The sequence below is a fragment of the Oncorhynchus mykiss genome, chromosome 32 (assembly GCF_013265735.2).
Source record: "Oncorhynchus mykiss isolate Arlee chromosome 32, USDA_OmykA_1.1, whole genome shotgun sequence".
Lineage (NCBI taxonomy): Eukaryota > Metazoa > Chordata > Actinopteri > Salmoniformes > Salmonidae > Oncorhynchus > Oncorhynchus mykiss.
The window spans coordinates 30,173,666-30,245,754 of record NC_050572.1 but is presented as its reverse complement, the minus strand read 5'-3'; the positions used below and the strand labels follow the sequence as shown (position 1 = coordinate 30,245,754).

General features: G+C 42.0%; 2 protein-coding genes across 5 annotated transcripts; both read right to left on the bottom strand.

Annotated features, from left to right (window-relative positions):
- Positions 1 to 21,112: 21,112 nt before the first annotated feature.
- On the bottom strand, positions 21,113 to 54,280 carry LOC110488252 (cytosolic non-specific dipeptidase). 4 transcript variants are annotated; one of them, XM_036971349.1, is made up of 12 exons: positions 54,262 to 54,280; positions 53,614 to 53,705; positions 52,070 to 52,213; positions 46,732 to 46,894; positions 42,043 to 42,131; positions 41,069 to 41,269; positions 35,852 to 35,936; positions 35,388 to 35,548; positions 34,915 to 35,079; positions 24,097 to 24,238; positions 23,832 to 23,979; positions 21,113 to 22,274 (listed from the first exon to the last, which is right to left on the bottom strand). In XM_036971349.1, exons 2-12 carry the CDS (start codon positions 53,671 to 53,673, stop codon positions 22,208 to 22,210), a joined length of 1,425 nt encoding a protein of 474 aa, XP_036827244.1. In that variant the 5' UTR covers positions 53,674 to 53,705; positions 54,262 to 54,280; the 3' UTR covers positions 21,113 to 22,207. The 4 variants fall into 4 exon arrangements, with proteins under 4 accessions (XP_036827244.1, XP_021416076.2, XP_021416077.2 ...); XM_021560401.2 differs by lacking the exon at positions 54,262 to 54,280 and adding an exon at positions 53,967 to 54,126; XM_021560402.2 differs by lacking the exon at positions 54,262 to 54,280 and adding an exon at positions 53,890 to 54,120.
- Positions 54,281 to 61,840: 7,560 nt separating this feature from the next.
- LOC110488251 (zona pellucida sperm-binding protein 4) lies at positions 61,841 to 67,131 on the bottom strand. The gene is made up of 12 exons (XM_021560400.2): positions 66,738 to 67,131; positions 66,548 to 66,666; positions 66,234 to 66,450; positions 64,400 to 64,522; positions 64,152 to 64,324; positions 63,962 to 64,059; positions 63,495 to 63,643; positions 63,195 to 63,372; positions 62,485 to 62,620; positions 62,263 to 62,342; positions 62,037 to 62,093; positions 61,841 to 61,946 (listed from the first exon to the last, which is right to left on the bottom strand). The coding sequence occupies exons 1-12, from the start codon at positions 67,081 to 67,083 to the stop codon at positions 61,910 to 61,912; spliced, it is 1,713 nt and encodes a 570-aa protein (XP_021416075.1). The 5' UTR covers positions 67,084 to 67,131; the 3' UTR covers positions 61,841 to 61,909.
- Positions 67,132 to 72,089: the final 4,958 nt, after the last annotated feature.

Genomic DNA, 72,089 nt, shown 5'->3' with positions numbered 1-72,089 from the left:
TCCATTATTCAGGGGATTCTTCACACTATATGATCAATGTGGCTGTAACGATCTAGCGTATATGATTGTTCAACTGCCTCTTCTACTGGCTGAGGCCCGTGCTTTTTGTGGCAAAGGTACTACTGCCTACAGGTAGTGCTCAAGAAAAAGGTACTGCTAGGTAACACTTTTAACACTTGTAACGAGCGTTTCATACTTTTTACACAGATGACACTACATTAACATGAGTTAATGCTGACATGAGTAACTCAACTCAAAAGTACACTGAGTGTACAAAACATTAGAAACACCTGCTCTTTCCATGACATAGACTGACCAGGTGAAAGCTATGATCCTTTATCGATGTCGCTTGTTAAATCCACTTTAATCCATGTAGATGAAGGGGAGGAGACAGGTTAAAGAAGGATTTTTAAGCCTTGAGACAATTGAGACATGGATTGTGTATGTGTGCCATTCAGATGGTGAATGGTCAAGACAAAAGATGTCTTTGAACGGGGTATGGTAGTAGGTGCCAAGTGCACCAGTTTGAGTTTGTCAAGAACTGCAACACTGCTGGGTTTTTCACACTCAACAGTTTCCCGTGTGTATCAAGAATGGTCCACAACCCAAAGGACATCCAGCCAATTTGACACAACTGTGGGAAGCATTGGAGTCAACATGGGCCAGCATCTCTATGGAAAGCCTTCAACACCTTGTAGAGTCCATGCCCCGATGAATTGAGGCTGTTCTGAGGGCTTAAGGGGGGAGTGAAACTCAATATTTGGAAGGTGTTCCTAATGTTTTGTAGATAGATAGATAGATAGATAGATAGATAGATAGATAGATAGATAGATAGATAGATAGATAGATAGATAGATAGATATAGAGATATAGATATAGATATAGATATATAGATATAGATATAGATATATATAACTACTCGAACATCCTGACATCCTGTTATACAAATCACAAGTATTACTAAACAACCCAGATTTAGAGAGAGGACATTAGTCATGGAGTGGTGGTGCTACAGATGGAGAGAGGAAACTTGAACTTCAAAGTCTACAAGAGTGAGTTGGCAAACTACAGCCAATAAACCAAAATGTTATTTTTGCTACGTTTAAAGTAAGGGTAATTTTGAAGCGTGTATTAGTCTCGCCACTGTGAACCAAAAGTTACTTGAAGATAAATCAATGAAAATATCAACTTCCTTCTTGCTTTGCTTTAGTTCCACATTATTTGAAATGCATTAACTCAGTTAAAGGATACAGATTAAAATGTTATGAAACACACAAAGATATTTAGACTTTAATTTAACCCTGCGGCCCAATCCCAAACGTCAAAGATTAGCTAGGAACACTAGAATAGAACTTTGTTGTCCATGTGCTATATGGACAATGTAATAACGCTTGATGGAAAAAAAACTTTGAGAGGAACCAGGCTCAGAGGGAAGACCCATCCTCTTCTGGCTGTACCAGGTTAAAGTTCAGAGTAACTTAGGATGTGAAATCCAGGTAACAGGAGGCAGGCAGTTGAACTATTAGTTCTGACAGAGTGAGTTCAATCACACTCAGAAGAGTCACTGGTGGTGTGTTAAGAGCGAAGTCATCCAGACATCTCGAAGAGTGGCACACTCCATTACTTTAAATGCATTATGCATATTGTAATGGAATGAGCAGAAAACACGGCATTGTCACAGTGCCCCATCTTTCAGAACACATACTGTAGTGTTACAGAGAGAGGTTTGAAGCAATGTGCCATAACGTGTGGGGCCAATGTGCTTAATGTAGAAAGCTTCATAACCTATTACAATGGTTCCCAAAGTGGGGTCCATGGAGGTACTGCAGGGGGTCTGCAGCCAGATCACACAATTTATTTAAATTTGTTATTTATAAAATAACATTTAAAAAATAATAATAATAATAATATTGCTAGCAACAGTTTAAACATATTTTTGACCAGGGATCTGTGGGAAAAGTTTAGAGGGTGCAACACAAAACAATGTAATATGCATCCATAGTTTATGTTCCCTTAGATGCACATGGATTTGGGAGCCTCATGGGGATATTAGTATCCACAGTACTCCATCAATTATACTTTTTATCCAACTCAATTGTCCTTATATTCACTAAAGAGTTGTTTTGAAAAGAAATGCAATGTCATTTCAGCTTTAAAACTGCAAAATTCTCTCTCTGCCCCTTGGCAAAATGTGTAGAATTGCTAAAGCAAAAAAATGTGCTTTAAAACTGCAAAAATGTTCTCTCTGATGCCAGGAGGGAAGACAATGTTCTTTCCCAGGGGCCGAGACTTTATTAGAAGTAAAACTGTTTCTATGCTATTTTTAATCGCACTCTAAATGAGATGTGTTCTAATATTATGAGAGGGGCCCTGATAAATTTTGTATCACGAAAGGGGCGCCGACATAAAAGAGTTTGGGAATCCCTGACTTATTCCTTAGAGCTTGTCACGGGTGTCGTTGGAAGTAGACCAAAGTGCAGCGTGGTGAGCATACATTTTATTTGATTTGAAAACAACAAACGAAAGAAACAACCGTGAAGCTTACAGGGCTAAGTGCCACAAACAAAGTTAACTACCCACACTGAAAGGAGGGAAAAAGGGCTACCTAAGTATGAGTCCCAATCAGAGACAACGATAGACAGCTGTCCCTGATTGAGAACCATACCCGGCCAAAACATAGAAATAAAGAAACCTAGAAAACAAAAAATAGAATGCCCACCCCACATCACACCCTGACCTAACCAAATAGAGAAATAAAAAGGCTCTAAAGTCAGGGCGTGACAGAGCTGGCATAGCTATGACATTACCATTGGGACTAAATAACCCTATGAGCTAAAGTCAAACAAGTACAGAAACACATATTATTGACTTGATCTTTACTGATTAGAATTTGATTTAGACCATCATTACAGATGGTGTACCACACATTCAGGGGTTAAAGTTTGGCAAGAGTTTTCTTTCTGTCATTCCATGACTAACAAAAAATCTTTAAAATAAATGTACCTTAACATCCCATTTCACATCACACACTCGTGACGAGCGTGACGCCCTACCACAAATGTTCAATTACAATCAGTGAGCTTAGCTGATTCGCTGAGACAACAGTAGTTAGCATGTGCCAAGTACAGTATGTGTCCCATGTGAGAGACGCTTTTGTGGCTAATGAAGATGATTGGCGGCTACCTGTACTGTAAGTGCAGCAGGGGGGAAACGAAAGGTGTTCCAATTCTGAAGGAAAGTCTTCTAGGGTGCCCATGCAGGATTTCAGGAAAGGGAAAAACAGTAGGTTTGGAAAAATGTCCCCTGCTCAGTTTAGAGTTAGATGAAAGTTTGGTAACAGAGTTAGACGATATGAGAGTGAAAATCCTCTCTCTCCAAACTAAATCTGCATTCTATTCCAAGCTTGCAACATTTGGCTCTTCAGGAATCGTACAGCGAGATACAGTCTTTAACAGACAATGTTTAATTGTAACAGAAACTGTTTTATCATTGTGTAAGTTAACCTACTTTACATGTCGTCCTAGGGGGGACACAGACAAGAGCACCAGGGGCTGTGACTTATTGGGATGTCAAACAGTTGAATGTAATGGATGCAAGCAGGAAAACCCATATGGTGAGTTATCATTGGAGCAGTTACGAGGGCATAAATTATTACGAGATACACTTTTCTCCCAAGAACTGCGATGAATATCAAAGCTACATCAAATTGTTCACACGATATAAGAGAAATGTTCAATGTACTGCTCCAGGGCATAATGCTGAATTAGGCCAAGGGAAAAGTTCAGTGATTGTGAGATAATTTGAATTCTAACAAATCTTCTAGCTCAATCGTATTTCCTCCAATTGGATAATAAGAAGCTGAATAAGACAAATTGAAGGACCTATTTGTATTGCAGCCGGGAGGGGTCTTTTGTATAGGACCTATCTTAGATATTGCATGCCACAAAGCTTATCATAATAATTACTTATTCATGCGATCTTCAATCAAATGAGTGTATGGTAAGGCATTCAAATGAGTATTTTGTTTTTATCATATAATGTTTCTCAAACATTAACAGACTTACCCAAGTGTCTAACAACTCTTCACAAAATGTAACATATGATACAATATCACAAGCTGACAAAACATTTGCCCTGTCCTGAAATAACACTATGTTTGGTGCATGCAGGGGCACTTTTTCATTATCAATAGCATGTGTCTCATCTCTCTTTTTAAAAGACGAGCAAGTGTCGTCTGTTTCGGTCCTAATGAGCAAAAATGAAACGATCCCTTCCAAAGCCAAAAGTTAAAGCGTTATTAAAAACAGATGAGTAGGTTTACTAGTCAGAATGTAACCTCGTTTGTATGGATAAATTAATTATGTAAAAAAGGGTCTCATCTCCTTGCTGGATAAAAGTAAATATTTAATATCTCCTTTAAAATATTCTGCAAAATTTAGCATTTTTAAGTATTTCCCAAGCCAAGGAAATTTGCTATTTTTAACAATTTGGTTTATGTGCTTGATTGACTTTGGATGCTGTTGGCTTTCAAGAATTCTGTGTTCGACAAAAACCTTGCTTGTTGTACTGTAGCCCAGAAATAAAACGGCAATAAGAGCTATTAATAATGCAGTCTGTTTCATGTTCATCCTTAAGCAGGATTCCAATGATACCGCTAATGCACATAATGATTAAGTGTAATTCCAATACCGAATGTGTTGTTCAAAATCTAACAGCCAATCATTTCATCTATTATATTTTGCCATTTAATTGCATGCTACCGACATCCTTTGACACACCATGAGGCCATAATTTACAATTAAATGGGCGCCGAGGATCATGGGAATGACATTATAATCGTCTAACGGGGAGATTATAATGTAAAAATAGTTTCTGCTGTACTTTTAACTAGATTTCATTTGAGGATTATAAAATGGTACAGTGGAAGGTCCAAACGATATAGGCTGAGTTAAGTGGCGACTGCTCTGGGAGAAGAAGCTAGTGAGATGTGGCCCTTTGCTGTCAGGACTACGCTTCTCACACAGACACACACACACATTACAGACAATGCAGAATTGACGGTTTAATCTGAACAGGGCAAAGAAGGAGGGAGATATCAAATGCAGGCTTGAGTTGAAATGTACATCCTTTAGGCTTTAAAGATGCAGGGATATCACAATACATTTGAGATTAAGAGAGAAAAAAAAAAAAGACTATAAATTCATACGTTTAGAGAAAGTTTAAGAGTTGCATGAGGTCGTTAAGGCGCCCACTACATCCAACAACTCCCATGTTGGAGAGAGAGAGAGAGAGAGTAGAAGAAGCCAAATGCAAATGAGAACTTCAATGACTCTACGAGGATGTTTACGTGTGGTGTGTCCATATTAAACCAATGTTTCACAGAATTTTAAGACCTGATACATAATTTAACGAGTGCAGAGAAACACAGCGAGTGGGGAGGATCATTTGGGCTGCTGAGTACTCATGATGGAAGAGAAAAGAAATGTTCTCATTAAGTGGCTTTGGTCCAGTGTGAGTGGCCGTGCACCGTTGGAAGAGCCGTGCAAAAATCCCCATGCAGCCTTGTGTTTTCCCCCATTAAAGATGAAGGATAGGTTTAATATTTGCCTGCTGGCAGTTTGCTGCAGGTCGTCCCGCCAACTGTTTCTGCTACTTCTGCAGGTCATGTTGTTTTGAGCAACTTTATGGGCCTTTGATCAGACTCATATTTTGGAGAGATTTAATGAAAGGGAGAGTCATTCAATTCAGTGACACAAAATTCACTGGTCGACTTAGCCGTGGCAACCACAGCTAACACTGTTACTGTATTAACTGTCCTGGCATAGCTGTAGTGTGCTGGGCTTCGATCTGTGCTGGTTTGATTCAAGCTACCTGGGGCGGCAGGTAGACTAGTGGTTAGAGTGTTGGGCCAATGTTGCTAGATCGAATCCCAGAGCTGACAAGGTAAAAATCTGTTGTTCTGCCCCTGAACAAGGCAGTTAACCCACTGTTCACTGAATTTGTTCTTACAACTGAATTGTCTAGTTAAATAAAGGTAAAATAAAAAAATACATTTACTGCATTGATGTCAGAAGTGGAATATACACTACCGGTCAAAAGTTTTAGGACATCTACTCATTCAAGGGTTTTTCTTTATTTTTGGAACCATGAAGTAACCAAAAATGTGTATTTTTATAAATATCTTTTATATATTTGATATTCTTCAAATAACCACCCTTTGCCTTGATGACAGCTTTCCACACGCTTGGCATTCTCTCAACCAGCTTCATGAGGTTGCATTTCAGTTCAAATCAAATCAAATTTTATTTGTCACATACACATGGTTAGCAGATGTTAATGCGAGTGTAGCGAAATGCTTGTGCTTCTAGTTCCGACAATGCAGTAATAACAAGTAATCTAACTAACAATTCCAAAACTACTGTCTTGTACACAGTGTAAGGGGATAAAGAATATGTACATAAGGATATATGAATAAGTGATGGTACAGAGCAGCATAGGCAAGATACAGTAGATGGTATCGGGTACAGTATGTACAAATGAGATGAGTATGTAAACAAAGTGGCATAGTATAGTATAAAGTGGCTAGTGATACATGTATTACATAAGGATACCGTCGATGATATAGAGTACAGTATATACGTATGCATATGAGATGAATAATGTAGGGTAAGTAACATTTATATAAGGTAGCATTGTTTAAAGTGGCTAGTGATATATTTACATCATTTCCCATCAATTCCCATTATTAAAGTGGCTGGAGTTGAGTCAGTGTCAGTGTGTTGGCAGCAGCCACTCAGTGTTAGTGGTGGCTGTTTAACAGTCTGATGGCCTTGAGATAGAAGCTGTTTTTCAGTCTCTCGGTCCCAGCTTTGATGCACCTGTACTGACCTCGCCTTCTGGATGATAGCGGGGTGAACAGGCAGTGGCTCGGGTGGTTGATGTCCTTGATGATCTTTATGGCCTTCCTGTGACATCGGGTGGTGTAGGTGTCCTGGAGGGCAGGTAGTTTGCCCCCGGTGATGCGTTGTGCAGTTAACAGGTGTGCCTTGTGAAAAGTTAATTTGTGGAATTTCTTTCCTTCTTAATGCATTTGAGCCAATCAGTTGTGTTGTGACAAGGTAGGGGGTATACAGAAGATAGCCCTATTTGATAAAATACCAAGTCCATATTACAGCAAGAACAGCTCAAATAAGCAAAGAGAAACGACAGTACATCATTACTTTCAGACATGAAGGTCAGTTAATAGAGAGAATTTTAAAGAAGTTTCTTCAAGTGCAGTCGCAAAAACCATCAAGCCTATGATGAAACTGGCTCTCATGAGGACCGCCACAGGAATGGAAGACCCAGAGTTACCTCTGCTGCAGAGGATAAGTTCATTAGAGTTACCAGCCTCATGAATTTCAGCCCAAATAAATGCTTCAGAGTTCAAGTAACAGAAATATCAACATCAACTGTTCAGGGGAAACTGTGTGAATCAGGCCTTCATGGTTGAATTGCTGCAAAGAAACCACTACTAAATGACCCCAATAAAAAGAAGAGACCTTCTTGGGCCAAGAAACACGAGCAATGGACATTAGACTCAAGGGGGGTTAGAGCGTTGGGCCAGTAACCGAAAGATTGCTAGATCGTATCCCCGAGCTGACAAGGTAAAAATCTGTCATTCTGCCCCTTAACAAGGCAGCTAGCCCACTGTTCCTAGGCCGTCATTGTAAATAAGAATTTGTTCTTAACTGACTTGCCTAGTTAAACATTTTTAAAAAATAGACCTGTGGAAATTTGTCATTTGGTCTGGAGTCCAAATTTGCGATTTTTGGTTTTACCACTGTGTCTTTGTGAGACGTGGTGTGGGTAAACGGATGATCTCTGCGTGTATTTCCCACCGTAAAACATGGAGGAGGAGGAGTGATGTGGGGGTGCTTTTTTGGGGACACTGTCTGTGATGCATTCTGCAGCAATGCACCATTCCATCTGGTTTGGGCTTAGTGAGACTATCATTTCTTTTTCAACAGAACAATAACTCAAAACACACCTCCAGGCTGTGTAAGGGCTATTTGACCAAGAAGGAGAGTGATGGTTTGGGATGAGTCGGACTACAGAGTGAAGGAAAAGCAGCCACCAGGTGCTCAGCATAAGTGCTCAGACTGTTGGAAAAGCATTCCAGGTGAAGCTGGTTGAGAGAATGCCAAGAGTGTGCAAAGCTGTCATCAATGCAAAGGGGGAAGAATCTCAAATGTAAATATATTTTGATTTGTTTAACACTTTTTTGGTTACTACATGATTCCATGTGTGTTATTTCATAGTTTTGATGTCTTCACTATTATTCTACAATGTAGAAAATAGTACAAATAAAATTATTGAATGAGTAGGTGTCCTAAAACTTTTGACCGGTTGTGTATTTAGCCTATTTCCTGCATTATTGTTAGAATTGGAATACCAGAGATGTTTCTATAGTATGTTCATGTCAGACGTGGGACAGTAAAAACTTTGCAACATTGGTGATAGAAATGGTATACTAACGTGGGATCAGAAGCATGCCTAAGAGGTTACTTGTGATAGGCTACATCAGATGAGGAAGTGAAAATGTAAAAGAGTGAAGGGATATGAACAGGTATATTTGATTGAAAGACTTGTCACCTTTTTGAATCGCCACACCACATGGGGAATGATTGCACCACTCTTGATTTTCTGCCACAGAAAACAAGAAGCTCAGACGGTGAGAAAAAAAAAAAAAATCAAACATGAATTGGGTATATTTGAGTGGATATTAAATGTTATAACCAGGGGGAAAATCTCATGTTTGTAGGAAATACATCAGTTTCATTTGAGCCAAAGTTTGTCATGACAAGTATTTGTCTACATTGACCTAATTTTACACTAGCACAACATCACTGTTTTCGTATTTCAGTTTCTAAACTGTGAGAAATCTGTCATATTCTCTTGATAACCCACACCATTTACATTTTTGGCTGTTGTCAAATCCAACCACCATAGATTGTGTTGTGATTAGGGAACAGCTTTATCCCACAGATGGAGTACACTGATAAAGTCAGTACTAGTATAATCTGAAGCACATCAGCACCATACAATGGCCACCCATAGTCCTCCTTACTTTGATCTCCATTTTCTGTAGTTCATTAGTTGCCAGCTTTTCCAACTCAAGCCTGACCCAAATAAAGACTCCGACCTTTTGTCTTCTTCGCAGTTAGTCAGTCACTGGATGCTGCCTTTTATGAGAAGGGGGAGCATATGCCCAGTTATTGCACAAGTGATATGGTTCTTCCAAGCTTCTGTTTTATTGAAACTGGTGGCATTGCTTTGTCTTTTCTAACTTGTGAACATTGTGATTGACTTGTAGAATTTAATTGTGTCTCTTCACCTACTGACATTGTATCTCAACTTAAGTTGTTGTTCAGCTCGTCCTCAATTCGATTCCTAATTATTTGAGTTGGGAGATCTGTCAGCTGCTTTTCAAATCTGATTTACCATGAATTAAATCTGCACTGCAATAAGAAAGTGAGCACCCTGACACTGATTTGGTAAATAGCTGAAGGATGGGGCTGGAGAAATGTGATGACTCTCAAATGCATAGACAGAGCTGTTGATGCAAGGATAGACCATCCCATGAGATCAAAATGATAGTTTTTAACCATGTTTTGAGACTATATAGTGTATGTTACAAGTATATTGTTTACAATCAAAGGAGTAAAACAAGCCTATATTTTCACTTCTGATGGGGTAAGATGATTGAACTAGGCTCACTATTGCATTCATTTATAAGTTCTATTCTCCAAGAATCAATGGCTGTATCAACCTGTCAAACTACATTATACAGTACTAATGAAGCAAAAGTAAATATCACACATATTATGCAGAGTTGAGTGATGTAGGAGGAAGGGACTTACAATAACCTCTCAGTTTAAAACTGAAGATAGTGACAATGAACACCCCTTACTCGTAGCGGACGTCTTCAGTGTTCTCCTCCTCTTCCTCGCATCCTCCACCTCTTCTCCGCCTCGCTCTCTAACTCTGCAAAGGCAGAATGCAAAAGGTCAGGATGGTGAGCATTAAATCAGGTTTCCCACACCACTCCCCTCCGTAATTAAGACACTAATCACTCTGGTTTGGTTGTAGAGGTTTACGCCTAATTATTGTCATTAATAAATCAGATAGCCGGCGGCCTGTCAGGATGAGAGGGAGTGCGTCCGAGCATGCCATCCATCACCTGGGGCAAAGAGACTCATTATCAGGCCACTGTCAGCTATCTGCTACTGGGTTAGCATGGCTAAGGATAAACCACAGGCCTAAGAGTGTCATGACTGCCAACTAGTCTAGCCTAGCTCCTTGCTATTTGGGTAGTATGGCTAAAGATCAACCACAGGCCTGAGGGTGTCATTGCTGCTAACTAGCCTGTAGCCCAGCTACTTGTTATTGGTGGTAGCATGGCTAAGGATGAACCACAGGGCTGAGGGTGTCATTGCTGCTAACTAGCCTGTAGCCCAGCTACTTGTTATTGGGGGTAGCATGGCTAAGGATGAACCACAGGGATGAGAGGGTCATTGCTGCTTACTAGCAGCAAATCCTCAGACTGTACTAGCTTGGCATGACTAGACTCAGCTCGTCATTAGACTACAGAACCTAATAGGGCTAGGCGGAAACTGACAATGTTAGCAAAGCCAGACTAGTCAAGCATTAGAGGGCTATATGGCAAAGCATGATTGGGGCCTGCATAATACCAGTTTAGTTAAGGTGCTACACGAAAAGCAAAAAGGTTTTAACAACTACGCAGACAATGCTAGGAGACATGCTGGAAGACAAACTCTTTCTGAGGAGAGCTGCGGGCATAGTGGACTGCTAATACTTTTATGTACTGCGAGTACTTACTGCAAGTATGGAATGTGACAAATCAGATCCTGAAGCTCTAACCGAGAATGAATGGCAACTGTTGCCAGGACAACCACCTCTCCCTCAGTGTGAGCAAGACAAAGGAGCTGATCGTGGACTACAGGAAAAGGAGGGCCGAACAGGCCCCCATTAACATTTACAGGGCTGTCGAGAGTTTCAAGTTCCTTGGTGTCCACATCACCAACAAACTATCATGGTGCAAACACACCAAGACAGTCGTGAAGAGGGCACGACAACAACTTTTCCCCCTCAGGAGACTGAAAAGATTTTGAGGATCTGAGGACCCATGCTAAAAGTCCTATAGCTGCACCATCAAGAGCATCCTGAATGGCTGCATCACCGCCTGGTATGGCAACTGCTCGACATCCGACCGTAAGGCTCTACAGAGAGTAGTCCGTACAGCCCAGTATATCACCGGGGCCAAGCTTCCTGCCACCTAGGATCTATATAATACACTGTGTCAGAGGAAGGCTCCAGTCATCCAAGTCATAGACTGTTTTCTCTGCTTCCGCATGGCAGGCAGTACCGGAGCACCAAGTCTAGGACCAAAAGGCTCCTTAACAGCTTCTACCCCTAAGCCATAAGACTGCTGAACAATGAATCAAATGACCACCCAGACTATTTTTATCTACATTGAACCCCCCCCTCCCACCCCCCCTTTTTTTTATTACTGCTGCTACTCGCTGTTTATTATCTATACATTACCCCTACCTACATGTACAAATGACCTCTGTACCCCCCGCACATTGACTCGGTATTGGCACCCCCTGGATATAGCCTCGTTGTTATTTTATTGTGTTACTTTTAATTGTATTTTTTTTACTTTATTTAGTAAATATTTTCTTAACTCTATTTCGTCAACTGCATTGTTGGTTAAGGGCTTGTAAGTAAGCATTTCCCGGTAAGATCTACACCTGTCGTATTCGGCACGTGACAAATCAAATTTGATTTGAAGGGTCTAGAAAACCGGGTGTGTGTTTCACAGTTGAGTGGTGGGATCTGGAATACTGATCTATCTTCATTGTCAGATACTCCGACACACACATGCACACACACACACAGCGGGTCTAGCCCCCAGCATACGTCCCATGCTGGGACGCCTGCTTTCATTACACACGCCAAAGGGAGAGAGAGGAAAAGAAAGAGAGTAGAGAGAGACATTACAGCTCAGCCATCACATCTCATCAAATTAAGGGACTCCAATCCACTTAAATGAGTTCCGTGAAACTGAGATTGACCATTAATGCAGTGTCATGTTAAATTAATACTGTCATCTAAATTGGTGGTATGAATCTTTTAGGTTTGAAATTAGACCAAGAATGACTTATTCATTGCCTCGATTCCCCTCGGATGTAATCTCCATTAAATAGAAGTCCCTGCGTGCCATCTCGCCTACACAGATTGATACTAAGAGTGTTTAGAAGCAGCCAGTTCAAGATATCTGGTGGTTACACACTGAAAGCCAAAACAGTAGATTATGTGAAATAAAAGATCTTTGTGACCCCTAAAAGAAAAAAAAGAAAGAAATGGGGCATCCAAAAAAACAACCAAATAGGTACACCCCCCACCTTTATTTAACCAGGTAGGCTAGTTGAGAACAAGTTCTCATTTACAACTGCGACCTGGCCAAGATAAAGCATAGCAGTGTGAACAGACAACAACACAGAGTTACACATGGAGTAAAAAATAAACAAGTCAATAACACAGTAGGAAAAAAAAGTCTATTTTTATTGTGTGCAAAAGGCATGAGGAGGTAGGCGAATAATTACAATTTAGCAGATTAACACTGGAGTGATAAATGATCAGATGGTAATGTGCAGGTAGAGATACTGGTGTGCAAAAGAGCAGAAAAGTAAATAAATAAAAACAGTATGGGGATGAGGTAGGGCTATTTACCGATGGACTATGTACAGCTGCAGCGATCGGTTAGCTGCTCAGATAGCAGATGTTTAAAGTTGGTGAGGGAGATAAAAGTCTCCAACTTCAGCGATTTTTGAAATTTGTTCCAGTCACAGGCAGCAGAGAACTGGAACCAGAGCTAGTTAGCTATGCCCTGGACCAGAGTTAGTTTAGGCCAGAGATACTCCCTATGCCCTGGACCAGAGCTAGTAACAAAAGTATAGCTCTGGTCCAGGGCATTAGAGCACTGCATGTGCACATACCAACTGTGACATAAAAATACAGTCTGAGACACAAGCGCATGCGCTTTGAGTTTGGCAGACCAGGTGGCCTTAGCACACAATCTGCAGCTGGATGCGTCTCATTGTTTGTGGTTGTTTAGGGGTGCCCGTTTGTGGTTGTTTAGGGGTGCCCGTTTGTGGTTGTTTAGGGGTGCCCGTTTGTGATACCAGTTTGTGGCTGTTTTTGGTTGGTTGTGTTTTTTTGGGGTACCTGTTTCAGGGTTCTTTGTGTGTCTTTGGGGTACCTGTTTGGGGTTGTTTGTGGGTGTTTGGGGTACCTGTTTGGGCTTGTTTGTGGGTGTTTGGGGTACCTGTTTGGGGTTGTTTGTGGGTGTTTGGGGTACCTGTTTGGGGTTGTTTGTGGGTGTTTGGGGTACCTGTTTGGGGTTGTTTGTGGGTGTTTGGGGTACCTGTTTGGGGTTGTTTGTGGGTGTTTGGGGTACCTGTTTGGGGTTGTTTGTGGGTGCTTGGGGTACCTGTTTGGGGTTGTTTGTGGGTGCTTGGGGTACCTGTTTGGGGTTGTTTGTGGGTGTTTGGGGTACCTGTTTGGGGTTGTTTGTGGGTGCTTGGGGTACCTGTTTGGGGTTGTTTGTGGGTGTTTGGGGTACCTGTTTGGGGTTGTTTGTGGGTGCTTTGGGTACCTGTTTGGGGGTGTTTGTGGGTGCTTTGGGTACCTGTTTGGGGTTGTTTGTGGGTGCTTTGGGTACCTGTTTGGGGTTGTTTGTGGGTGCTTTGGGTACCTGTTTGGGGTTGTTTGTGGGTGTTTGGGTACCTGTTTGGGGTTGTTTGTGGGTGTTTGGGGTACCTGTTTGGGGTTGTTTGTGGGTGTTTGGGGTACCTGTTTGGGGTTGTTTGTGGGTGTTTGGGGTACCTGTTTGGGGTTGTTTGTGGGTGCTTTGGGTACCTGTTTGGGGTTGTTTGTGGGTGCTTTGGGTACCTGTTTGGGGTTGTTTGTGGGTGTTTGGGGTACCTGTTTGGGGTTGTTTGTGGGTGTTTGGGGTTGTTTGTGATCGATTGTTTGGGGATACTAGTAGGACCCATACATTGCAAACGTTAGTTAGCCTAAAACTAAGCATTGTGGTTTAATGTGGAAAGTAATCAAATCACGTTATGACATACAGTATGTGTACATAAAATATAGTCAACCCTCAAGCCAAAAATGCATGTAAATAATTCACCAGATAAATTTCAGTTAGCATTTATTTTTATTTTTTAATTTAAAAGCATTTTGGCAACAGTCTGCTAGCCAATGCTCCCTCTCAAATGAGGCTTAAGAGGTAACCTTTCCTATATCAGAGGAAGAATAATGGTGTATGAACACTTAACCTGTCCAAGTGTCTTGAATAGCATCTCTAATTGGCGCAGAGCTATTTTGTTTTAGATCCAACTGAATATATATTTAATGGAAAGCACACACACACACACACACACACACACACACACACACACACACACACACACACACACAAATTAACTGTACTCAGCTTTCTGCATTGATTATTTAGAATTATTAGACTCTCTTTTGGGGATTTGGTATGCTTTTAGTGAGCTTTAACCCATTTACATGACTTATTGACTATAATTACAGCGAATTCTTAACGTAATGGACACATCAATTACACGTTGAACGTCTTGAGTAGACATTACATAGGGAATCCTAAATCCCTGACCATTAGTTTGGAAGCATTAATCTAGTTAATTTATTTTCTTTAACCTTCATAACAAAACACTTTTACTTAAAAAATATATACAAATATCTAAATTCTTATCAACTAAGGATATTTTAAACATATCAAGTAAGAATTACATTTTGTAACAAACCTGGTGTTGACAAAACAGACTAAACAGATTACCACATTTTTCACATCTATGGGTCAGGCTGCCTTTGTTAACGGGTAACCATTGTCATTAAAGGAGGGTGATGATGGTACTGTGGGGTTTCTAAACATATTTTAGGAGTTCTCACATGAATTGTAAACATTTTCATGGGTATTGGGGGGCAACTAACTGTAAATATTGGCTACAGATTAGTTCAATGTTAAAATAAAATGTAGGCAACTTACATCACAGGACTATGAATAAAATAGAAACCTTCACTAACAGCTGGCTGATTTAAGGGAAGCAATCTGACAACTTTGGGCAATCCTGCATGACTGATTTGAAATTGTTAGAAATTCCACAAATTAAATAGCATTGATCTAGATCAGTGGTTCCCTTTTTCGGTTCCTGTACCACCAAGTACATTTTGCTTTACCCAGAGTACCCTTGAAGTACCCCCCCAAGTGCATTTTACCAGTATGCCTATAGTCTCATGAGTTTTGAAGTACTCCCTGTGGATAGGCCAAGAACCCCCAGGGTTCCTAGTACCCCTGGTTGGGAAACACTGACCTAGACAAGATTGCCTAGACTGGTAGGCCAATTGTTTTGAACACCAATTGGTGTAGCAATACCAATTCAAAACTCGTACCAGCGGCCTACTCAAAACATATTCCTGGAGTTTATAGTTAAGCTACTGATTGGGCCACAACACAACCCCTGGTAAACTCAAGGAAAATACATGGTTGTGTGTCACCCTCTGGTGCCCATAATGCAACAAGGTTATCATTCCACAGGGTGAGTAGCTGGGCTGTTTTTGCTACATCTTCCAAATGCATATCCACGATACTACCATAATTAGCCTACATGGGTCATTTGCAACCAGCGTTGGCCAGTGTACTAACACAAAGTCATCTCTCATTAAACCATCAATTGCAACCAATACAATCTCGCCCTCTGGTGGTTATCGGTTTAAAGTAAACCTTTTTTTCAGCAGACAAACAGTAGATTTAAAGAGTTACTTCCTTTAAAAAGCAACTAATCCCTTTTATTTAATGGCCTGTGGCAACGATGTAAGTCAGAAACAGTTATTCTAGAGTCAAAATTGACTACAAGGTGTAAATAGGATCATTTTGGTCATGAAGTCAGTCTCGTCTAAAAGGGAGTTTGGAACATCTGTGCGCCACATTGGGTAAATTAAGGCTGGGTTATGATTTGATGATGTCCATTTGCCCGGTAACATAGGGTGAAGAACTGCGGTGATTGCGCTCTATCTAATAGCATAGACAGTGAGACTGACTGTTTAGTGCAGTAGACAAATACTGCACCAAACATATTAGTTAGATGTAAAATTGTGCAAGTAAAACATACTAGGCCAAAACGTTCAAATGAATTACAAATTCTTAGATTCATTCTGGGGATTTTGAGGATGTGAATTATGCTACAGTGTCCCATGGGGGACAAACATAATTAACCAAATGTGCCTCTTGACTTTTTCCACAGTTGTATTACAGCCTGACTATTGACACTGGTCTACACACAATACACCATAATATCAAAGTGGAATTGTGTTTTTAGACATTTTTACCGTGTTTAACATGGTTTTTGAATTACTACCTCACCTCTGTACCCCACACATACAATTATATGTAAACTCCCTCAGTTGAGCAGTGAATTTCAAACACAGATTCATCCACAAAGACCAGGAAGGTTTTCCAATGCCTCAAAGAACAACACCTATTGGTAGATGAGTAAATATAGAAAAAAAGCAGACATTGAATATCCCTTTGAGAATGGTGAAGTTATTAACTACACTTTGGATGGTGTACAGTATCAATACACCCAATCAATAAAGAGATACAGGCGTCCTTCCTCTCACCATGAGGCCAATGGTGAGTTTAAAACAGTCACAGAGTGTAATGGCTGTGATAGGAGAAAACTAAGGTTGAATCAACAACATTGCAGTTACTGCACAATACTAACCTAACTGACAGAGTGACAAAAAGCCTGTACAGAATATTCAAAAATATACATCCTGTTTGCCATTATGCACTAAAGTAAAACTGCAAGAAATGTGGCAAATAAATTAACTTTATGTCCTGAAAACAAAGCGCTATGTTTGAGGAAAATCCAACAACACATCACTGAGTACCACTCTTCATATTTTCAAGCATGGTGGTGGCTGCATCATTTTATGGGTATGCTTGTCATCAGCAAGGACTAGGGAGTTTAGGACAAAAATAATCAAAATAGAGCTAAGCACAGGCTAAATCCTGGAGGAAAACCTGGTTCAGTCTGCATTCCAACACACTGGGGGACAAATTCACTTTTCAGCAGGACAAATGCTTACGAAGACAACATTGAATTGTCCTGAGTGGCCTAGTTAGTTTTGACTTAAAATTAGCTTCAAAATATTTGTCAGGACTTGAAAATGGCTGTCTAGCAATGATCAACAACTAACTTGACAGTGCTTGAAGAATTTTAAAATAATAAATGTGCCAATATTGTACAATACAGGTTCGCAAAGCCCTTAGAGACTTACCCAGAAAGACTCACAGCTGTAATTGCTGCCAAATGTGATTCTAATGTATTGACTCTTATGTAAATTTCATATTTCTGTATTATATTTTCAACAAATATGCAAAAATGTCTAAAACATGTTTTCATTTTGTGATTAAGGGGTATTCTATGCCGTCATTGTAAATAAGAATTTGTTTTTAACTGACTTGCCTAGTTAAATAAAAGTTAAATAAAAAAAATAACAAAAAATTAAAGAAAGTGTGTAGATGAGCAAGAAAATAATATATTTAATCAATTTTGAAATCATGCTGTAACAACAAGATGTGAAATACGTCAAGGGGGTATGAATGCTTTCTGAAGGCGCTGCATTTTATTAATGGAAAACTCATGTTTGTGTAGCCAAATCTAATTACAGCTGGCCTAGAAAGCATGGGGGGATATCCCTGCACTCATCATATTTGAAATGTGTAACTAAATTTGACTGAAGTATAGGCCTATTACTCATATTCTTATGCTGCATACATCTACTAGTATTTTACATTCATCAGTTTTGGATGTTCCTGGTAGGTTGTTATTTCATTGGGGGCGGGAATAAACCTAGATAAAGAAAATTCCAGCGGTCTAGTATCAACATGAGATCAGCTAAATCACTGGTTAAGTCTAATGGGTTTTACATTGCAATCAACTAATTTAGCACAACATTCATGTTCTCTCCCGTTAGTAGCGTTTTAAGAAAACCAGTGCTAACCGCATGCTCCCGGGCACGTTCAGCTTCTCCGTTGCAAGCGAACACATCTGAATAGTAATGTCTATGGCAATGCCACAAACGCAGGACGCCTTGGGGAAGTGAGGACCTTGGTTATCTTAGTTATACAAATATCATGACAGGTACTTAATTTTTCCTCCTTCTAAAACACTAGTTGGTAGAAATTGCCCCAAACCACTGGTCCAAGATCAGATTTTTCTCTACCTCCTAGTGGTCAAGGATGGGATTTGGGACTGGTCAATCTGATCCTAGATTTTCAATGGCAACTTCTATTTTAAGCAAAAAAAAACTCACTGGCAGAGATATGAGTCATGCTCATTAGGGCACACGCTAGCAAAATGTTTGGTAAATAACTGTTGTTATTGGACAAATGCAGACTGTACCTCAGCATTTCAGTTGTTTTTCCATTGGGAAGATCTGTTTTATGTTGATATTGTCAAGTGCTAGCCCATCCCCAGATCTAACCTTACAGCAGGGTCGTTGTCATTAGGCACCAAACTCCTCTCGCAGTATGGTTTCTGCACCTCTGGGGTGTGGAGGATCCTACAGGGCAAAAACTGGTTGAGTCACAACACACAAAAAAAACGTGTGTTATGTTGCGTCAACTTGGATAACTGATTGGATTAACCTAAGTTTTTTTTTTTCTTCACCCAACTTTTTAACTTAATTCCAATGATTTCACGTTATTCGACAACTCTCAACCAAATGCAAATCAAAACAAAAGACCTTAAAATGACATCTATGCCCAGTGGGATGCATCTGACCACCTGTCTACAACAGGACAACCCCACTGGTTACATGTCATTCCACTGGTCAGACACACACAGTGGTGTAAAGTACTTAAGTAAAAAATACTTGAAAAAGTATTACTTAAGTCGTTTTTGGGGGTATCTGTACTTTACTGTTATTATTTTTGCAAACTTTACTTTACTACATTCTTAATTTTTGGGCTGCAATCCCATTAACGGGATGGTATGATACCAGCCAGTGAAAGTGAAGGGCGCCAAATTCAAAACATAAATCTCATAATTACAATTCCTCAAACATACATGTATTTTATACTGTTTTAAAGGTAATCTTGTTGTTAATCCCAACACAGTGCCCAATTTCAAATATGCTTTTCAGTGAAAGCACCACAAACGATTATGTTAGGTAACCATCAAGCCAGAGAAAGAAAAAAAATTGCCATTTTTCCAACCAAAGATAGGAGTCACAAAAAGCAGATGAAATTAATCCCTAACCTTTGATGATCTTCATCAGATGACACTCATAGGACTTCATGTTACACAATACATGTGTTGTTTGATAAAGTTCATATTTATATAAAAAAATCTGAGTTTACATTGGCGCATGACGTTCACTAGTTCCAAAAACATCCAGTGATTTTGCATAGCCACATCAATTCAACAGAAATACTCATCATAAATGTAGATGATAATACAAGTTATACACATGGAATTATAGAAATACCTCTCCTTAAAGCAACCGCTGTGTCAGATTTCAAAAAAACTTTACGGAAAAAAGCAAACCATGCAATAATCTGAGACGGCGCTCAGAACAATAGTCAAATTAGCCGCCATGTTGGAGTCAACAGAAACCAGAAATGACATGATAAATATTCCCTTACCTTTGATTATCTTCATCAGAATGCACTCCCAGGAATCCCAGGTCCACAATAGATGCTTGAAATGTTCGATAATGTCCATTATTTATGTCCAATTAGATACTTTTGTTAGCGCGTTTGATATTTCTTCGGACAAAAATTTCAAAAAGTTATATTACAGGTCAAAGAAACACTTCAAACTAAGTACAGAATCAATCATTAGGATGTTATCAAAAATCTTCAATAAAGTTCCAACCGGAGAATTCCTTTGTGTCTTGAGGAGGAACGGAACGCAGGAAGATATCATGTGGTATGTGCATGACCGGGAAATGGTTCTCTGCCAGTAGTCTGACTCATTTCCCTCTTATTCAGTCCCAAAACACAGTAGAAGCCTCATTCAAATTTCTATTGATGGTTGACATCTAGTGGAAGCCCTAGGACGTGAATCTCCATTCATATCCCAATGGGATTTCAATAGGGAATGAGTTGAAAATATACCAACCTCAGATTTCTCACTTCCTGTTTGGATTTCTTCTCAGGTTTTTGCCTGCCATATGAGTTCTGTTATACTCACCGACATCATTCAAACAGTTTTGGAAACTTCAGAGTGTTTTCTATCAAATACTACTAATAATATGCATATATTAGCAACTGAGACTGAGGAGCAGGCCGTTTACTCTGGACACCTTTCATACAAGCTACCCAATAGTGCCCCTGCAGCCATAAGAAGTTAAAGACAATAATGTACTTTTGTATTCCATTCATCCGTGACACCCCAAAATACTTGTTACATTTGGGCAGGAAAAGGGTCCAATTCACACACTTATCAAGAGAACATCCCTGTTCATCCCGACTGCCTCTGATCTGGAGGACTCACTAAACACAAATGCTTATTTTGTAAATTATGTCTGAGTGTTAGAGTGTACCCCTGGCTATCCGTCAACAAAAAAAACTGATGTTTGCATAATATAAGGAATTGGAAATGGTTCATACTTTAACTTTTGATACTTAAGTATAATTAAAACCAAATACTTTTAGACTTTCACTCGTATTTTACTGGGTGGCTCACTTTTACTTGGTTCATTTGCTATTAACATATCTTTAATTTTACTCAAGTATGATAATTGAGTACTTTTTCCACCCCAGCACACACGCACACACAAAATCAACCAAGGGCACATCCTGTAGCTTGGGTAGGAACATCAACTCCATTGTCACTCCTAGGTTCCATCCTTAACTGATCCCTCCACTGTCCTTAGGCCCCTGTTGACCCCATCATGATGACTGTCAAATAAAGGGCCAAAAGGAGGAGTGATCGGTTTGGGATTGAGCTTCAGCCCACTGGACAGACATTTCATTGATATGACGTGGAAACGTTGATTTTAAAAAAAAGAATCACTCTCCCTGAAGCTTGGCTAGTGCGCAAAACCTGCAAATTCAAACAAAAAGGTGTAATGGGTTCACACTCAAAAAACAACGTTGATTCAACCAGTGTGCCAAGTGGGAAGGGTCGTTGTCACATTACACTTGAAAAACCGTAGAAAATAAAGGCAAAATCACATTTGAAATGTATTGATTCTGTTTTCTTTGGCATGATGTGGGAATTCAAGATATTGAAGCATGATAAAAGACAGACTCATGTTAAAAAAAGAAAATAGATGCATACAAGTCAAGTCAAGCTCCAGTTAAGAGAACCCTGAATGGATAAATCGAGAAGCGATTTTGTATCCTGTAATATTCAACGCTATGCAAAAGTATTGAGTTATTGTCATCACTTCAAACACTTCCAAATGCATCCAATATCTGCAGATGTCTATGGCTATGTCCTATGTGTGTATTTCTCGGTTCTACTCATGTTTTAAGACATGCAGTGTTCTGCTTCATAAATGATTACCCATAATATTTAAAACAGGAATAAAATAGGAGTTGAAGATGGTGTGATTTTTCCATTACAGTTGGAGTGTTTCCCAAACAAGCTAACATCTTAAGATAGAAAAGAGTCAGGTATAAAATCATCTCCAAGTCCCCCAAATGGAGGAAATGAGTGTGTATTCTGTAGGTGTACTGTTGTCTGTTAGCACATTCATAAATACACCACAACATGGAAGTGTAATGGGGTATACTGTTCACGATTCCTTCGAGTTTGGTTTAGATCTTGTCATTCAGTAGATGACGCTATACAATGGCGCATCTACAGTACAATAATCAATACTTTTATATTATTTTCCTCTACTTATCTTCTTGATGGAAGACAAAATTACAAATGACTAAGGAATATCTTAAAGGCTCCATTTTGCTGTACAGCAGCAGCAGCAGTTCATGGAAAACATTATGCAACTTGCATTGGATAGAAAACTAAACACTTCGGTCCACAGTTCTGGAGGTAGAAGGACACATCTCACTCAGGTCTGGCTAGTTCATTTACTCCAACAGGGAGACCTCGTGGAAGTATGCGCCGAGCATCTTGATGCCCTGGATGTAGTTTGTCCTGAAAGTAAACCATAGACATATATTCATATACATTTACATAGATGTGTACATCACTGAATTAAACAACAAGACATACAATAGATCCAGTGCTTTCCACAACCACATGGACTAGCCAGCCAAATTGAAAATGTTTTAAAAAGCTGTGTAATATAATTTAGCCATGCAAGACAGCAGACTCAAACCAGCAGTGTTGCCCTGTCATTCTTCACTTTGACAAGCACCGGTCTGATCAATAGATCACAAGATACATATCTTTCATTGTAGAGGGAGAAGGCTCGGCAGACTTTTTTGATTAAGCAAATTAAAAAGTAGCCTAGTTAATTTAAGTGGAAAATGTATCTGGCTGAAAATGAGTCTGTAAATCATCTGAATAGCCGACGGTAGTGGAAAACACTGTAGATTACATGGAGATGCTAATAACAACAATAATATTTAGGTGGGTGCTTATATTTCACACATGTACAAGTGTGTATTTTAATGGGAAACGTGTTTTTGCATATTCCAACTCCCCCTGAGGCACCCTCAGAAAGTAGGGTCATGGCCAGGAGAAATGTAGGTTAAGTGCCTTGCTCAAGGGCACATCGGCAGATGTTTTACCTTGTTGACTCTGGGATTTGAACTAGCAACCTTTCGGTTACTGGCTCAATGCTATATATCAAATCAAAGTTTACACCGAATACAACAGGTGTAGACCTTAAAATGCTTACTTACAGGCTCTAACCAATAGTGTGGAAAAAGTGTGTGTGTGTGTGTGTGTGTGTATGTGTGTGAAGGTAAGTAAAGAAATAAAACAGTAAAAAGACATTTGAAAATAACAGTAGCAAGGCTATATGCAGACACCGGTTAGTCAGGCTTATTGAGGTAGTATGTACATGTAGGTATGGTTAAAGTGACTATGCATATATGATGAACAGAGAGTAGCAGTAGCGTAAAAAGAGGGGTTGGCGGGTGGTGGGGACAATGCAAATAGTCCGGGTAACCATTTGGTTATCTGTTCAGGAGTCTTATGGCTTGGGGGTAAAAACTGTTGAGAAGCCTTTTTTGTCCTATTCTTGGCACTCCGGTACCGCTTGCCATGCAGTAGTAGAGAAAACAGTCAATGACTGGGGTTGCTGGGGTCTTTGGCAATTTTTAGGGCTTTCCTCTGACACCGCCTGGGGTAGAGGTCCTGGATGGCAGGCAGCTTTGCCCCAGTGATGTACCTCTGAAGTGCCTTGCGGTCGGAGCCCGAGCAATTGCCGTACCAGGCAGTGATACAACCGGTCAGGATGGCTAGGCTACCTACTGCTTATAGTTTGGATACGTTGTTGAGGTTTATAGAAATGTGTTGCCAATAGAGCAGTGTTCTTAAATACAGTTCCTGGGGGAATCACCAGGTGAGCAAGTTTGTGTTGCAGCCCAGCAGTGACACACCTGATTTAACTGAGTTAATTGTTAGTTATGGCTCAGAGTCAAGTCCAGGACCTCAGCGGGTGGTGTATGTGTGTCAAATCTTGCACGTTGTCCCATGGTAAACATTCCAGACATAGAATAAAATACATTTGTGGTAGCCTACCTGTTGAATTTCTCGTTCTGGGAGTGTGCTCCGTCGTCAGACGAGCCCATGGGCAGTAGCATGACGTTGCGGCCGATGGCTTCCTGGAAGGTCAGGGTGGCTGGGATGCTGCAGCCTTCCCGCGTCAGGTCAGGCTCCACACCGAACACTGTGGAAAAGAGGGAAAGACAGACATTATTGCTCAACATGTTATTATAAATATTTAAGTAAGACCAGTGTGTGTGTGTGTGTGTGTGAGAGAGAGTTTGCCTGTGTGTCCACACACCGGTCTTCATGGCCTTTCTACCAGCCATGTAATGGGGATGGTTAAAGTCGGACACCCAGGGTTTGGCCCCGTGGCCCGTGTACACCTTGAGCTTGTTGGGACTCTCCAGTTCAGCAAACTTCTTCTCCAGGTGGCCAGTAACCTTGATGGGAGAGGATTATATATATTTTTAAACATGTTTTGACCTTCATATTAAAGTCTCATTGAGATAAAATATTATATAAACAGTAATGAAAAGAAAATACACAGTCAGATTGGGGCGGCAGGTAGCCCAGTGGATAGAGTGTTGGGCCAGTAACCAAAAGTTTGACTACCTTTAAACAGCTTGGAGAATTCCAGAAAATTATGTCATGGCTTTAGAAGCTTCTGATCGGCTAATTGACCATTTGTGTCAATTGGAGGTGTACCTGTGGATGTATTTCAAGGCCACCTTCAAACTCAGTGCCTCTTTGCTTGACATGGGAAAATCAAAAGAAATCAGCCAAGACCTCAGAATTGTTGTTGTTGTTGACCTCCACAAGTCTGGGAGCAATTTCCAAACGCCTGAAGGTACCACATTCATCTGTACAAACAATAGTATGCAAGTATAAACACTATGGGATCATGCAGCCGTCATACAGATCAGGTAGGAGATGCGTTCGGTCTTCTAGAGATGAACGTACTTTGGTGCGAAAAGTACAAATCAATCCCAGAACAACAGCAAAGGACCTTGTGAAGATGCTGGAGGAAACAGTTACAAAAGTATCTATTCCACAGTAAAACAAGTCCTATATCGACATAACCTGAAAGGCCACTAAGCAAGGAAGAAGCCACTGCTCCAAAACCGCCATAAAAAAAGCACAGTTTGCAACTCCACATGGGTACCATTTGGAGAAATGGCCTTTGGTCTGATGAAGAAAAAAAAAAAGAACTGTTTGGCCATAATGACCATGGGCCAAAATATCAGCAATAGTGTGTGAAAACCTTGAAGACTTACAGAAAACGTTTGACCTCTGTCATTGCCAACAAAGGGTATATAACAAAGTATTGAGATAAACTTTTGTTATTGACCAAATACTTATTTTCCACCATAATTTGCAAATAAATTCATAAAAAATCCTACAATGTGATTTTCTGGATTTTTTTCCCTCATTTTGTCTGTCATAGTTGAAGTGTACCTATGATGAAAATTACAGGCCTCTCATCTTTTTAAGTGGGAGAACTTGCACATTTGGTGGTTGACTAAATACTTTTTTGCCCCACTGTGTGTGTGTGTGTATTATATATATATATATATATATATATATATATATATATATATATATATATATATATATATATATATATATATATATATATATATGCAGTTTACGCATTCACATATATATTATATTATATTATTTATAATATATATATATATAAATATATATATATAAAAATAATATAATATATATATATATATATATATATATATATATATATATATAAATAATATAATATAATATATATGTGAATGCGTAAACTGCATTTGTTTTATTTGAAGCCTCATTCCAAGTAATCATCTCAATAGAGCTGCTGGCTATGCTGTCTGACAAAATAACTATTTTAGTAGCTCATCAAAGACAAGAAGGCATAAGTTTAGGACTGCTGAATACCAATTATCAATCACATAGATAATTTATTTTCAGGTACAGATGCCTTGCGAAGCAACTGTGTTCTATTCCTCTCGATCGCACATTCTTCTGTCTCTTTTATGTACCAGGCATAAAACAAAACACAGACCAGACAAGCAAGAGCACAATGGATTATGACCATTGTAGTTATTTACCAAGTTTTCTGTGGAAATTATGTAGAATATTGGCCTGTTGGAAACTAAACTCAGCAACAAAAAAAAAATGTCCTCTGTCAACTGCGTTTATTTTCAGCAAACTTAACACGTGTAAATATTTGTATGAACATAAGATTCAACAACTGAGACAAACTGAACAAGTTCCACAGACACGTGACTAACAGAAATTGAACAATGTGCCCTTGAACAAAGGGGGGAGGTCAAAATCAAAAGTAACAGTCAGTATCTGGTGTGGCCACCAGCTACATTAAGTACTGCAGTGAATCTCCTCCTCATTGACTGCACCAGATTTTCCAGTACTTGCTCTGAGATGTTACCCCACTCTTCCATCAAGGCACCTGCAAGTTCCCCGACATTACTGGGGGGAATTGCCCTAGCCCTCAACCTCCGATCCAACAGGTCCCAGACGTGCTCAATGGGATTGAGATCCGGGCTCGTCGCTGGCCATGGCAGAACACTGACATTCCTGTCTTGCAGGAAATCACACACAGAACGAGCAGTATGGCTGGTGGCCTTGTCATGCTGGAGGGTCATGTCAGGATGAGCCTGCAGGAAGGGTACCACATAAGGGAGGAGGTCTTCCCTGTAACGCACAGCGTTGAGATTGCCTGCAATGACAACAAGCTCAGTCCGATGATGCTGTGACATACCGCCCCAGACCATGACGGAGCCTCCACCTCCAAATCGATCTCGCTCCAGAGTACAGGCCTCGGTGTAATGCTCATTCCTTCGACGATAAACGCAAATCCGACCATCACCCCTGGTGAGACAGTAACGAGCACTTTTTGCCAGTCCTGTCTGGTCCAGCGACGGTGGGTTTGTGCCCATAGGAGGCATTGTTGCCTGTGAAGTCTGGTGAGGACCTGCCTTACAACAGGCCTACAAGCTCTCAGTCCAGCCTCCCTCAGCCGATTGCGGACAGTCTGAGCACTGGAGGGATTGCGCGTTCCTGGTGTAACTTAGGCAGTTGTTGCCATCCTGTACCTGTCCCACAGGTGTGATGTTCGGATGTACCGATCTTGTGCATGTGTTGTTACACGTGGTCTGCCACTGCGAGGACAATCAGCTGTCCATCCTGCCTCCCTGTAGCGCTGTCTTAGGCGTCTCACAGTACAGACATTGCAATTTATTGCCCTGGCCACATCTGCAACATGCCCAAGATGAGCAGGGACCCTGGGCATCTTTATTTTGGGGTTTTTCAGAGTCAGTAGAAAGGCCTCTTTAGTGTCCTAAGTTTTCATAAGTGTGACCTACTGTCTGTAAGCTGTTAGTGTCTTAGTGACCGTTCCACAGGTGCATGTTCATTAATTGTTTACGGTTCATTGAACAAGCATGGGAAACAGTGTTTAAACCATTTACAATGAAGATCACTTTAGCAGTGATAAATTCATGATCTTCGAGGAAAAGATAATGATTATTAGAAAGCAAATTACAGACTCCTCTTTAAATCTGCGTATTCCTTCAAAGCTCAGTTGTCCTGAGTCTGCACAACTCTGCCAGGACCTAGGATCAAGAGACACTCAAGTGTTTTAGTAAATCAAATCATATTTTATTTGTCACATACACATGGTTAGCAGATGTTAATGCGAGTGTAGCGAAATGCTTGTGCTTCTAGTTCCGACAATGCAGTAATAACCAACAAGTAATCTAACTAACAATTCCAAAACTACTGTCTTGTACACAGTGTAAGGGGATAAAGAATATGTACATAAGGATATATGAATGAGTGATGGTACAGAGCAGCATAGGCAAGTTACAATAGATGGTATCGAGTACAGTATATACATATGAGATGAGTATGTAAACAAAGTGGCATAGTTAAAGTGGCTAGTGATACATGTATTACATAAGGATACAGTCGATGATATAGAGTACAGTATATACTTATGCATATGAGATGAATAATGTAGGGTAAGTAACATTATATAAGGTAGCATTGTTTAAAGTGGCTAGTGATATATTTACATAATTTCCCATCAATTCCCATTATTAAAGTGGCTGGAGTTGAGTCAGTGTCAGTGTGTTGGCAGCAGCCACTCAATGTTAGTGGTGGCTGTTTAACAGTCTGATGGCCTTGAGATAGAAGCTGTTTTTCAGTCTCTCGGTCCCAGCTTTGATGCACCTGTACTGACATCGCCTTCTGGATGATAGCGGGGTGAACAGGCAGTGGCTCGGGTGGTTGATGTCCTTGATGATCTTTATGGCCTTCCTGTGACATCGGGTGGTGTAGGTGTCCTGGAGGGCAGGTAGTTTGCCCCCGGTGATGCGTTGTGCAGACCTCACTACCCTCTGGAGAGCCTTACGGTTGAGGGCGGAGCAGTTGCCGTACCAGGCGGTGATACAGCCCGCCAGGATGCTCTCGATTGTGCATCTGTAGAAGTTTGTGAGTGCTTTTGGTGACAAGCCGAATTTCTTCAGCCTCCTGAGGTTGAAGAGGCGCTGCTGCGCCTTCTTCACAATGCTGTCTGTGTGAGTGGACCAATTCAGTTTGTCTGTGATGTGTATGCCGAGGAACTTAAAACTTGCTACCCTCTCCACTACTGTTCCATCGATGTGGATAGGGGGGTGTTCCCTCTGCTGTTTCCTGAAGTCCACAATCATCTCCTTAGTTTTGTTGACGTTGAGTGTGAGGTTATTTTCCTGACACCACACTCCGAGGGCCCTCACCTCCTCCCTGTAGGCCGTCTCGTCGTTGTTGGTAATCAAGCCTACCACTGTTGTGTCGTCCGCAAACTTGATGATTGAGTTGGAGGCGTGCGTGGCCACGCAGTCGTGGGTGAACAGGGAGTACAGGAGAGGGCTCAGAACGCACCCTTGTGGGGCCCCAGTGTTGAGGATCAGCGGGGAGGAGATGTTGTTGCCTACCCTCACCACCTGGGGGCGGCCCGTCAGGAAGTCCAGTACCCAGTTGCACAGGGCGGGGTCGAGACCCAGGGTCTCAAGCTTGATGACGAGCTTGGAGGGTACTATGGTGTTGAATGCCGAGCTGTAGTCAATGAACAGCATTCTCACATAGGTATTCCTCTTGTCCAGATGGGTTAGGGCAGTGTGCAGTGTGGTTGAGATTGCATCGTCTGTGGACCTATTTGGGCGGTAAGCAAATTGGAGTGGGTCTAGGGTGTCAGGTAGGGTGGAGGTGATATGGTCCTTGACTAGTCTCTCAAAGCACTTCATGATGACGTAAGTGAGTGCTACGGGGCGGTAGTCGTTTAGCTCAGTTACCTTAGCTTTCTTGGGAACAGGAACAATGGTGGCCCTCTTGAAGCATGTGGGAACAGCAGACTGGTTTAGGGATTGATTGAATATGTCCGTAAACACACCGGCCAGCTGGTCTGCGCATGCTCTGAGGGCGCGGCTGGGGATGCCGTCTGGGCCTGCAGCCTTGCGAGGGTTAACACGTTTAAATGTCTTACACACCTCGGCTGCAGTGAAGGAGAGACCGCATGTTTTCGTTGCAGGCCGTGTCAGTGGCACTGTATTGTCCTCAAAGCGGACAAAAAAGTTATTTAGTCTGCCTGGGAGCAGGACATCCTGGTCCGTGACTGGGCTGGATTTCTTCCTGTAGTCCGTGATTGACTGTAGACCCTGCCACATGCCTCGTGTCTGAGCCGTTGAATTGAGATTCTACTTTGTCTCTGTACTGACGCTTAGCTTGTTTGATAGCATTGCGGAGGGAATAGCTGCATTTGTTTTACGCAAATGCTGCCATCAATCCACGGTTTCTGGTTAGGGAATGTTTTAATCGTTGCTATGGGAACGACATCTTCAACGCACGTTCTAATGAACTCGCACACCGAATCAGCGTATTCGTCAATGTTGTTGTCTGACGCAATACGAAACATGTCCCAGTCCACGTGATGGAAGCAGTCTTGGAGTGTGGAGTCAGCTTGGTCGGACCAGCGTTGGACAGACCTCAGCGTGGGAGCCTCTTGTTTTAGTTTCTGTCTGTAGGCAGGGATCAACAAAATGGAGTCGTGGTCAGCTTTTCCGAAAGGGGGGCGGGGCAGGGCCTTATATGCGTCGCGGAAGTTAGAGTAACAATGATCCAAGGTCTTTCCACCCCTGGTTGCGCAATCAATATGCTGATAAAATTTAGGGAGTCTTGTTTTCAGATTAGCCTTGTTAAAATCCCCAGCTACAATGAATGCAGCCTCCGGATAAATGGTTTCCAGTTTGCAAAGAGTCAAATAAAGTTAATTCAGAGCCATCAATGGGTCTGCTTGGGGGGGGGGGATATATACGGCTGTGATTATAATCGAAGAGAATTCTCTTGGTAGATAATGCGGTCTACATTTGATTGTGAGGAATTCTAAAATCAGGTGAACAGAAGGATTTGAGTTCCTGTATGTTTCTTTCATCACACCATGTCACGTTAGCCATAAGGCATACGCCCCCGCCCCTCTTCTTACCAGAAAGATGTTTGTTTCTGTCTGCGCGATGCGTGGAGAAACCCGTTGGCTGCACCGCCTCCGATAGCGTCTCTCCAGTGAGCCACGTTTCCGTGAAGCAAAGAACGTTACAGTCTCTGATGTCCCTCTGGAATGCTACCCTTGCTCGGATTTCATCAACCTTGTTGTCAAGAGACTGGACATTGGCAAGAAGAATGCTAGGGAGTGGTGCACGGTGTGCCCATCTCCGGAGTCTGACCAGAAGACCGCCTCGTTTCCCTCTTTTTCGGAGTCGTTTTTTTGGGTCGCTGAACACAGGATCCGCATCGCGAAAAACATATTCTTGGTCGTACTGATGGTGAGTTGACGCTGATCTTATATTCAGTAGTTCTTCAAGACTGTATGTAATGAAACCTAAGATGACCTAGGGTACTAATGTAAGAAATAACACGTAAAAAAACTGCATAGTTTCCTAGGAACGCGAAGCGAGGCGGCCATCTCTGTCGGCGCCGGTTGAAGTACTATATCTCTTGACACAATAATGAAAATAATCATGACCTCTAAACCTTCAAGCTGCATACTGGACCCTATTCCAACTAAACTACTGAAAGAGCTGCTTCCTGTGCTTGGCCCTCCTATGTTGAACATAATAAACGGCTCTCTAGCCACCGGATGTGTACCAAACTCACTAAAAGTGGCAGTAATAAAGCCTCTCGTGAAATTGACAAACCTTGACCCAGAAAATATAAAAACTATTGGCCTATATCGAATCTTCCATTCCTCTCAAAGATTTTAGAAAAGGCTGTTGCGCAGCAACTCACTGCCTTCCTGAAGACAAACAATGTATACGAAATGCTTCAGTCTGGTTTTAGACCCCATCATAGCATTGAGACAGCACTTGTGAAGGTGGGAAATTACCTTTTAATGGCATCAGACCGAGGCTCTGCATCTGTCCTCGTGCTCCTAGACCTTAGTGCTGCTTTTGATACCATCGATCACCACATTCTTTTGGAGAGATTGGAAACCCAAATTGGTCTACACGGACAAGTTCTGGCCTGGTTTAGATCTTATCTGTCGGAAAGATATCAGTTTGTCTCTGTGAATGGTTTGTCCTCTGACAAATCAACTGTAAATGTCGGTGTTCCTCAAGGTTCCGTTTTAGGACCACTATTGTTTTCACTATATATTTTACCTCTTTGGGATGTCATTCGAAAACATAATGTTAACTTTCACTGCTATGCGGATGACACACAGCTGTACATTTCAATGAAACATGGTGAAGCCCCAAAATTGCCCTCGCTAGAAGCATGTGTTTCAGACATAAGGAAGTGGATGGCTGCAAACTTTCTACTTTTAAACTCGGACAAAACAGAGATGCTTGTTCTAGGTCCCAAGAAACAACGAGATCTTCTGTTGAATCTGACAATTAATCTTGATGGTTGTACAGTCATCTTAAATAAAACTGAAGGACCTCGGCGTTACTCTGGACCCTGATCTCTCTTTTGAAGAACATATCAAGACCATTTCAAGGACAGCTTTTTTCCCCCCATCTACGTAACATTGCAAAAATGTTCTGTCCAAAAATGATGCAGAAAAATGTATCCATGCTTTTGTCACTTCTAGGTTAGACTACCGCAATGCTCTACTTTCCGGCTACCCGGATAAAGCACTAAATAAACTTCAGTTAGTGCTAAATACGGCTGCTAGAATCCTGACTAGAACCCAAAAATTTGATCATTTTACTCCAGTGCTAGCCTCCTTACACTGGCTTCCTGTCAAAGCAAGGGCTGATTTCAAGGTTTTAATGCTAACCTACAAAGCATTACATGGGCTTGCTCCTACCTATCTCTCTGATTTAGTCCTGCCGTACATACCTACACGTACGCTACGGTCACAAGACGCAGGCCTCCTAATTGTCCCTAGAATTTCTAAGCAAACAGCTGGAGGCAGGGCTTTCTCCTATAGAGCTTCATTTTTATGGAACGGTCTGCCTACCCATGTCAGAGACGCAAACTCGGTCTCAACCTTTAAGTCTCTACTGAAGACTCATCTCTTCAGTGGGTCATATGATTGAGTGTAGTCAAGCCCAGGAGTGGGAAGGTGAACGGAAAGGCTCTGGAGCAACGAACCGCCCTTGCTGTCTCTGCCTGGCCGGTTCCCCTCTCTCCACTGGGATTCTCTGCCTCTAACCCTATTACAGGGGCTGAGTCACTGGCTTTACTGGGGCTCTCTCATACCGTCCCTGGGAGGGGTACGTCACCTGAGTGGGTTGAGTCACTGATGTGATCATCCTGTCTGGGTTGGCGTCCCCCCCCCCCCCCTTGGGTTGTGCCGTGGTGGAGATCTTTGTGGGCTGTACTCAGCCTTGTCTCAGGATGGTAAGTTGGTGGTTGAAGATATCCCTCTAGTGGTGTGGGGGCTGTGCTTTGGCAAAGTGGGTGGGGTTATATCCTTCCTGTTTGGCCCTGTCCGGGGGTGTCCTCGGATGGGGCCACAGTGGCTCCTGACCCCTCCTGTCTCAGCCTCCAGTATTTATGCTGCAGTAGTTTGTGTCGGGGGGCTAGGGTCAGTTTGTTGTATCTGGAGTACTTCTCCTGTCCTATTCGGTGTCCTGTGTGAATTTAAGTGTGCTCTCTCTAATTCTCTCTTTCTTTCTCTCTCTCGGAGGACCTGAGGCCTAGGACCATGCCTCAGGACTACCCGACGACTCCTTGCTGTCCCCAGTCCACCTGGCCATGATGCTGCTGCTCCAGTTTCAACTGTTCTGCCTTATTATTATTGGACCATGCTGGTCATTTATGAACATTTGAACATCTTGGCCATGTTCTGTTATAATCTCCACCCGGCACAGCCAGAAGAGGACTGGCCACCCCACATTGCCTGGTTCCTCTCTAGGTTTCTTCCTAGGTTTTGGCCTTTCTAGGGAGTTTTTCCTAGCCACCGTGCTTCTACACCTGCATTGCTTGCTGTTTGGGGTTTTAGGCTGGGTTTCTGTACAGCACTTTGAGATATCAGCTGGTGTACGAAGGGCTATATAAATAAATTGGATTTGATTTGTGAAGTTATTAGAATTTTGACAAATTATCTTTGAAAGACAGGGTTCTGAAAAAGGGACGTTTCTTTTTTTGCTGACTCCCTACTACATTGCATAGTTCGGTCAATTGATCTGACTGGGTCAATTGGTTGTTTAAAAAATGAATGTCAGCACTACAGGCTAATAGACCAGTGGATCCAAACCAGGGGTACTAGGACCTCTGGGGGTACTTGGCCTATCCACAGGAGGTACTTGAGAAGACTCATGAGACCATAGGCCTACTGGTAAAATGCACGAGAGGGTACACATTTATTGTTGGTATAGTAACCAAAAAAAGGTTATCCCACCCCGTATGCACCAGGTGGCTTTCTGTCTGACTCCCACCTGCTACCGCAAGAACTGTTCCCAAACCCAACAATCCTGCAATGTTATTTTAGGCGTATGTGACACAGCTCACTTGCCAGCCGTAGTCCCAGCAATTCCGTGCCCTATAAGCAACATCAAATGCGCAAAAATAACTTAAGAAATAGGTTAAATTACCAGAGATTATTACATGACCAATTATATTAGGTTATCTGTATTACTGGGCTATATCAGCCAAAACGCTAGATCCGGTTTGAAGAGAGCAGAGTTGGAGCGACTTGCACTTTCTCTCTACCTTTTAGGATTGGGGAGACTCTCAGATGGAGAAATATGGGTGATCAATATTTATTTCTCGGCAATGTAGTAACCTATAGCCTAATCATATTTAGGAAGTCACATGTATGAGATCAGGTGTTGAAGCAACAAGAATGATGAAAGCGACTGTTGCTACTTTTGCATATAGGACATAGCCTACAGTAACTTTTTAGGGGGGCTGATTTGCAGGCAGAGGAAAATAGATGGGTAATCAATACTTACTGAAAATGAAAAGGAATTTTCCTTTACAATGATCAAATTTGTTGATTGCACCTCGACTCACGTTGGTTGAGCGCCCTCCAATTCTTTCCATTATCAAGATTTATTTTCTAAAATGGGTAATCAAATAAATGGGTAATACTTATTGGAAATAAAAGTGCATTTCCCTTTATGATTAAATGGGTTGATTGCACCTCGACTCACGTTGGTTGAGTTAAGTTAATTTCATATTTAAGTTAACTGCCACATGACATCCGCCCATGTAGGCAAGCCCACCTAGGAGAAGAGAGGTAGGCTACTGAAGTAAATAAGTGAATTCTAAGTGTGTGAATAATGTGAAAAATGCATTTTAATAGAATAGTTAGGCTAACGCATACAAATAATCTTCGGGACAACAAAGATATGTTCATACCAAAATTGTCTGTCTGACCGCAGCATGAAAAATGACGGGAATGCAGCCCTCTATTTGGAACCACTAATAGATGGATCTAATGCTTGAGAATTAATTGAAAAGTAAGGAACTGACCACTGGGGTAAGATGTTTCTCCACTATCATTTCATCCAACAGTCGAGAACATGTAATGTGCTTATTCTTTAAAAGACGAGTAAGCAGGAAAGTATCTAAAAACCTGATCATAGAGTTGAGTTCTACCTAAATTCTAGGTTTCTACCTGTTTCTCCACCACTTTGGGGTCCATGTCAGGGACCAGGCGGATGGAGAACTTGCCAATGACCTTGCGGGGAATGACGGTCTTGGCACCCACGTCGGAGAAGGCCCCCTCGATGCCATGCAGAGAGAGGGAGGGGTACCTCCAGCGGTGCATCAGGATAGCCTCCTGCAGACAAGGGTCAGAGGAAAGGTCAAAGGACATTATGAACCAGATAATGTTGGGAATGAATCACTTACAAATGACTGAGAATCAACCAGTATTGCTTTTAAATCTAGTTATTTGTCATTTCAGACATTGGCCCTGTTGGAATTCTTCAGAAATGTATACGTAAACACATTGGATAAGTCAGAGCATGGTTAGCACTCTATTACTTCACCCAAACAATTAAGGTCAGTGATTGATTCAAGGGAGGTAGAAAATAAAGAGGAATTTTTCATTTCTGAAGTATTTGAACAGGGACATGCTCTCCATACCTTGGTGTCATGTAGGAGCTTCCCAGCGCCGATGTCCTTGGCATACTCCACCATGTCAAAGTCGATCTTCTCATACAGTTTCTTCTCCTCGTCAGTGACATTGGCCACTTCCTCGTACATCCCCGGGACCAGGATCTTCCCCTTCGTGTCCACTAGGGAGCCTGAACGGGGACACACCACAGTGTTCGGATTTCATTTTGCAGCGAGAAAAGAAAACTAATCCCACCCAGTTTCAGTCTCTTCTTTTGTTTGGTGCATTATGAACCCCGGAAAGATATCTTATGCCCTGTCCGGAAACAAACCCCAGTCCCTATAGAACCTCCTAGGCACTTTGTAGATTTCATTCAAGCATTTTATTTGATTCTATCAGAGGGCTTCAAACCTTGTTATTGTTATACCTATCAAATCATTTCATACCTACATATCTCTGATAATTCTATTCCAGCACACCTGATTCAACTCACCCAACAGTGCAATGAGGTCGGTCATGGCTTCATGGACCGAGCCTCCAAACACCCCAGAATGGAGGTCCTTGTCACAGCACTCCATCTGACAAAACAAGGTTATTTCGTATTTACATTTAAAGCAGGACTATGCCCTCCCTCGCCCTCCATTTGGCAAATCTGACCACGACTCCATTTTGCTCCTCCCTTCCGATAGGCAGAAACTCAAACATGAAGTACCCGTGCTAAGGACTATTCAACGCTGGTCTGACAAAATTGGAATCAACGCTTGTTTTGATCACATGGACTGGGCTATGTTCTGGGTAGCCTCCGAGAATAATATTGATCAATATACTGATACGGTGACAGTTTCAGGAAATGACGTTGTACCCACTGTGACTATTAAAACCTACCCTAACCAGTAACTGTGGATAGATGGCAGCATTCCCGCAAAACGTAAAGCGCGAACCACCGCATTTAACCATGGCAAGGTGACTGGGAATATGGAAGAATAAACACAGTGTAGTTATTCCATCCGCAAGGCAATCAAACAGGCAAAATGTCAGTATAGAAACAAAGTTGAGTCGCAATTCAACGGCTCAGACATGAGACGTATGTGGCAGGGTCTACAGACAACCACAGACTACAAAGGGAAAACCAGACATGTCCAGGACACCAACGTCTTGCTTCCGGACAAGCTAAATTCCTTCTTCGCCTGCTTTGAGGATAACACAGTGCCACGCAGCCCGCTACCAAGGATTGTGGGTTCTCCTTCTCCGTGGCCGACGTGAGTAAGACGTTTAAGCGTGTTAACCCTTGCAAGGCTGCCAGCCCAGACGGCATCCCTAGCTGCGTCCTCAGAGCATGCGCAGGCCAGCTGGCTGGAGTGTTTACGGACATATTCAATCTCTCCCTATCCCAGTCTGCTGTCTCCACATGCTTCAAGATGGCCACCATTGTTCCTGTACCCAATAAAGCAAAGGTATGCAAGCAGCATACCACCCTACAGACCACTGCTGGCTTGCTTCTGAAGCTAAGCAGGTTTGGTCCTGGTCAGTTCCTGGATGGGAGACCAGATGCTGCTGGAAGTGGTGTTGGAGGGCCAGTAGGAGGCACTCTTTCCTCTGGTCTAAAAAAATGTCCCAATTCCCCATGGCAGTGATTGGGGACACTGCCCTGTGTAGGGTGCTGTCTTTCGGATGGGACGTTAAAACGGGTGTCCTGACTCTGAGGTCATTAAAGATCCCATGGCACTTATTGTAAGAGCAGGGGTGTTGACCCCGGTGTCCTGGCTAAATTCCCAATCTGGCCCTCAAACCATCACGGTCATCTAATAATCCCCAGTTTACAATTGGCTAAATTCGTCCCCCTCTCCCCTGTAACTATTCCCCAGGTCGTTGCTGCAAATGAGAATGTTTTCTCAGTCAAGTTACCTGGTATAATAAAGGACAAATAAAATAAAAACTGAACTAAATGACTATCGCCCGTAGTACTCGCTTCTGTCATCATGAAGTGCTTTGAAAGACTAGACAAAAGGGTCATGTCACCCTAGACCCACTTCAACTTGCTTACCGCCCCAATAGATCCACAGACGATACAATGCACAATACCCTATCCCATCTGGACAAGAGGAATACCTATGTAAGAATGCTGTTCATTGACTATAGCTCAGCATTCAACACCATAGTACCCTCCAAGCTCATCATTAAGCTCGAGGACCTTGGTCTGAACCCCATCCTGTGCAACTGGGTCCTGGACTTCCTGACGGGCCGCCCTCAGGTGGTGAAGGTAGAAAACACCACCGCCACACTGGGGCCCCACAAGGGTGCATGCTCAGCCCCCTCCTGTACTCCCTGTTCACCCATGACTGCATGGCCACGCACGCCTCCAACTCAATCATCAAGTTAGCATATGACACAACAGTAGTAGGCTTGATTACAAACATTAACGAGACAGCCTATAAGGAGGAGGTGAGGTCTCTGGGAGTGTGGTACCAGGAAAATAACCTCTCACTCAATGTCAACAAAACAAAGGAGATGATCGTGGACTTCAGTAAAGAGCAGAGGGAGCACTCCCCTATCCACATCAACGAGACCGCAGTGGAGAAGGTGGAAAGCATCAAGTTCCTCGGCGTACACATCACTGACAAATGGTAATGATCCACCCACACAGAGTAGAACACTAGTCACTTTAATAATGTTCACATATCTTGCATTACTCATCTCATTTGTACAGTGGGGAGAACAAGTATTTGATACACTGCCGATTTTGCAGGTTTTCCTACTTACAAAGCATGTAGAGGTCTGTAATTTTTATCATAGGTACACTTCAACTGTGAGAGACGGAATCTAAAACAAAAATCCTGAAAATCACATGATTTTTAAGTAATTAATTTGCATTTTATTGCATGACATAAGTATTTGATACATCAGCAAAGCAGAACTTAATATTTGGTACAGAAACCTGTGTTTGCAATTACAGAGATCATACGATTCCTGTAGTTCTTGACCAGGTTTGCACACACTGCAGCAGGGATTTTGGCCCACTCCTCCATACAGACCTTCTCCAGATCCTTCAGGTTTCGGGGCTGTCGCTGGGCAATACGGACATTCAGCTCTCTCCAAAGATTTTCTATTGGGTTCAGGTCTGGAGACTGGCTAGGCCACTCCAGGACCTTGAGATGCTTCTTACGGAGCCACTCCTTAGTCGCCCTGGCTGTGTTTTTCAGGTCGTTGTCATGCTGGAAGACCCAGCCATGACATATCTTCAATGCTCTTACTGAGGGAAGGAGGTTGTTGGCCAAGATCTCGCGATACATGGCCCCATCCATCCTCCCCTCAATACGGTGCAGTCGTCCCGTCCCCTTTGCAGAAAAGCATCCCCAAAGAATCATGTTTCCACCTCCATGCTTCACGGCTGGGATGGTGTTCTGTGGACATCCTATTGTAACTCGTGTGTTCTGTGGACATCCTATTGTAACTCGTGTGTTCTGTGGACATCCTATTGTAACTCGTGTGTTCTGTGGACATCCTATTGTAACTCGTGTGTTCTGTGGACATCCTATTGTAACTCGTGTGTTCTGTGGACATCCTATTGTAACTCGTGTGTTCTGTGGACATCCTATTGTAACTCGTGTGTTCTGTGGACATCCTATTGTAACTCGTGTGTTCTGTGGACATCCTATTGTAACTCGTGTGTTCTGTGGACATCCTATTGTAACTCGTGTGTTCTGTGGACATCCTATTGTAACTCGTGTGTTCTGTGGACATCCTATTGTAACTCGTGTGTTCTGTGGACATCCTATTGTAACTCGTGTGTTCTGTGGACATCCTATTGTAACTCGTGTGTTCTGTGGACATCCTATTGTAACTCGTGTGTTCTGTGGACATCCTATTGTAACTCGTGTGTTCTGTGGACATCCTATTGTAACTCGTGTGTTCTGTGGACATCATATTGTAACTTGTGTGTTCTGTGGACATCATATTGTAACTCATGTGTTCTAGGAACATATTTTAACTCCATGCTTCACGGTTGGGATGGTGTTGTACTCATCCTTCTTCCTCCAAACACGGCGAGTGGAGTTTAGGCCAAAAAGCTCTATTTTTGTGTCATCAGACCACATGACCTTCTCCCATTCCTCCTCTGGATCATCCAGATGCTCATTGGCAAACTTCAGACGGGCCTGGACATGTGCTGGCTTGAGCAGGGGGACCTTCATGATCATTGATGCCCCACGAGGTGAGATCTTGCATGGAGCCCCAGACCGAGGGTGATTGACCGTCATCTTGAACTTCTTCCATTTTCGAATAAGTGCACCAACAGTTGTTGCCTTCTCACCAAGCTGCTTGCCTATTGTCCTGTAGCCCATCCCAGCCTTGTTTAGGTCTACAATTGTATCCCTGATGTCCTTACACAGCTCTCTGGTCTTGGCCATTGTGGAGAGGTTGGAGTCTGTTTGATTGAGTGTGTGGACAGGTGTCTTTTATACAGGTAACGAGTTCAAACACGTGCAGTTAATACAGGTAATGAGGGGAGAACAGGAGGGCTTCTTAAAGAAAAACTAACAGGTCTGTGAGAGCCGGAATTCTTACTGGTTGTTAGGTGATCAAATACTTATGTCATGCAATAAAATGCAAATGAATTACTTAAAAATCATACAATGTGATTTTCTGGATTTTTGTTTTAGATTTCTCACAGTTGAAGTGTACCTATGATAAAAATTACAGACCTCTACATGCTTTGTATGTAGGAAAACCTGCAAAATCGGCAGTGTATCAAATACTTGTTCTCCCCACTGTATATACTATTGTTAAGGGAATTTTTATCTATAATGACTAATTAAGTATACATTTCAATCAGGATGTACTAATCAGAATACTATTATGTTACTGTATATGTACTAATCAGAATACTATTATGTTACTGTATATGTACTAATCAGAATACTATTATGTTACTGTATATGTACTAATCAGAATACTATTATGTTACTGTAGATGTATGAATTTTCTTTCTTGATCCCAGAACTGAATATAATGTGTGTGAATGTGGTCAAGAGTTAGAACAATGACTGTCTGTTCCTTGGTACAAATGAATGAACGATATCTTCAGACTGGCTAGAATGCTTATCTACACGAGAACCTTGGCTCGTAAATTATATTAAATTGGTAGGGAGACGGATGTGGGAAGGCTTGAGATACAGCCTTTGTACTGGAACGGAGATGGCACGGGTTGGTGTTGAAACTAATGACGTCATTTTCAGTTTATAACCTGTGGTAAACTGTATCATATTCAGTACTCTTGTGAATAACGGCTGCTATTTGACTTTAAGACCGGGCTCTGTCTATTTCTATAAAATAAGGGTCTTACAAATTCGTATGAATTGACAGTGTTTAATTTTAATTGGGTATTAGAACAGAGGAATGAAATTCCTGTAACAACTATATTCTACACTATCCTACTGTATCTTAGTCTATGTCGCTCTGACGTTGCTCGTCCATATATTTATATATTCTTAATTCCATTCCTTTACTTAGCATGTGTGTATTAGGTATATGTTGTGAAATTGTTAGATACTACTGCACGGTTGGAGCTAGAAACATAAGCATTTCGCTACAGCTGCAATAACATCTGCTAAACACATGTATGTGACCAATAAAATTTGATTTTATGACCCATGCAATCACTGTTTATTTTGATAATTGCACCCTCTAGATTTTTCTAACGCTATGGCCTCACCTCAATGAAGAAGTAGCAGATCCCCCTCAGTCCATAGGTAATGCAGGGTTTGGTATTGCCCAGCCAGTAGTTGTCTGAGATGCATACGTAATCCACGTCCTTCAGGAATGTGTCTTTGCGGGCGAACACCAGCTTGTCCAGGCCCTCCGATTCCGATTCCTCCATGCCCTCGAAGCAGAACTTGATGTTTATCGGAAGCTCCTGTTTTCATGAGAGGCATGGATGAGTATCTCATCGGGCAAAATATGGCACTATTTTCTGGTTGTAAAATGCTTTGTTGATGTCGTTGAGAAAATATCACCAGATTACAACCAACTGGTCTCTGTTACAACCAGGTAGAGATGTCATTTTCATTTGTTTTCTATTAACCACAAACTATTATGCCTCGAACTGAATGTCACTGTTGGGGCTGACAAAAGACTACTTCAACTTCTTCAGTCATGTGCTTAAATTTGATGACAAATAGAGATCATCAAATCATTCAAATAAAATGTATATAGCCCTAGCTTTCAAGTATCATTGTCACAAAGTGCCTACACCCCAAAAAAAGATCTAGAGGAGGAATAAGACTCAGAGGGGAGGCCCATCCTCCTCTGGCTGTACCTCAAATGGTTACTATGTCAGGGAGCTAGTATAAAACGTAGGTCAGCTCAATCATTAAACGCCGATGACAGGGGATAAAAATGACTTGAGGACTTAACGGCCATGATGCTCATAACACTGATGTGATCAACTGTAATCATCAAGACGAAGTGTCTTGATTCAAGCCAAGAGGCTTTTTACCATGGAGCTGACATCTCAAAAACAAGTCCTTTTAACCTTGCTTGTCGGTTATAGGCTTGTTATTAGGGGCCTAACCAAGAAAAGAGCACATGTACTAAAACTGTTTTGAAAACACAATACCATGGGTTCTTCTTTGTCCTGGGCTAGCTTGAGTGAGTGGTACTTATCAAGTCGTGGTGCTGCGTCTTTACCTGTTGGATCTTTTGGTAGCCCTCAATGCAGTTGAACCAGGCCAACACTGGGCCCTTGTCGTCTGTCGAGCCTCGGCCATAGAGCTTCCCTGCAGCGGATTAAGATGCTGATTTATGTTTTTTTATGATGAGAATTTACACAATCTGCAAGCCGTAGGTGGCTTAGTAAAAAAAAAAAATACTTAAATCTAAACGTTAATGACTAAAACCATTAAAAAAATCTATAGTAGGGGAGATGGTGACGAGACCCGTAACATAACTCATGCAATTTATAATAGTGACAAAGTAAAAGTGAGAACGAAATAACCACGACAACTGAAATCTACTGTCAAACTCAGGGTTTATTAGTAAACACACGGTAATAGGGGTAGCAGGAAAAGGGGCTGAGCTGGACCCAAGGAAAGAAACAATAAGCATCCAAAAAACACCCCTAAGCTAGACTAGCCTACTTTAACAACAGCTAACTAACCAAAAATACAGTGGGTGGTCCGCCCAGTTCTAACTAGGGTATTTAACAAAGTTTACCTACGGTAGTGTATGCCCATGGGCGACTTGTCTTCCCCCTTTCCCCACCAGCAAACAAACAAACACCATCACCAAAAACAATACTCACCGGTGAGGACAAAGTGATATGGAGGTGCTCAAACAAAAGAGAGCTCAATACATAAAGAGAGATAGAGATCCATAGTAGGAGAGGGTGAAACAGAGCGATCTACAGACATATAATTTACAGAGAGATTGAGCTCCAGAGCAAACAACTGACAGGGTTTTTATATTTTTTTATTTTATTTTTATTTATTTTTTAGAATTTTACCCCTTTTTCTCCCCAGTATCCAATTGTTGTAGTAGCTACTATCTTGTCTCATCGCTACAACTCCCGTACGGGCTCGGGAGAGACGAAGGTTGAAAGTCATGCGTCCTCCGATACACAACCAACCAAGCCACTGCTTCTTTAACACAGTGCACATCCAACCCGGAAGCCAGCCGCACCAATGCGCCGGAGGAAACACCGTGCACCTTGGCTAGCGTACACTGCGCCCAGCCCGCCACAGGAGTCGCTGGTGCGCGATGAGACACCCCTACCGACCAAGCCCTCCCTAACCCGGCCAATTGTGCGTCGCCCCACGGACCTCCCGGTCGCGGCCGGTTACGACAGAGCCTGGGCGCGAACCCAGGGCTCTGATGGCACAGCTGGCGCTGCAGTACAGCGCCCTTAACCACTGCGCCACCCGGGAGGCCGGGGGTTTTTAAACCAAGGGAAAGGAACTGTGATTGGGTAGGAAACAGGAGGAGGTGTGATTGATGATTGATTGGGGAGTGATGATTTTCACCTGTGAGGGGAGAAGGAGAGAAAAGAACACACACACACAGGATACCTGTATCCGAAACAGATCTACTATATTATCTTTGAAAACTATTTCAGCCTTTAGTCATTTAAAAGATATCATTATCGACCAAAAAAATAAAAAATAAAAAAATATTATTTTTTTTTAAAAAAGTGGAAAATGCTACTAAAAGGAGAAAAAAAACATTTCTAGCTTCCCTGTGAAACGCATCAAGAGCCAAAAGAAGGAAATGAGGATTTAGCCACTGTCACAAGACATCAACAGGGTTTTGTTGGCATAGAAAAGTCTTCGGCGGTAAAAAAAAAAACTGTCTTGAGTCAGTCACCTGACGGGGGGGGGGGTAATATCTGGTAAAACCAGATATAATGTATGTAGAAAATATAATGGTCAAACTATATATATATTGTTTCTATAAGATCACCTTTGAGAATTAACAATCACCAAAATAAAAACTAGACAGTCAGGGAATCTAACATTTTTGTCATGGCATGGCCCCCATTGATAATGTTTGAGTCACTAAGATAACATATGCCATGGCAAAATCTGAAATCTGTAGATTTGCAGGAAATGTGCTTTAAAATGGCTACATTTTGTCACTGCGGATAGCAGAAGGGCGACCACAGCATTGGCCTCGCCCCCACCACCTAAGTCCCATTTTGATCCAGAAAAGTGTGTCAGGATGAAAGGAAAGTGCTGCTTACACATCTCTGCATTTGACATACTCACATGTATACAGCAACATAGCTCTGACTGACACATGTCCTTCCAATGATATGCTAATAAAGTGTAAAAATAAAATAAAAAAATCTGTGTATCCACACAAATGGCAGTTTTCACAATTCAATTCTAACTCAAATGTCACCAAATAGCCTAACACGGTCAGGATGTTGTGCAACCACAGGCAACGACATCAAAACAGAATGATTTGTCTCACTTGGCCAGAACAACACTAGGTTCCCAGTAAGGAATATACACTGCTCAAAAAAATAAAGGGAACACTTAAACAACACAATGTAACTCCAAGTCAATCACACTTGTGTGAAATCGAACTGTCCACTTAGGAAGCAACACTGATTGACAATAAATGTCACATGCTGTTGTGCAAATGGAATAGACAACCGGTGGAAATTATAGGCAATTAGCAAGACACCCCCAATAAAGGAGTGGTTCTGCAGGTGGGACCACAAACCACTTCTCAGTTCCTATGCTTCCTGGCTGATGTTTTGGTCACTTTTGAATGCTGGCGGTGCTTTCACTCTAGTGGTAGCATGAGACGGAGTCTACAACCCAAACAAGTGGCTCAGGTAGTGCAGCTCATCCAGGATGGGACATCAATGCGAGCTGTGGCAAGAAGGTTTGCTGTGTCTGTCAGCCTAATGTCCAGAGCATGTAGGCGCTACCAGGAGACAGGCCAGTACATCAGGAGACGTGGAGGACAACAACCCAGCAGCAGGACCGCTACCTCCGCCTTTGTGCAAGGAGGAGCACTGCCAGAGCCCTGCAAAATGACCTCCAGCAGGCCACAAATGTGCATGTGTCTGCTCAAACGGTCAGAAACAGACTCCATGAGGGTGGTATGAGGGCCCGACGTCCACAGGTGGGGGTTGTGCTTACAGCCCAACACCGTGCAGGACGTTTGGCATTTGCCAGAGAACACCAAGATTGGCAAATTCGCCGCTGGTGCCCTGTGCTCTTCACAGATGAAAGCAGGTTCACACTGAGCACGTGACAGAGTCTGGAGACGCCGTGGAGAACGTTCTGCTGCCTGCAACATCCTCCAGCATGACCGGTTTGGCGGTGGGTCGTTCATGGTGTGGGGTGGCATTTCTTTGGGGGGGCCGCACAGCCCTCCATGTGCTCGCCAGAGGTAGCCTGACTGCAATTAGGTACCGAGATGAGATCCTCAGACCCCTTGTAAGACCATATGCTGGTGCAGTTGGCCCTGGGTTACTCCTAATGCAAGACAATGCTAGACCTCATGTGGCTGGAGTGTGTCAGCAGTTCCTGCAAGAGGAATGCATTGATGCTATGGACTGGCCTGCCTGTTCCCCAGACCTGAATCCAATTGAGCACATCTGAGACATCATGTCTCGCTCCATCCACCAACAGACTGTCCAGGAGTTGGCGGATGCTTTAGTCCAGGTCTGGGAGGAGATCCCTCAGGAGACCATCCGCCACCTCATCAGGAGCATGCCCAGGCGTTGTAGGGAGGTCATACAGGCACGGAGGCCACACACACTACTGAGCCTCATTTTGACTTGTTTTAAGGACATTACATCAAAGTTGGAAAAGCCTGTAGTGTGGTTTTCCACTTTAATTTTGAGTGTGACTCCAAATCCAGACCTCCTACATTTGATTTCCATAAAATTTGTGTGTGATTTTGTTGTCAGCACATTCAACTATGTAATGAAAAAAGTATTCAATAAGAGTATTTCATTCATTCAGATCTAGGATGGGTTATTTTTTTTTTTTGAGCAGTGTTTATATATATTTTTTTAATCTTACCTTTATAGGCAAGTCAGTTAAGAACAAATTCTTATTTTCAATGACAGCCTAGGAACAGTGGTAGCATGAGACGGAGTCTTGTTCAGGGGCAGATTGACAGATTTGTACCTTGTCAGCTCGGTGATTCGAACTTGCAACCTTTCGGCTGCTAGTCCAACGCTCGAACCACTAGGCTACCCTGCCGCCCCATTTTACAGACAGGTGACTGATTGCTGGACCATTGAGGAAAGCTCCTTATCAAACACTAATTTCATGCAATTATTATAGACCCATTTGAACGAGAGTGACACTGATCACAGCCTAGACTGCCACCCATGTAACCTGTAGTTTAGAGTCTTTAGGTAAATTGTTGCAGACTTTTGGAAAACATCCAGATAATAGCCAATAGTCCAGGGCATGTCTAAAGGGCTTGAGAACAACATACCACATAGTCAATTATGGGCAAGCCATGCCTTCATAGCTCTTTTACACCTTGCATACAGTGTGTCCTGTAGCTTTCATAGACAAGCGAAATTATTAAAAGGTGTGCCACACACAACTGCAGTCTGTTAGCAGATTTGATTTTTGATTCAGTAATCATACAGCATGATGTCATGTAGGAATGGTTTTTGATAAAAAAAATAATTATAAAACAAATGCAATAAGCCTATATTTCACAAGTCAAGAACCAACAGAAATCATGACACCTATAAGCTGATGCAAGGAGAAATGCTAATCAGAAACATACTTCCCCAAAATAAGAGAACACTGAAACATCAAGTCCAAATCTCAAAGTTGGCATGGATTTTGATGTTTCAGCACTGTTCTCTTTTAGGTGCTTTGAAATAGCTGCTCTCACCATCTTTCTCCACCAGCGTGAAGGGCTCTGTGTCCCAACCGTCGCCGATTGCGGCTGGCTGGACGTCCAGGTGGCCGTAGATGCACACCGTCTTCTTGCCCGGGTCAGAGCCCAAGCAGCCAAGGACAATGGGGGGCAAGGGGATCTCCTCTCCAGAGGGAAGCTGAAGGGGACAAATATAAAAAGGGTTTCATTCTCAAAGGTGTAAAAATCCATATTTTCATCTTCTCCTTCATTGCACCGACATGAAAGAAATGACCAGGTAAAAGAAGGGAAGGAGACAGATTTTCAAGAACCAGTGATACAGCAAAGCAGTCAGGGTTGAAGAAGATGAAGGGGGTCTGAGTCCAGTCAGAGGATCGGCAGCAGTGTTCTTCCCTGGAAGCCTCTCATGCTCCACAGGGGTGAAGAGGACTAAGTGAGTTAAGACCGTAGGATAAATGATTTACATCAATGAAAGTCAAGGGAGCAGTTGCATTTCATTTGATGGGCTGCAGTTTAATTCAAAATGTTAGTGCTGTGTATTTGCCCCTTTATTCATTCTCTACTTTTGAATATTTTTGATAATAAATGTTAGATCTTCAACCAAAACCTAATATTGGATAAAGGGAACCTGAGTGAACAAATAACAATTACATACTTATTTCATAAACACAGTTATGCAACACCCAACACCCCTGTGTGAAAAAGTAATTGCCCCATTACACTCAATACCCGGTTGTGCCCCATCTTCAGTTGGAATGACTCCAACAAAACTCTTCCTGTAGTTGTTGACCAATCTCTCGTCGTTGTGGAGGAATTTTGTCCCACTCTTCCATGCAGAACTGCTTTAACTCAGCGACCTTTGTAGGTTTTCAAGCATGAACTGCTCGTTTCAAGTCCTGCCACTACATCTCAATTGAGATTAGGTCTGGACATTGACTAGGCCATTCCAAAACCTTAAATGTGTTGCTTTTTTAGCCATTTTCATGTAGACTTGATTGTTTTGTCTTGCTGCATGACACAGCTGAACTTCAGCTCACAGACAGATGGCCTGATATACTCCTGTAGAATTATCTGATACAGATAATAATTCATGGTTCCTTCTATTAAGGCAAGTTGTTCAGGTCCTGAGGCAGCACAGCATCCCCAAACCATCACCAGCATGCTTGACTGTTGGTATAAGGGTCTTATTTTGGAATGCAGTGTTTGGTTATCGCCAGGCATAATGGGACCCATGTTGGTGGTTGAAACTATCTATGAAGACAATGTAGCTGGGAAACAAGTACTGATTGATAAAAATGTTAACGCCACATATTTAAAATACAAGAAAGACCAAGTAGTACTAAGGTGCAAAACTAATCCATAACAAATATCTATACAAAAACAAATCTCTTCATGCTTTCTGCTCATGTTTAATGTTGCTGAAAGCGTATCTATTCAAAGCTGTGCTTGTAGTCATGTGTCAAGATGCAGTCAGTGGTAGTGGCTGTTTTCCCACACAGAATGTTGACTGTGGCACACAATTCATACCTCGACCATAACATATAATCTACCCCTTCCTGATTTAAGAACCAAGAAGAAGAATTCTTAAAAGGCCCACTGCAGTCAACAACTTTATTTTCCTGTGATTTTTATGTTTACACACTATGAGGTTGGAATAATACTGTGAAATTGTGAAAATTACGATATTGCCCTTTTCGTGTAAGAGCGGTTTGAAAAGACCGCCTGAAATTTCAGCCCGTTCTGGTGGGATGGAGATTTTACCTGCCAAGTGACATCACCACTACTTAATAGACCAATAAGAATGAAAGGGTTCCAAACCGCTCTGCCAATAACTTGTTTCCAGGTTTCTCCTCCCCAATCAGACCACTTCCAGACAGTTTTAGCAAAATTCTTGCTTGAGAAATTGCTCTTTACTAAATATTCCATTTGTGTTTATTTTTGACCATTTTAATTGAAAACCATTACAGAAAGGTACTTAATTGTTACCCAGAAATGATTTGATATGGAGATAAAAACAGATGCATTGGACCTTGGGTTGGCTAAGTGCTTTGCTCAAGGTCAGGAGATAAGGCTACAGATATCAGTAGGAAGCCCGCGCCTCTTATTTCCAGGCTTCGCGCTGCCTAGTGGTTAGAGCATTGGGCAAGTAACCGAAAGGTTGCTGGATCGAATCCCTGAGCTGACAAGGTAAAAATCTGTCATTCTGCCCCTGAGCAAGGCAGTTAACCCACTGTTCCACAGGCGCCATGGATGTTGATTAAGGCAGCCCTCCGCACCCCTCTGATTCAGAGGAGTGATTTAAATGCGGAAGACACATTTCAGTTGAAGGCATTCAGTTGTACAACTGACTAGGTATCCCACTTTCCCTAACTCCATTACAACATATGCACTGCCTCCAGAAAGTATTCACACCTCTTGACTTTTTACACATTTCGTTGTGTTACAGCCTGAAGTTATTACAATTTAGAATGTGGGTCACTGGCATACACACAATACCCCATAATGTCAAAGTGGAATTATGTATTTTTTTCTCTTTCAAATACATTAAATGAAAAGCTGAAATGTCTTGTCTAAGTATTCAACCCCTTTATTATGGCAAGCCTAAATAAGTTCACGAGTACAAATTTGCTTAACAAGTCACATAAGTTGGATGGACTCTCAGTGTGCAATAAGTACTTAACATGATTGTTGAATGACTACCTCATCGCTGTACCCAACAGTTGAGCAGGAAATTTCAAACACAGATTCAACCACAGGGAGGTTTCCCAATGCCTCGCAAAGGGCACATATTGGTAGATGTGTATTTTTTGTTTTATTAAAGCAGGCATTGAGTATCCCTTTGAGCATGGTGAAGTTATTAATTACACTTTGGATGGTGTATCAACACACCAGAAAACTGAGGATGGATCAACATTGTAGTTACTCCACAATACTAACCTAAATGACTGGGTGAAAAGGAAGCATGTACAGAATAACAATATTTAAAAACATGCATCCTGTTGCGATAAGGCACTAAAGTAAAACAAAGTTAGCAAAGAAATTAACTTTGTCTTGAATTCAAAGCGTTATGTTTGGGGCAAATCCAACACAACACACCACCGAGTACCACTCTTCATATTTTCAAGCATGGTGGTGGCATTATCATGGGTATGCTTGTCAACAGTAAGGACTAGGGAGGACTTTTTTGGGGGGGATAAAAATAAATGAACTGCAGTGAAGCACAGGTCAAATCCCATAGGAAAACCTGGCTCAGTGTGCTTTAAAACAGACACTGGGAGACAAATTCACCTTTCAGCAGGACAATAACCTAAAACACAAGGCCAAATATACACTGGAGTTGCTTAGCAAGACGACATTCAATGTCCCCGAGTGGCCTAGTTACAGTTGACTTAAATCCGCTTGAAAATCTCTGGCAAGACTTGAAAATGGTTGTCTAGTGATGATCAACAACATGACAAAGCTTGAAGAAGTTTAAAAATAATAATGCAAAATTGGTCAAATCCAGGTGTGCAGAGCTCTTAGAGATGTACAGTGGGGCAAAAAAGTATTTAGTGAGCCACCAATTGTGCAAGTTCTCCCACTTAAAAAGATGAGAGGACTGTAATTTTCATCATAGGTACACTTAAACTGACAGACAAAATGAGAAGAAAAAAATCCAGAAAATCACATTGTAGGATTTTTAATGAATTTATTTGCAAATTATGGTGGAAAATAAGTATTTGGTCACCTACAAAGAAGCAAGATTTCTGACTCACAGACCTGTAACTTCTTCTTTAAGAGGCTCCTCTGTCCTCCACTCGTTACCTGTATTAATGGCACCTGTTTGAACTTGTTATCAGTATAAAAGACACCTGTCCACAACCCCAAACAGTCACACTCCAAACTCCACAATGGCCAAGACCAAAGAGCTGTCAAAGGACACCAGAAACAAAATTGTAGACCTGCACCAGGCTGGGAAGACTGAATCTGCAATAGGTAAGCAGCTTGGTTTGAAGAAATCAACTGTGGGAGCAAATATTAGGAAATGGAAGACATAAGACCACTGATAATCTCCCTCGATCTGGGGCTCCACGCAAGATCTCACCCCGTGGGGTCAAAATGATCACAAGAACGGTGAGCAAAAATCCCAGAACCACACGGGGGGACCTAGTGAATGACCCGCAGAGAGCTGGGACCAAAGTAACAAAGCCTACCGTCAGTAACACACTACGCCGCCAGGGACTCAAATCCTGCAGTGCCAGACGTGTCCCCCTGCTTAAGCCAGTACATGTCCAGGCCCATCTGAAGTTTGCTAGAGAGCATTTGGATGATCCAGAAGAAGATTGGGAGAATGTCATATGGTCAGATGAAACCAAAATATTACTTTTTGGTAAAAACTCAACTCGTCATGTTTGGAGGACAAAGAATGCTGAGTTGCATCCAAAGAACACCATACCTACTGTGAAGCATGGAGGTGGAAACATCATGCTTTGGGGCTGTTTTTCTGCAAAGGGACCAGAATGACTGATCCGTGTAAAGGAAAGAATGAATGAGGCCATGTATCGTGAGATTTTGAGTGAAAACCTCCTTCCATCAGCAAGGGCATTGAAGATGAAACGTCGCTGGGTCTTTCAGCATGACAATGATCCCAAACACACCTCCCGGGCAACGAAGGAGTGGCTTCGTAAGAAGCATTTCAAGGTCCTGGAGTGGCCTAGCCAGTCCCCAGATCTCAACCCCATAGAAAATCTTTGGAGGGAGTTGAAAGTTCCTGTTGCCCAGCAACGGCCCCGAAACATCACTGCTCTAGAGATCTGCATGGAGCAATGGGCCAAAATACCAGCAACAGTGTGTGAAAACCTTGTGAAGACTTACAGAAAACATTTGACCTCTGTCATTGCCAAAAAAGGGTATATAACAAAGTATTGAGAAACTTTTGTTATTAACCAAATACTTATTTTCCACTATAATTTGCAAATAAATTCATTAAAAGTCCTACAATGTGATTTTCTGGATTTTTTTTCTCATTTTGTCTGACATAGTTGAAGTGTACCTATGATGAAAATTACAGGCCTCTCTCATATTTTTAAGTGGGAGAACTTGCACAATTGGTGGCTGACAATACTTTTTTTGCCCCACTGTAATTGCTGCCAAATGTGATTATAACATGTATGGACTCTGGGGTGGGAATACTTATATAAATTAGATATTTCTGTATTTTATTTTCAATAAATTTGCAAACATTTCTAAAAACATGTCTTCACTTTGTCATTATGGGGTATTGAATTCAGGCTGTAACAAAATGTGGAATAAGTCAAGGGGTATGAATGCTTTCTGAAGGCACTGTATCAAGGCACATAGTGAAAAGGCCTACCTTTTGTTTGCCAATGTCTACCATTTCCACAGTGCCCCCCAGCTTCTCAATGTCCTTGGCTGCCATCTCCATCATCTTCTTGATCTCCCCTCGCTTCTCCGGCCAGGCGGACACACTCTGCACAGCCACCCATTGGGCAAGACGCTAAAGGCAGAGAGGATAGAGAGAGATGAACATTAGACCCAATTCTGATTATTGTTTTTAAATTGTAGGCTATGATGAATCGTTCAACATTGTTGCTTACGCAACACACATTTTTGTCATGCCAATATACATTTTCAATTGACAGAGGCTTTGAAGCCAATTTCATAAATTCATACGCACTCAGTTCATTTTAGTGGCAGTAATCAAGGAACATTTTGTGAGAGAAAAAAATACATATTTACCTGATGTATCTGATATTAATAGTTAACAATTAATACTTTGCAAATAGTAAGACATTTCTGTTCTATTAATGCTGTGAATGGATGGCTTCCACTCCCTGCAGCTAATCTGGGTGTATGATTCACTAGAGATGGTTTGAGCTGACAAATGAGTTAAAGACTGCATTCCATAGACAAGATGTGGTGGGTGTAACCGAGATAGATAGCCTGGAAGAGTTTAGAACAATCCTTCATTGTCTCTAAATCATCCTGGCATCTGGGAAACTAAGACAACAACCCCCGTGCAGAGGGTTTATGATGCCCCAATCTGCATGGGCGTGGTGGAACCTGCCATGACTATAGACCAGATGAAGCATAGAAAACGTAAATCGGGGACACCCAAATTAATATATGTTACGTTTGGTATGGTTAAATTAAAGACGAAAGTAGGGTGGTTGGTCGGGGAGGATGTATAACGCAAACGTCTAGCAACCCAAAGGTTGCAAATTCAAATCTCATCACAGACAACTTTAGCATTTTATCTAATTAGAAACTTTTCAACTACTTACTACTTTTTAGCTACTTTGCAACTACTTGGCCTGTTAGCTAACCCTTCCCCTTACCTCAACCCTTTAACCTAACTCCGAAACTTAACCCTAACCCATAGCCTAGCTAACATTAGCCAGCTGCCTAGAATTCGTAAAATATCAAACGTTTAGCAAACTCGTAAAATATACATTTAGCAAATTTGTAACATATATGAATTGGAATTTGTAACATATACGAAATGGGTGATGGACATCCACAAACTAATACATACCATACAAAACGTAACATATCATACTATATGAAGTCTCGGATTTATGCACAGAATAATATGAAATGCTCTGAGACTAGGTTGTGTTACCATGTCAGTTCTTGCTACTCGTGACCTAAAGGGGTTGGAGAAGTGAAAGCAATAGCCTAGGCATGTCAGGCTAGGATTTTATCAAGTCCTTCGGAATCTGAAGTTTAAGAATTTAGTTAAAGAATGTTAATATAATGAGATTCACCTGGAAAGTAATGTTTTGGCTAAAATAGTACTATGGCTAGCAGATGCATTACTAAACTCAGTCAAATCAGAGATAGTAATAACGTTACATGACTAAATGCATTATAATTCAAGTAGTGAGTAAACCCTACCTCAATGTATAGCTCCTGGTGTTCGTCCACATATTTAAAAAGTGCTTGGAGATGAGCCATCTTTGCTGGTAGTGTTTACTGGAATCTAAGAGCTGTTGGGACAGAGATTATTTGAACTACGAATTAACAGAGCAATGCACATGCCTCAATCTCTTTAACGTTTTATCGACCATTAGCTCCTCCCAAAATGCTGACTGACACTAAAAGTAGTTGTGATGGCATGATAGTATCTCAGAAACCCCCAACGTTGCAAATAACAATGTGGAATCGTCATACTCATAGCCAAGTGAGTTTCTTGTTGGCAAGAATCTGTTTCTGAAACCTTTTGAGTTAGCTGCCCCGTTCAAACCCACCGTTCAAAACAAAAATGACGTAATTAAAAGGTTCCCCCGAGGGAATCTGGTATTGTTTTCATAATGTCCGAGTCATTTCTAGAACCGCGAGATGTGCGAGACCTGCCTTCCCTTTCTTGTCCAGAAGGAAGGCAGGTCAGGGCTTCGTGAGGCTGAATGATACCATGTTGCCATCTTAGTTCACGACAAGAGATACAACACTAAATCGAGATGTGTGTTTTGACCTATATATCCCTACAGGAGGCATTTTGGTAGACCGTCATTGTAAATAATAATTTGTTCTTAACTGATTTACCTAGTTAAATAAAAATACATAAAAAATTATACACTATGGACGGCTCAGGTGCAGTGGCGACCTGTCAATCAGGGCAGGTGGAGCAGAGCCACACCTGTTTTGAGCCCCACATTTTTTGTTTGCCTGTTATTTGCCTGTTTTTGTTTGCCTGTTATAACGTGTCACATCAGTTTGCAAACAATGTAAAATATGTTTATCATTGAGTTAATAAAGCCGCATACCAACATGGTCTCTTTGTTTTCTTGAGTAAGGCAGCTCCAAAATGAAGGTGTTTCAGCTTAGCTCAGTGCTTTCTGTGGTGGTGGGTAAACCAGCAGGAATTACAGAGCGTTGCACTGTGATTGGCTCAGTGTTCTGTCACTCATGGGGACACTACGTCACCGCCAAGTCTAAGGGGAGAGCAAAAGAATTCTAGCCCCTTGGGTGCTGCCATAGAGTTACGTTAGATGTGCCGACCCAAGAAGGCTCAAGGTCATTGGTCACAGAAAAAATGACGTCAAGTCACGTTATACAGTGCCTTGCGAAAGTATTCGGCCCCCTTGAACTTTGCGACCTTTTGCCACATTTCAGGCTTCAAACATAAAGATATAAAACTGTATTTTTTTGTGAAGAATCAACAACAAGTGGGACACAATCATGAAGTGGAACGACATTTATTGGATATTTCAAACTTTTTTAACAAATCAAAAACTGAAAAATTGGGCTTGCAAAATTATTCAGCCCCCTTAAGTTAATACTTTGTAGCGCCACCTTTTGCTGCGATTACAGCTGTAAGTCGCTTGGGGTATGTCTATCAGTTTTGCACATCGAGAGACTGAATTTTTTTCCCATTCCTCCTTGCAAAACAGCTCGAGCTCAGTGAGGTTGGATGGAGAGCATTTGTGAACAGCAGTTTTCAGTTCTTTCCACAGATTCTCGATTGGATTCAGGTCTGGACTTTGACTTGGCCATTCTAACACCTGGATATGTTTATTTTTGAACCATTCCATTGTAGATTTTGCTTTATGTTTTGGATCATTGTCTTGTTGGAAGACAAATCTTCGTCCCAGTCTCAGGTCTTTTGCAGACTCCATCAGGTTTTCTTCCAGAATGGTCCTGTATTTGGCTCCATCCATCTTCCTATCAATTTTAACCATCTTCCCTGTCCCTGCTGAAGAAAAGCAGGCCCAAACCATGATGCTGCCACCACCATGTTTGACAGTGGGGATGGTGTGTTCAGTGTGATGAGCTGTGTTGCTTTTACGCCAAACATAACGTTTTGCATTGTTGCCAAAAAGTTCAATTTTGGTTTCATCTGACCAGAGCACCTTCTTCCACATGTTTGGTGTGTCTCCCAGGTGGCTTGTGGCAAACTTTAAACAACACTTTTTATGGATATCTTTAAGAAATGGCTTTCTTCTTGCCACTCTTCCATAAAGGCCAGATTTGTGCAATATACGACTGATTGTTGTCCTATGGACAGAGTCTCCCACCTCAGTTGTAGATCTCTGCAGTTCATCCAGAGTGATCATGGGCCTCTTGGCTGCATCTCTGATCAGTCTTCTCCTTGAATGAGCTGAAAGTTTAGAGGGACGGCCAGGTCTTGGTAGATTTGCAGTGGTCTGATACTCCTTCCATTTCAATATTATCGCTTGCACAGTGCTCCTTGGGATGTTTAAAGCTTGGGAAATCTTTTTGTATCCAAATCCGGCTTTAAACTTCTTCACAACAGTATCTCGGACCTGCCTGGTGTGTTCCTTGTTCTTCATGATGCTCTCTGCGCTTTTAACGGACCTCTGAGACTATCACAGTGCAGGTGCATTTATACGGAGACTTGATTACACACAGGTGGATTGTATTTATCATCAGTCATTTAGGTAAACATTGGATCATTCAGAGATCCTCACTGAACTTCTGGAGAGAGTTTGCTGCACTGAAAGTAAAGGGGCTGAATAATTTTGCACGCCCAATTTTTCAGTTTTTGATTTGTTAAAAAAGTTTGAAATATCCAATAAATGTCGTTCCACTTCATGATTGTGTCCCACTTGTTGTTGATTCTTCACAAAAAAATACAGTTTTATATCTTTATGTTTGAAGCCTGAAATGTGGCAAAAGGTCGCAAAGTTCAAGGGGGCCGAATACTTTCGCAAGGCACTGTATGTACAGTAGCTTTGATTGGACTGATCATGTCAATATCTTAGCTAGCAGTCTATCATGAATCAAGTTGACAATCTACTGGCAAATCCTTTTTAATCCTTGTCATATGAAGAGAAATTATAGATAAAACATCTGCCCATCAGCCATTGGACATAAACATAAGTTAGAAATTGCAAATTCAACAATGAGTGGTTTGGAAGGAATTAGTGAGTGGCTTACGTTAACTGTAAGCATTGCAAAGCAATCACTAGCCTGCTATTCAGTAGAGTGGCTGTGGGGTCCCCAAATCTGGGATTAAGGGGCTAAACATTCAACATCGGTCATGCTGTAAATTAAGCATGATTTGTGCTGTGCTTAAAACATCAACTCAGAACTCAACTTCGGTGAGTTCAAGACAACTGGGAAGTCGTGAATAAATTATATCCGACTGGGAAACACATTTTGAATGGATTTTTAGCATTTATTGCAATGGTTATCAACTGTACTGCAGAGATGGAACAAAAGTCGCAGAAAATTGAGGTTGTGGTGACAGCTACATTTGGGTGTGGGAGAAGAGTTACAGGGTGTGTTAAGTGGTGATGTCCCATCCTTTCAGGTTGTTGGCATGAGGTAGGACTAAATAGTGGAGTAGGGTGGTGTTATTTTTAGTTTGTGAGTGTAGTGTTATGGTAGGGTATTTGTTTATTTATTCTTTCAAGCATAGTATAAGGGAATTGTTCTCCAGTCTAGTAGGTGGCTGTAATGCAACATATTGGATGCCAACCACTGTTAAACCTCATCGAAGAACAATTCTTTGAGCAAACCTGAAAGAACTGGCCAGACAATGGTTTCAAGTGGTTTCTCTCATCAACACAAATTCGATGATGGAGCATCTATTATCTACATGGTGACATTCAACCATACGTGTCAACCGGAATATAGCGAAGAGGATTCAAAACAAAGAGATGGATTTAACGAACGTTAGACGCTCAGCTCCAGCCAATGCCAGCATCAGGAGTAAACTGGACACATGGCATTTAACGCTTTTTTCCTGATATAAACTAGTTCATTGCATCTACCGTGGAGCCCAGTTTCATAATATTACCATCTGTTGGCCGTAATTTAAGTTATCGTGAAAAAACAGGTCTTATTTTAGTGCATTTTTCACCCTGCCAGCTCCTTTTGGTTCATTTGAGCACCAACTCACCTTCTGAACAACGTTCTATTCCCAGCCCACTGTTCTGTCACAATGCCCACTTCGCTATTGTTGGTAATAAGATATGCCCACGTTAGACTCTTTTGCTTAACTCAAGTAACGTATTAGTAACAAAGTAACAGCTAGTTGGTGAGCACGCTCACTGTTCGCCTAGGTACACATTGTTATGACCAATAGTGCTAATGATGGCTGGCTCATGGCCATTAAAACGTTAAACATTTTCTGGTCATGGTTAACCATATTTACTTTCAGAAAAGGTGTAAACCTAAACAAACGTATGTCCCTGTCCTTGTTCAAGATGTAGCCAATTTAAACTGCCAGGAGATGTTTGTTTTTTTGGACAATGATGTTTCTAAATAGCTGCTGGTTAATTTGATGTGGGTCAAACCCTACAATAGGTATAACCTATTTTAGCCTTAACCCTAATTCTTGGGTAGGGTAGCCTAGAACATTTGTTGTAATAATGTTAGTAAATACCATTATAGTACAACAGCATTTTGATGGGGGGGTTAATCAAAAATAATTGCATAGGTTAACATGTTTAGTTATTTTATGTATTATTGCAAGGCAGAACACCTGATAAACAAGCTTCATTTACATTTTTTAAATGTGGTTTGAACTGGGTGTGACCAATTAACCTATGTGAAAGTCCAGCAATTGGCTTGGATAGGTGGGGCAGGTTTGAGATGGATCTCAGGAATTAATAAGAAAATTAGTTTCTCAGCTGCTTCACTGTCTTTATGTGAACTAACTGAATTGCTAAACATTTCCAATAGATGGCAGCATAAGACCACGATGCATCAGTTATAGGCTTTGCAACAATATGATTGACATAAAATAGCATGCAACCAAAGACTATGTCCCATGATTTTCTAAAATGGTCACTCACTACTTTACAGGTAACCATCTCTTATTAGGCCCGTGTTGCTTTTGGGAGAGAGAAGAGGGAGAAAAACCCAGCCAAGTAATTAGACAGGTGGGCTAACAACCCTAGTAGACATGCATTATAAACAAACTTGCATCTAACAATAAAACTGGCCTTCTTTAGAGTAGTTGAGGATCTGGAGCATCAGCATTTGTGGGTTCGATTACAGGCTCAAAATGTCCAGAGACAAAGAGCTTTTCTGAAACTCGTCAGTCTAGTTTTGTTCTGAGAAATTGCCAAGAAACTGAAGAGCTCATACAATGCTGTGTACTACTCCCTTCATAGAACAGCAAACTGTCTAACCAGAATAGAAAGAGTGGGAGGCCCCGGTCAACAAGTACATTAGTGTGTCTAGTTTGAGAAAGAGACAAAGTCAACTGGCAGCTTCATTAAATATTACCTGCAAAAGTCTCAACGCCCACAGTGAGGCGACTCCGGGGTGCTGGCCTTCAAGAGCTTTTGTGTAGTGTCTGTGTTCTTTCGCCCATCTTAATCTTTTTATTGGCCAGTTTGAGATATGGCTCTCTTTGCAACTCTGCCTAAAAGGCCAGCATCCCGGAGTCACCGCTTCACCGACCTTGAGCATGGTGTTTTGCAGTTATAATTTAATGAAGCTGTCAGTTGAGGATATGTGAGGCTTCTTTTTTTGGCATTAATACATATCATATTAATACGTCACATATCAGTTTGCAAATGTAAAACATTGGACTTTAAAGCCACATACAAACACGGTCTCTTAGGGCAGTAGCCTTCATTTCTCAGAACAAGAAAAGTGACGAGTTTCAGAAGGTCTTTGTTTGCCATTTTGAGCCTGTAATCAAACCCACAAATGCTGACGTCTAAAGGCCAGTTTTAGTGCTTCTTTAAAATCAGAACAGTTTGCAATTGTTAGCACAGCTGAAAGGGTTTAATTATCAAGTAGCTGATTAAAGTTTAGCATTTTACAACGCTAACGTGCCATGGGCCTCTAGATATTCCTTAAATTTAAGCCTTTTCCAGCAGTCATTTACAACATTTACACTGTGTTTCAATGGACAAGTGCTTTGCTTTAAAAAAAAATGTGGAGAATTAAGTGACCCCAAACTTGAGAATGGTAGTATACATTTAAAATATGTTGGTAGTTGAGGGGTTATAGTTACGAGGAAAGACTAGATTGTAAACTGATTCAAATACGCCACCCTGGCATCTTTTGCTGTCGATACGATTTGGAAATGTGAAGCTGAAACAAATCAATTTCCACAGGCATAATGGGCTATTTCATAAAAATGTGCTTTGGTCTTCATTTAAGGCTAGCAGTGTGGTTAAATCAAGTCGCTTGAAGAAACGGGCAGGGTTTGACTGAGGTAACCTAAAATCACCCCATTTGCAGGTTCACAAGCACCTCTGCCATATGCACAAATGTCCCAATGCTGAGGGAGTGAAAGTTATTACTTATTGTGCTGCCATCCTGTTAGAAGGTAACAGATTATTTTATTACAATGGTTAAAATTGGATTTTCATTGTGTTCAATGGTGTTATTTGCCCCTAGTGGAGCTTTCTGGACTACGCAAACAGGAAGTAGAGAAATTGTTCTGCACGCATAGAAGCAGCAACAAACAACGCTACAGGTCTTTCAATGTAGTTATTTCTTGTCACGCTTCAGCCTTGGAATTTTTTTTTGTAAGTTCGATTCAAGCATTTAGCTAATGATAATCTTGTTATTGATAGTTGCTTACATGTTGGTTGCATTTACTCACAAATTGCAATGCCTTTAATGTCGTTAGCTGTATTACTTTGCTCGTGCGTCATGCAAACGAATTGTAAAATATACAATACTGTAGTTACTGTTTCTAGTGTAATATGCTTTGTTATTCTACATAGATGGTGGTACATTAGAGTAATGAAAGGAGCCAATTACCATATGAGTAACAATTAGCTATATGGTTTGGCATCATGCCAGATGCATGTACCATAGCGCGTGCTTTGTATTTATGCAACTTCAAATGTTTTACGTACAGCTACAGTATGTCGGTGTGAATTGGATACTAAAGTATATTCTTTTCTGTATTTTGCAGTTTCACAACAAACGTTTAATTCAAGAAAAGTCACGCCTTGGGAGTTTTATTGAAGACTTAGTTGTTAGCTATCTGTCTAGTTTTGCATGGGAACGCAACTCAAGGGCAGAATACTTATGTAGGGGGCTAGACACAATGACCAAGCAAGGCTGCAGGCTCAAGCAAAGCGCTATCCCAACACTCATCCCAATATGTTTGGAGTTTCAATTATTTTGTTTGAGTATTGGCAAAGGTGTGCATAATTACAACACATGCGTGTCTGAGACTACACACAAAACAAATGCTCCCAATTTTATATGTTTTCCAAGCTATAAACAAGTTACAAATTGGGGTGCATGAATTGCATCATTGAAGCCAGTATATTCCCAAGTTCATCACCACTTCACTGAAAATCAACTTCAGAATTGTCAGCAACACATGACAACGGCAATTTAGTAGGGTCTAGTTTGGGATTCATCGTGAGCTTCTTGGTCCATTTGAAGTATTGTTTGTGTGCAGGTGTGACGCAATGTCAGCAGGGGTAACTTCCTTTAGACAAATAACATCCCAAAACAAGTATTTACTCAAACTGAAAAAGTTTAAATCAGTATTGTCGATTGGACAAAGTCAGGTTAGCCCCTCCTAGTGAATACATCCCTGAATGTCTAATAGATGGTTAATTGCTAATGTTATACATTGAGTAAATGGTTTGTTGCTAAACATTTCACAACTGTTTGTTAAGGTCTTTGTATAATGACTACACCCCAATCCAGCAAGGGCAACAACCTTTTCACGGCTGTCAAAAGCTACTGAAGTTAAATTAACATGAGCTGAAGGGAGGCACTGCCTTGCACAGGTCCTTGTTTCCCCAAAACATCTTAAGGCTAAATGTATTAGTATCCTATGGTTAATGTGAATTTAGTCTTAAGCTGCTTCTGGGAAACCATATCCAGCACAGAAAACCCCGACCGGGAATGATTAGCATTGTTGACAGTGCCTTGGTATGTCCTTGAAACAGACAAATCCCTCAAGGCTGCATCAAAATGCACACAGAAGTCTGGCACCAAACAGCCAAGTCACCACAAGACATCAATTTGTGGTGACACCTGCCATATGCACAATTTTACCAACGCTGACAATTACAAGGGTGTAGAGGCTACAGTAATTAGTTACGTCACCCAAGTCAGGTACACTGCAGAGCAAACCAGTATACCAGAAACTGTTAGTGTACAATTTCACAAAAGAGGTTAAAAAGCAGACTAAAGTCTCAGTACAATAAATACAACTCAGTTAAATAGGCAAGATAAAAAATTTTTATTTAATATGCATTAGTCAAATTACCACATTTCTTTAGCATGTTCAAGCATCAGATTTGTCACCCTGTAGATTGTCAGACCTGGAAAACAAAATAGGCGTGAAAGCTAGAAGTGCTCCTATTGAAGCAAGTTACTTTCAAATCTGGGAACAAAAGATATGCAAGACTCACTTTTCATTTAAAGCAGCACTCTTCTCAGTTATTTTATCTAGAGCACATGTAGTAGATCTGGTGGGGAGAAATGCAGTGAGATTAAATACTAACTAAACAATTAATGGGACAAAATATAAAGAAATGTAGGCCAACTACAGTTCACTTGTCTTTTTTGGTGCATCAGTCACCATGTGACAATACACCAATCCAGGGAATCAAGATGCAAGTCCCCAGTCTTCCTCACCTCCTAATTCCATCAAAACAGCGCTCTTCACAAGTTTTTTCTGTGGGCATACACACTTCAGTAGAGCACATGAAGTAGATCTGTTGAGGGGGAATGAAGTGAGATTCAATACCAACTAAACTAAAGTTGCACACAATATAATGAGCTTTTTGAAAGCCTCATTCACCATGTAACAATACACCAATCAAGGTGTGAATCCCAGTCCATATTCTGCTTCCTCACCTCCTCATCCAGATACTTGTTGGTCTGTTGATCCATGAACTGGAATGCTTGGACCATGAAGCGACGCTGGTGGCGGTTCTGGGGCAGGTTGCTGAATTTAAGGATGGAGACATTGGGGTCCTGAGGGTTGGCACACCTAGAAGTGAGAAATTGATAGAGAACTCAATGACAACTTCCTCTTGGCAGCGCAAGGCCCTCAAACTAGAAGGCTCTGGAACTCATAGGGTAAGAGTTGAATACCCTTGGTATAAGGAGTTCTGTCACAAAATGGCTGTCATGCTTTGGCTACGGAAAGGGCAAAGTTTAGACATAATAAAGGGATCCTTCAGGATTTTGGCAATGAGGCCCTTTATCTACTTATGATAGAGATTAACTTAAATACCATTTGTCTGCCCCTATGGCCAATATGAAGGAAGTGATTGGTAGTGTCATTAGCCAAAGCTAGCAGATACCTATAGTCTTCATTGTGCCAACGCTAGTTAGAAAATTCCTTCAACTGCATACAGACAAACGGAGCCACAAGTTGACCTGACTCTGGGTAAGTACATAAAGGGACTCATTGCCAAAATTAAGAGAACATCGGCGTCCATCCCAACCAGAGTTCCAGCCTCTAATAAAAGCCAATGGCTGTCAAGAGCAAGGTGGCCCACCAATATGCAATCTACAGTACGTTAGGCAAATCAGTCACACCAAGTCATTGCAGTGCTTACCCTTCGTGAATGAGCACCAGAACATTCTTGGCAGAGCGGGGGTAAGCCAGACAGTAGTTGACCAAAAGTGTCGCCTCTGGATTTGGAGAAGTCAGACGAACTTCTAGATACACAAGTTTACCCAGGAAGAGACGCAGGGGCTGATGGTGCCGTTTGAGGTACTTGGTATAGGTTTTATCTAGTGGCGGAGGTAAAAGAGCAATTTAAGCATTGGGCTTGTCAGCAATGAAAAGTATCCGCAACAATGGGACAGTAACCATTATGTTCTAGCCATTGCGTGTTTACATGTCAGCCAGATACCTTCAGCAATCCTGAGTTCGACACCAAACAGTCCCTTGGATGTCACCTTTGAAGGGAATGTTACACTGGGGCTTTTCACCATGTAGCCCACACTCGCCACTGTTGGCAGGTTACCCAGCGCTTTACGGTAGCGGCACTCAACCATGACTCTAGAGATGAACATGGGGGGGGTTACTAGTCAATCTCAGCAGGTGCATTTAATGATTCCTCAATTAGTGAGATTAAATTACATTCTGAAAGTGCCAAGTATTCGTGGCATTTGCAACAGCAATAGTTGAAGTTATACACTTTGAGCTACTTAACTGGTGAATCAGATCAATATATAGGAACACTAGGACAGAAGCATATAGCAAAGACAGAAATCTAGAAGGTGTAGACATTGAGATGTTCATTAAACACCAAACTGAAGAAACTGTCCAATAAGCAATGCCCATTTTGTTTGTTGCAAAATGTGACATCTGGATTACCTGCGGGGGTTGTCTCTGGATATTATGCCATACTTCAGGTTGAGGGTTCGGACGGCCGTCTGTACCTCTGCTGTGTAGATCACGGTATCGCCAATTTCCTAATTAAGATCAAAACAATAAAGTAATTGTGTGGATCAACAAGAACCGCACCAGGAGGATTCCAGACGGCGTAATATTCTTGTCCACTTACATATGAGCGAGTTCCACATTCAGTGACTGAGAACTTGAAGACCACAAACTTATCAGTGACAATGACTGGGCCACAGCTAGACTTCCCAGCAACCACAAGTTTGGTGGGAGTCACAGGGAAAGTGGTGAAGTTATGGTGAACGGCAAAGATAAACTGATGGTCTGCAGTGCACTCTGGGGAGGGAGAGCGGTACACATCAGTCCTCACTATTCAAAGCCAAACATCTTGCCCTGTGAAAGAGTATTTACCATCCATTGGGTAGAAGCAGGCGGAAGTTGCCGAATCCACACAGCAACCCATCACCAAACACTGGGAGGACGAGATTCCAGTAAAACCACAAGCCAAGTGCTGGTTCTGGGGAATAATGCAGCCTGAAATACAAAAAACATTGGAAGTAGAAGTGAGGATCAGTAGCCAATTTATTATACTTCAGAAGAAAAAAAAAAGTTACATGTAGTGTCAGTCCCATGTTTCATGAGCTGAAAGCGCACACACACACAATTGTTCCATTTGTAAAGAAAGCCAATTCTGTGCACAATTGTGTTTACATCCCTGTTAGTCATTATTTATCCTTTGCCAAGATATTTCATCCACCTGAGGCACAGCAAGAAGCTTATTGGGTTGGCGCCCCCCCCCCTTGGGTTGTGCCGTGGCGGAGATCTTTGTGGCCTACACTCGGGCCTTGTCTCAGGATGGTAAGTTGGTGGTTGAAGATATCCCTCTAGTGGTGAGGGTGCTGTGCTTTGGCAAAGTGGGTAGGGTTATATCCTTCCAGTTTGGCCCTGTCCGGGGGTGTCATCGGATGGGGCCACAGTGTCTCCTGACCCCTCCTGTCTCAGCCTCCAGTATTTATGCTGCAGTAGTTTGTGTCAGGGGGCTAGGGTCAGTTTGCTATATCTGGATTACTTCTCCTGTCCTATCAGGTGTCCTGTGTGAATTTAAGTATGCTCTCTTTCTCAGGACCTGAGTCCTAGGACCATGCCTCAGGACTACCTGACATGATGACTCCTTGCTGTCCCCAGTCCACCTGGCCGTGCTGCTGCTCCAGTTGCAACTGTTCTGCCTGTGATTATTATTTGACCATGCTGGTCATTTATGACCATGTTCTGTTATAATCTCCACCCGGCACAGCCAGAAGAGGACTGGCCACCCCACATAGCCTGGTTCCTCTAGGTTTTGGCCTTTCTAGGGAGTTTTTCCTAGCCACTGTGCTGCTACACCTGCATTGCTTGCTGTTTGGGGTTGTAGGCTGGGTTTCTGAACAGCACTTTGAGATATCAGCTGATGTACGAAGGGCTATATAAATACATTTGATTTATTAAATAGCATGATCAATACACAGGTGCACCTTGTGCTGGGTACAATAAATGTGCAGTTCTGTCACAACACAATGTCACAGATGTCTCAAGTTCAGGGAGCATGCAATTGGCATGCAGACTGCAGAAATGTTCATTACTCTACCATAAGCCACCCCCATTTTAAAGAATTAGGCAGTGTGCAAACCAGCCTCACAACCGCAGACCACGTTTAACCATGCCAGCCCAGGACCTCCACATCCGGCTTCTTAACCTGTGGGATCATATGAGACCATCCACCCAGACAGCTGATGAAACTAAAGAGTATTTGTAATAAAGCCCTGGTGGGGAAAAACCTTCCTCAGATTCACTGGAGACCCAGGCCCAGCCAGTGGGCCTATACCCTCCCATTGCTGTGCCCCTGCCCAGTCACGTGCAAGCCATAGACTACGACCTAAATTAAATTAATTTCAATTGACTAATTTCCATATGAACTGTAACTCAGTAAAGTCGGTGCATTTATGTTTGTTCACTAATAGCTGCAAACTCAATGACCAGTGGATAGAAGTCCATCTGAGCACTGGAGTAAATACCAGTTTCAATAGCACCTCTGAACTGGTCAAAATGACTAGGTCTCCAAAAAGCATATCAAGACCCAGTTAAATCGTTCTTAGGAGCATTGTTAAAAATTTCACAAAATGCTCCTTTAGGGACTGCCTCAGACCACAATAAAAGCAAATATTGATGCTCATCCAAAGAAATAGAATAAACATTTCATGAGACTCACCAGGATATTTGGTGGGATTTTGAGCGCTGGGATTGCGAGGGGTGGGATTAAAACACTTTGAAGGAGGCCCACCATGGGCATTGCGAAGATCATTAGAGAGGGGCAGGTGGACGGTCGAGGACAACGAGGATTTGGGGCTAGCCGCACAGGACACTGTAGAAACATCCATTATGCCAGCTTCATTGACATACAACACCATCAAGGTGTACCGCCCAGCCTGCAGAGTCAGTGTGGCAATAAATGTACAATCATTCCAATGGACACATTTACACCATTAAATATATAATTTAAAATTGGAAAGGCAAAAACCCTACCTGACGACTAATGAGGCAGCCTGAAAAGCGGACAGTTAAGGCGTTCTGATATTGTCCTCGATTTAAGGAGTATCCACAGGATTCCGGGGCGTCAAGAACAGAGAGCATACTGTTGGGTCCTGTAGGGAAAGTTAAATATGAGCAAAGTAGCCAAATTGCATTTGATGATCTTAACCTATAAATAACTTACCCAAAATCTTGACTTCACTCATTGGACCAGCTGGCAGTGTTACTTTAAACTCATCCTCACCGCACAGAACCGCTAAACTGACTGGGGCAGCTTCCGTAACGGATACCCACTTTTTTGCATCTGATACCTCCTCGGATTGCACCTGGAATCCACGGTCGGCGTTAAGATCGACATTGGCGGGGTCTCCAAGTTGCACTACAGCCTTGTCTTTGGTATAATTCTCCTCTGTGTCAAGGTTGTGGTGGGCAAAGGTTGCCTCTTCGGAAACGCGCTCCCATCCCGCTGCAAGCAATGCAAAGCAAAGCCAAACCGGGAAAAAAAGCAGTGCGCTCCTTTGCCAAGTCATGGTTTCATACAATGCCTCACCGAATGCTGAAAACGGTATGACAGCTGACGTCTCTCCTAGGTATATATAGGAAGTATTTGCAATTGGCTGCACCTTTCTACCAATTGGAACAACGTTACTCTCCATCAAAATATACGTTCTCACAAGGTAAACGGTAACATCTGGAGTTAATAATCTATTACCCGTCACTATGTTTGCGTTTACACAGGCAGCTCAATTCTGATAATTTTGCCACTAATCACATTAGATATTTTCAAATCAAAATATTTTTCAGAGCTGATCTGATTGGTCAAAAGATCAATTAGTAAAAAAAAGATCAGAATTTGGCTGCCCAGGGCCCAGTTCGAATATTAGGTTTGAGTGCATTCTTTCTTCCTCCCTCTGAATAGTAATAATAAACAAGGATCCTAACGTGATTAGACAGGTGAATGCAAGGGATAGCGCCATCCCAAAGCTTTCACTGTCCAGTATTGTCTGTACAGTGCCATGCATATTTTTGATATTGAATGTTATCAGATCTTCAACCAAAACCTAATATTAGATAAAGGGAACCCGATGGAAAAAATAACACAACAATTACATACTTATTTCATTTATTTCATAAACAAAGTTATACAACACCCAACGCCCCTGTGTAAAAATGTAATTGACCCCTTACACCCAATAACTGGTTGTGCCCCACCTTCAGCTGGAATGACTCCAACAAAACGCTTCCTGTAGTTGTTGATCAGTCTCTCACGTCGCTTTAGAGGGATTTTGCTGCTGCAGCTCAGTGACATTTGAAGGTTTTCAAGAATGAACTGCTCATTTCAAGAACTGGCACAATATTTCAATTGGGATAAGGTCTGGACTTTTACTCGGCCATTCCAATATTCAAATTTGTTGCTTTTTAGTCATTTCCATGTAGATTTGATTGTGTGTTTTGGAGAATGGCCTTGCTTGCATGACCCAGCTGCACTTCACCCTCATTGTTATTGTATTCTTTCAAACTCAAAGTGCTAGAGTACAGAACCAAAATAACAAAAAACATGGTCACTGTCCAATGAATTATGGTGCTCACTGTAGTTGAGGCAGTATTTGTTGTGAGCTGAGTTACTTCTGCTGTTGTACTTCAAGATGTTGACCTAGTTGTTACTTTTGCAGGAAAATATGTTGCAGACATTTTCAGAGTTGTGGAAGGAATTGTCCCTCTCGGTGTAGCTGTTGTGGAAACTAACTGTTAATGTTGGATTTGCTGAAGCTGTAGAGGAGGTTGGGGTGGTATGGTCATTCGCTGTTGTAAGTTTTAGATAAACTCTCAGATGTTTGTTGTAGTTGTTTGAGAGAATGTTGTTGGAGGGTAAGAGAGAGTATTAGATTTCTCAATTTGCCTTATAGTTGCCAGTATAGATTTTGCATTGGAGGAAGTTGTTGAGACAGTTTTTGTGAAGACTTGAGGAGCATTTGATGTCAATGTCAACACTTCAGTTGTGGTGCCGATAGTAGCTGTATTGTGTGTGGCTGTGGAACTGTGGTTGTCGCTGTAGGAGCTGCAGCTGTTATTGTCGTGTTGGCGGATGTAATTACTGTTGTTGTAGGAGCTGCACTTGTGACTTTCGTAGTAGGAACTGCAGTTGTGGTCGCCGTAATAGAAGATGCAGTTGTCCCCGTCCTAGAAGAGGCTGCAGTTATAATTACCATAGTAGGTGCTGCAGTTGAGGGGGTACTTGTGGTAGTCCATGTAGGAGCTGAAGTCGTTGTTGGAATAGGAGCTGCAGTTGGGGTTGTTGTAGTAGGAACTGCAGTTGTCATAGTAGAGGCTGGAGTAGTTGTTGCCATTATAGGAGCTGCTGTCATTGTTATTGTAGAAAGAGTTATGCTTGTCGCAGTTAGATCAGTTTTTGTCGTCGTACCAGGACCTGCCATCACTTCACCTCCTACTATGGTGTTGTTAGGACTTTCAGTTCTCTTTGCAGGACCTGCAAAAGTTGTGGTCATAGTACGAGCTGAGGTTGTTGTGGTCATAGTAGCAATTGCAGTAGTAGTAACTGTTAATTGTCAGAGAAGGAGCTATGATTGTATTGGAGTTATTGTAGTTGGAGCTGCAGTTGCGTTCTGGTTGCTGCAGTTGAAGCTGTAGTTCTGGTTATTGTTGAAGTTGCAGTTGTCTTTGTAAGAGCTCCATTAATTTATAGGAGCTGGAGTTTTGGTTTTTGTAGTCGGAGATATAGGTGTTGTCAATGGTAGGAGCTGTAGTTGTGGTCATTGTAGTTGGAGCTGCAGTAGTTGGAACTGTGTTAGTTGTCATAGTAGGAGCTACGGTTGTGGTTTTTGTAGTAGGTACCGGAGTTGTGGTTATTGTAGTTGGATATGCATTTGTGGTTGTTGTGGTTGAAGCTGCAGTTGTGATTGTCGTAGTAGGAGCTGTGGTTGTCCTGGCAAAAGCTGCAGTCATTGTTGTGGTAGTAGGAGCTGCAGTTGTTGTCATTCTGCAGTAGTAGTCGTAATAGGAGAGACCGTAGTTGTTGTGGTAGTTTGAGCTGCCGTTTTGTCATTCTGCAGTAGTTGTCGTAATAGGAGATGCCGTAGTTGTTGTGGTAGTATGAGCTGCCGTTGGGATCATCGTAATAGGAGCTGCAGTAGTTGTGGTAGGGAAGGCTGCAGTTGTAGTTGGCGTAGTAGTGTTGTGGTTGTTGTGGTTAGAGCTGCAGGGGTTCTCGTTGTGGAAGGAGCAGCAGTTCTGGCCATAATAGTAGGAGTTGTCATAGTAAAGACCACAATTGTGGTTGATGTAGCAGTCTCTACCAATACTGCACTTCCTGATATGGTATTCTTAGGAGTTTTCGCTGTTTGTCCTAGTTAGAACTGCATTTGTTGTTGTCATGGTAGGAGCTGCAGTAGTTGTGGTGGTAGTAGGAGCTGCAGCTTTCGTTGTCGCAGTAGGAACTGCATTAGTTGTTGTAGTAGTAAGAACAGTGGTAGTTGTTTTCTTATTAGGAACTATGATTATGTTTGCAGTAGCAGGTAGGAGGAGTTGTGATTTTCTTTGTTGGTGCTGCAGTTGTGGTCGTCGTAGTTGGAACTGCAGTTGTTGGGGATGTTGTAAGAGTTGCAGTTGGGGTGTTCATTGTAAGAACTGCAGTCATGGTCAAAGCTGCAGTTGTGGTCATTGTAGTAGGAGCTGCTGACACTACACCTCCTACAATTGTTTTGTTAGGAGATTCAGTTCTGGTTGTCGTAGGAACTGCAGCAGTTGTAGGAACTGTGTTAGTGTTATCATATGAGGAGCTATGGTTGTGTTTTTTCTAGTAGGTAGTGGAGTTATGGTTATTGTAGTTGAAGCTGCTGTTGTGATTGTTGTAGGAACGGCCATTGTGGGGGTAGTTGTAGGAGTTGCATTCATTGTTGTAATATGAATTGCAGTTGTGGTTGTCGTAGTATGAGCTGTAGTAGGTGTTGATGTTGCAGGCTCTACCAACACTTCACCTTCTATTAGGGTGTTTTTAGGAGATTCAGATGTGTTTGTTATATTTTGAGCTGCAGTTATTTTGGTCGCAATGAGAGCTGTCGTTTTGGTTGTCGTAGTAGGAGCTACAGGTGGTCATTTTGGTAGAAACTGCAGTTATGGTCATCATAGTGGGAGCTGCAGTTGTCGTAGTTGTTGTCATAATAGGAGCTGCAGTACTTGTTGTAGCAGAAGCTGCCATAACTGCACCTCCAGCAACGGCACCACCTACTACTGTGTTTAGGAGCTGCAGCTGTGTTTGTTGTAGTTACATTTGCAGTTGTTGCCGAGGTAGGAGCTAAAGTACTGGTCGTCATAATACGAGCTGCAGTTGTCGTAGTAGAGGCTGCAGTTGTAGCTGACGTAGTAGAAGCTACAGTTGTGGTTGTCCTTGTAGATGCTGCAATCATTGTTGTGGTACTAGGATCTGCAGTTGTGGTTGTCATAATAGGTGCAGCAGGTATTGTTGTGGTAGTAGGAGCTACAGTTGTTGTTGCCGATGTAGGAGTTGCAGTCATTGTAGTGGTAGTAGTCACTGCAGTTGTTGTCGTACTAGGATCTGCAGTAGTGGTTGTGGTAGTAGGAGCTGCAGTTGTTGTCGTACTAGGATCTGCAGTAGTGGTTGTGGTAGTAGTCACTGCAGTTGTTGTCGTACTAGGATCTGCAGTAGTGGTTGTGGTAGTAGGAGCTGCAGTAGTGGTTGTGGTAGTAGGATCTGCAGTAGTGGTTGTGGTAGTAGGAGCTGCAGTAGTGGTTGTGGTAGTAGTCACTGCAGTTGCTGTCGTACTAGGATCTGCAGTAGTGGTTGTGGTAGTAGGAGCTGCAGTAGTGGTTGTGGTAGTAGGATCTGCAGTAGTGGTTGTGGTAGTAGGAGCTGCAGTAGTGGTTGTGGTAGTAGGAGCTGCAGTAGTGGTTGTGGTAGTAGTCACTGCAGTTGTTGTCGTACTAGGATCTGCAGTAGTGGTTGTGGTAGTAGGAGCTGCAGTAGTGGTTGTGGTAGTAGGAGCTGCAGTAGTGGTTGTGGTAGTAGGATCTGCAGTAGTGGTTGTGGTAGTAGGAGCTGCAGTTGTATTTTTTGTTGTATGAGCAGCAGTTGTCGTAGAAAGGATGCAGTGTGGTTGTCGTAGTAGGAGGACCTGCATTTGTAGTTATTGTTATAGGAGCGGAAGTAGAAGTTACATTAGTAGGAGCTGCAGTTGTCATTGTAGGAGTTGTAGTTGTTGTTTCGGTAGTAGAAACTGTGGTAGAGGTTGTTGTAGTGGGAGTTGCAGTCATTGTTGTGGTGGGAGCTGCCGTCATTGTTGTGGTAGTAGAAGCTGCAGTTGTGATATACCAGCAGGTATATCTCACTGGTCACCCAAAAGCCAATTCTTCCTTTGGCCGCCTCTCCTTCCAATTCTATGCTGCCAATGACTGGAACGAACGGAAAAATAAAAAAATAATCACTAAAGCTGGAGACTCTTATCTCCCTCACAAGAACCAGCTGTCAGAGCAGCTCACAGATCACTGCACCTGTACATAG

What these genes read in the sequence shown, in the direction of transcription:
- LOC110488251 (XM_021560400.2), bottom strand. Translation starts at nt 67,083, where the DNA reads ATGACTTGGCAAAGGAGCGCACTGCTTTTTTTCCCGGTTTGGCTTTGC. An exon ending in AATGTGGAACTCGCTCATAT is followed by an intron (nt 64,060 to 64,151) that starts GTAAGTGGACAA and finishes GATCTTAATTAG; the next exon opens with GAAATTGGCGATACCGTGAT. An exon ending in ACAAGTATCTGGATGAGGAG is followed by an intron (nt 62,343 to 62,484) that starts GTGAGGAAGCAG and finishes CCCCCTCAACAG; the next exon opens with ATCTACTTCATGTGCTCTAC.
- LOC110488252 (XM_036971349.1), bottom strand. Translation starts at nt 53,673, where the DNA reads ATGGCTCATCTCCAAGCACTTTTTAAATATGTGGACGAACACCAGGAG. An exon ending in ACCAGGAGCTATACATTGAG is followed by an intron (nt 52,214 to 53,613) that starts GTAGGGTTTACT and finishes CTCTGCCTTTAG; the next exon opens with CGTCTTGCCCAATGGGTGGC. An exon ending in CCAAAGTGGTGGAGAAACAG is followed by an intron (nt 24,239 to 34,914) that starts GTAGAAACCTAG and finishes TCTCCCATCAAG; the next exon opens with GTTACTGGCCACCTGGAGAA.